Source organism: Struthio camelus, chromosome 5 (genome assembly GCF_040807025.1).
Source record: "Struthio camelus isolate bStrCam1 chromosome 5, bStrCam1.hap1, whole genome shotgun sequence".
Classification (NCBI taxonomy): domain Eukaryota; kingdom Metazoa; phylum Chordata; class Aves; order Struthioniformes; family Struthionidae; genus Struthio; species Struthio camelus.
This window is the reverse complement of record NC_090946.1, coordinates 65,661,978-65,733,013: the sequence shown is the minus strand read 5'-3', so window position 1 is coordinate 65,733,013 and position 71,036 is coordinate 65,661,978. Positions and strand designations below refer to the sequence as shown.

The 71,036-nt window shown below is 37.1% G+C and overlaps 2 protein-coding genes and 1 non-coding gene across 12 annotated transcripts in view; all 3 read left to right on the top strand.

The window, feature by feature from the left end:
- Positions 1–2,316, top strand: part of LOC104153775 (uncharacterized) — a 3,400-nt gene extending 1,084 nt beyond the window's left edge. The window contains exon 3 of the transcript XR_011141619.1: positions 2,259–2,316. This is a non-coding gene — a transcript (uncharacterized protein). The remainder of the gene's footprint in view (positions 1–2,258) is intronic.
- Positions 2,317–3,005: 689 nt separating this feature from the next.
- ATXN3 (ataxin 3) lies at positions 3,006–20,485 on the top strand. 8 transcript variants are annotated; one of them, XM_068946855.1, is made up of 13 exons: positions 3,131–3,161; positions 3,552–3,651; positions 6,119–6,254; positions 6,794–6,958; positions 7,506–7,550; positions 9,045–9,130; positions 9,546–9,612; positions 12,160–12,247; positions 12,501–12,633; positions 13,707–13,882; positions 14,314–14,437; positions 15,754–15,842; positions 16,565–18,451. In XM_068946855.1, the coding sequence occupies exons 4-13, from the start codon at positions 6,905–6,907 to the stop codon at positions 16,657–16,659; spliced, it is 957 nt and encodes a 318-aa protein (XP_068802956.1). In that variant the 5' UTR covers positions 3,131–3,161; positions 3,552–3,651; positions 6,119–6,254; positions 6,794–6,904; the 3' UTR covers positions 16,660–18,451. The 8 variants fall into 8 exon arrangements, with proteins under 8 accessions (XP_068802954.1, XP_068802960.1, XP_068802959.1 ...); XM_068946854.1 differs by lacking the exon at positions 6,119–6,254 and having other exon boundaries at positions 3,111–3,161; XM_068946856.1 differs by lacking the exon at positions 3,552–3,651 and having other exon boundaries at positions 3,126–3,161.
- A 2,672-nt stretch (positions 20,486–23,157) lies between these two features.
- On the top strand, positions 23,158–59,259 carry TRIP11 (thyroid hormone receptor interactor 11). 3 transcript variants are annotated; one of them, XM_068946849.1, is made up of 21 exons: positions 23,158–23,688; positions 27,126–27,202; positions 28,353–28,463; positions 29,635–29,910; positions 30,820–30,888; positions 31,578–31,743; positions 33,499–33,867; positions 34,517–34,557; positions 35,059–35,154; positions 36,385–36,591; positions 37,636–40,665; positions 43,338–43,478; positions 43,700–43,893; positions 45,321–45,484; positions 45,826–45,929; positions 46,315–46,414; positions 51,870–51,951; positions 52,740–52,854; positions 53,428–53,550; positions 54,782–54,929; positions 56,995–59,259. In XM_068946849.1, the coding sequence occupies exons 1-21, from the start codon at positions 23,670–23,672 to the stop codon at positions 57,201–57,203; spliced, it is 5,841 nt and encodes a 1,946-aa protein (XP_068802950.1). In that variant the 5' UTR covers positions 23,158–23,669; the 3' UTR covers positions 57,204–59,259. The 3 variants fall into 3 exon arrangements, with proteins under 3 accessions (XP_068802950.1, XP_068802949.1, XP_068802951.1); XM_068946848.1 differs by lacking the exon at positions 23,158–23,688 and adding an exon at positions 24,270–24,650; XM_068946850.1 differs by lacking the exon at positions 23,158–23,688 and having other exon boundaries at positions 29,635–29,691; positions 29,771–29,910.
- Positions 59,260–71,036: the final 11,777 nt, after the last annotated feature.

Below are 71,036 nucleotides of genomic sequence, written 5' to 3'. Positions count from 1 at the left end.
TGTTATTTTGCAAAGTAGATGTGCTTCTCTGTTCTTTTTGAGAGTCTCAAGTACAAAAAAAAGTCAGTAATGCTGTCAAAATATTAAGAGGAAGAAAGCCCTAAAAATTTCAGTCAACTTTCATTAAGAGTTTTGAGTGACTAATGCCTACTGAAAATCTGTGCTTTAGGGCCCATCTTAGTGCTATAAGTCATGAAAGAAAGTGTGCGCGATTCTGTCCATTTGACCTATTAGTTGAGATAATTGACTTAAAATTTTTTTAAATAAATGTTATTCTTGGAAGCAAGATAAACAAATGCAAGAATTAGTAAACGTTAAGACACTTTCATTTATGTCTAAGTAGACTTATGAAAAGGATGACTAGAAAAATAAATAGAAACCTAAATATGTGCATAAATAAGAAACTCATGTTGCTAGGAAAAAAATCTTCAAATAAAATTTAATCATTTACTTAACCACTATACTTCACCATTTACAGTGTAATTAACATGGCATATTAACACAGTCTTTGCTGCATAGAAATTGTTACTGTTCCTTTTTAAATAAAAGTAACATTGTCTGAAATACTACTAATAAAAAAGAATCTCAAAGGGTTGAAGTAAAAACACCACTTGAAACATTCTGTAAACTGTACTTCTGAAGAGACTGTTTAAGATGGATTTTTCTGTATACTGGGCCCGGAGAAAGTGTATGAAAAGGGGAGGACCTCCAAACCACTCTTCTCCTCCCCCCCTCTTCCCTTAAGTCCTTCTGGAAATGTTTTTGAGTCCTCCTATTTAGCTGCATTTGGATACCGTACCAAGTTCACTTAAATGCACAATACTAGAGCTCTGACAAACTTTACCTAACAAAATAATGTTAAATGTGATAATTGCAGGGGGAGGGAGGGGACAAATTTATAAAACATATTTTAATGTAAAGTAACTTATTAAGCTAGGGAAGTAGTCTGTAGGTATGAATTTCCGTATTCTCCGTGTCCTTGATTTTTCTACAGGTGGGAAAATGCAGCCTCTTGCATTTTTTTGTGTATTGAAAATGGAAAGTGATCTTTTTCAGCTTCCAATTAGTTTTCCATTTTAAGTAACTAAATATTGATTTGATATCAAATAATTTGGAAAAAGAAGGTATTTTTGCATTGGTATAAAAGGCTTTAGCTTTCCAAAGCTTGTTAATCATACTAACTGCTGCCAAGTGCTTAGCCATGAAACTGTGCAAACCTTATCTTGGCTCTGTCTAAAACTTCAGCAGAAGCAAATAGTACTTGGGTTTTCCTTTAATTTTAACCTTTTCAGTGGATTATAGTAAAATTATATCTTAAGTTTAAAAGTATGACATCATATATATACATAGCATGTATACATATATAGCATGTAAATACTTGTATAAATTTGCATCATTTACATAATTATCGTCTTTTTTTAAATTAACCCAGCTTCTGTATTTTGAATGTTTAACGTTTAATGTTAGCAACTGCTGTGTCTTTACTGAGGATATGACTATATACCCATGGTATGGGCTTGCTGGCTTACTGCTCGGGGAGAATTGAGATAACTAAATGTGCTACCTCATCTAGATCAGTTCTCTTAAATCTGTATAAGACTGCAGGGTTAACCAAACAGCAGAAAAAGAATCATGCTGCATAATTACTAATTCTAGTCTATCACAGACTGGAAGAAAAGTAGAAATGTTGGTATATATGGTTTGCAAGTGACTTTTTTTTACTCTGGTGTCCCATGGGCTAATAATTCTGAGTGAGAAAGTAAAGTAACACGCCCACTGCTCACGCCACTGTTATTAGCACTTTTCTCACTGCAGTTAGTGGTTAAATTGCACTGGCCTTTCAGTATGTTGCAAAAGCTTCCTCTGGTTTTGTTTGTTTGTTTGTTTTTCCCCAGTAAAGTAATGATGTTTTTCTATTCAAAAGAAATAAGGCCCTGTTATGCAAAAAGTTTGTTATGTTATTAGAGGTTAGGTGTTCGGTGCCCACGTTTGAACTAATTGAAGCGGACTCAAGCAGCTTTGGAAAGAAAAAGAGAACATTTACCCATATTGAAAGATTCTAAACTGACAACACAACACTTTGAAAGAAAGTCAGATTTATTCATTATAATTAATATATATTTCAGTCAAGGTTTCTATAATAATGAAAGCTTACATCAAGGTTTTCTATAATAATTAAAACTTACATTTTTTAGTAATTATCCTACAGAAATGATCCTAATGTTATTCCCCTGCCTTTCTTTTTCCTTTCCACACAGAGAATTGAAACCTGGTGAAGAAACTACATGGAAATAGAAGCTGCTGATGAAATGGGAAATATTTTCACTTGTTCAATCAACATATATAGCAAGTTAAAAGAACAGGATTACAGTTTTTATTCTTGAGTGAACGTATAAGGCTGCAGAAAGGAACACCTACGATTCATCTCTGCTAGTTTATAATTTTCAGTCCTCCTTTTTGAAAGATAATTACATGACTAGTACAAGTCCTGTTCAGAAACATTTATCCCCGGAAGTCATACTCTGAAAGAGGGAGGAAGACTTATGTAATAAAGAAAAACTATGCAAAAAGCATGTATGTCGTTATTAATTTGTATGGTGTAAAATTCATGTAGTTCATAGAGAGACAATGTTTAAAGGAATATTTAATATAGATCCAAAATGTGGTAGAGAACGTATTTATATATTTTTAATTGAAATCTGAACCGTTTTCTCTTTAGATTTCCTCTTTAGACATGTTTCTTTGGAATGTCAGCAGTGGCAATACTGTAGCTTTGTGATAGTGCAAGAGAACAGGAGAATGAAAAGGATTGACAGGCGGTAAGAGACAGCAGTGAAGCCGACTTCTCTGTGTGATTTCTAAATTTCTAAACCAAGCGAAATACGGGAAAAGCTTTCGAGGGCGCAGGGAGGTCGGGGGGCGGATCCCGGCTTCGTGCCGCCGAGGGCGCAGCAGGGCCTCCCGACCGGCAGGGGGCGCCCTCGTGCAGGCAGCGCTCGCACCGCCCCGCTGCCGGCGGCTACCGTGGGGGTGGGGGCTCCGCGCGGCCGGGCTGCGGCGGGTTGCCCGGTAAAGCGAGGTTTGATTGGCTGGGGCGGGTCACGTGAGGCGGAGGGTGCTGGCCGTTGACAGTAAACATGGAGTCTATCTTCCACGAACGGGTGAGTGAGGGGCTGTGGGAGGGGAGGGTTCCGCTCCGCGCGGAGCTTTACCCACCCGGGGCCGGGGTGGGGGGCAGTCGCGGTGTCGCCGGGCCCGGGGGGTGCTCCCTCCGCGGAACTGTACGGGGTGGCGGGCGGGTCTCCGCTCCCGGCCCCGGCTCCGGGGCGGCCCTCGGGGCGCGCTGCGGCCGGGCCCCCTCTGGCGGCAGGGCTGAGGCGGCGGCTCCACTCCCTCTGCCTCGGCGGAGAGCTGGGCCCCCTCGCACCGCGCTGCCGGACCCTGCGGCCCGGCTTGGCTCTGCGAAGTCTTCCGGCTCGGTGGGAAAAGGAAACGTTATACTGGAGATCAAAGAAAGCCAGGGCCGAGCCTCGACGTTTCCTCTCACCCAGTGACTTCCCTTCTCGGGCCTTTGAAAGTAGACCTCCGCTACGGGGAAGTGCAGGCTAATGCTGTTCCTGTTTCTTGAGAGAGAGCTTCTGCGGCTGAGAAGTGAGTGTGAGGGTGTGTAGCCTGGGCAGGCAGGACTGTTTCTGACTCTTCCTGTTATGTTCTCTTTCCTCTTCACTTAGCCTGCCTTGATTTGAGTTGTGTGAAGAGCAGGGAAAGAGAGTGCTGTTAAGGATTTCCTTAATCCATGCTAATGCACTGCTAATTCATGTGCAGTGCTTCTGTATGCTAAATAGTGTTTCCTGATTTGGAGGAGAAATGCTTCCATTAACTCTTGTGGTTTATCTAGGTTCCCAAATGCCAACTGTGTGTGCTACAATGCTGTTGGAGTACTATTGTCTTCCTCATATGCTTTGCCAATGTCATAACATCTTTATTGTGTTAAGATTAATGCTAGTTCTTATACACTGTTCTCAAACAAGCTAGCTGTATAACTGTATAAAGCAAACTTTAATGTTCTGGAATTTGTATAACCTGAGGAGTGTGTTTTCACTGGATTTGGATAGCAGAACTTTGCAAATGCTTGGGGTGTTAAACTGCTGCTGCTCAGGGGATAAGTATTGATTTCAGTCATTACAGCCTGTGTTACAGTGACCTTGAGTTCCAGTCCAGATTTGAAAATAATGAGTTCAAATCAAGTGTACCTTTCTCTTATGTAGCCTAGCCTGTCACCTGAGGAAATAGTAACATAAAGTGTTTTTGAGGAAATTGCTTTGTTGATTTTGAATAATAAAACTCTGGTAGAGTTAAAATGATAGAGCATAATACTGTCAGAGTTACAAGTTAATTGTCATTTGTAGTTGCTACAAGTTCTTATTGAGGAGTGGTTTTGTTTGTTTATCTTAATGTTCTTGGGACGTCTTGCTTGTGAATGGTATGCAACTATGCTTTAGCAAGTTAGTTATCCAGTTATTAATGTTCCTGGCTGTCTGTTTTAAAAATACTTGGCACTCAAATTCATCTTATTTTGTTATAATTACTATTCTAGGGAAAATTTGACTGAACTACTATGTCTTTTTTCTTTTTTTTTTTCTTAAGTGGTATTTTTTTTTCCTGAGTGCACTACAAAATATTGAGCGTTGAATGCCTGTGTGCATCACTTGTACACTTCAGAAGTTTTAATTAAAAAACTGAGGCATGAAAAAAATGACATTTTTAAAGGGATACCTTTAACAAAACAAAGACCTAAGCAATGTGACTTTTTTTTTTCCACGGGAGAATGGCAAATGCCCAAAGTAGGCCTCCTCCAGGCTTAAGGAGCCACTTTCTTAAAATTCGACCCCTTCTCTTACATGATACAAGTGGTTGAAAACACCAAAAGCAGGGCAACAGTTTTATATCGAGATAGATCTCAACAAGGAGATTTAAGATTATGGAAAAAGCATTGTGTTCTCCACACACAAAAAAACAAACTTAACTTTTCTTACAAACTGTAAGATCAGTTTTGTCTTCTGCATTTACCCTTAATACGTACAAATCATGCATATGAAAAATTAATGTATGTTGTCTTAAGATAAAACTTTTTCTGTACAAATATAGAAATGCCCTTTCAGTGAAACTGGATTTAAACACTGTCATACAACTTGTTTTCAAAGACTATAATCTCTCTTTGTTCCTAAATCGGTTTCAAGTAGTTTTGGTGGAGAAACTTGCAATTCTTAAGCAGGTTGCTCTGCTTTAGTTTTATCATATGACCAACAGCAGGGATGTGGTCTTGGAGGATGCGGTCTTTCTTGCAGTGGGAGAACACAAGCTGCGGGATGGTGGAGAAGGTTTCTGAATTCTGTTAGACCCCAGCTGTACACCCAGTCCAGCCTTAACTCATTGCTTAGTTGAGTGATAAAGCCCTGGGAAGATTTTGTAATCTGGGGTAAAGGAAATTTTTGAGATTCCTGCTTTAAGGGATGAACCATGGCAGATCTGTGCATATAGCTTGAATGAGGCTGTCATAGAAGTTTGAAGAATATTCCTACAAGGCATGCCCTTGGTACTTGGGATTTTGGGGGTTTTGTTTTGTTTTTTGTTTGGTTGCGGTTTCTGTTTTTATTCTTCAAAGTGCACGTACTTTAAGGTAAACAAAAATAGGAAGGATTAATTAAAATAGCAAAGATGAAACCTAGATTTCAAAACTGATGTGAATCTTATTTTGCACTTGCAGTTTAGTTATTTCTTTAAAAATAACGGTTATTGGCTACTAAAGTTTTCCTTTTTTAAGCAAGGTAGCATTTTTATCTGCACTAATTATGAGAATGAAAGAGCGTGACGTACATTCAGGTTTTTTTTTTACTTATCCTACAAAATAATAACTGTCACTTCTAATTTATTCATTTTTAATTTAGATTGATAGTCTAAAAGTGATATATTACATTTGTGTTATCTCCAGGGCGCTGGATACATAACAAAGTATGTAAAATGCCTTGTCTTTAAATAGTTTACCAACCAGAAATATTTTCATTGTTCAATGAGCTGAACTGATTTTTTTTTTTTCCTCCTCATCTTCCCCTTCAAGATTTTAGAACCATTAGCTTTTAGCTTCTTTTACATAGTTCCTATTCTTAAACTTGATGTGGAAAACAAGCTTTACTGCTCTTCCAGCCTCTAATCAATTTCTCGGCAGTAAATGAACTGGTTATAACCTGAACTGGGTGAGTAATCTGAAATAAAGAAATTTATAAGTGTATATCTACAGAATTCATAATCTTAATGGCTTGCTTCTCTTTAGCCACATATGGAGAGCAGATTGCTGATAGTTACACCTGGCACAGAAGAAAAGTTTAATGCAACAAGAGTATGTGTTGTCCAGTTTGCCACTGGGAATTACAGATCAAAAAATGTTTCATTTTCATGCTGCGGTGGTTTTGAAGAGGATGGAATCTGTTGTTCTGCTGGTCCTGAAGTTCTCATGTGATTTAGTCAAGCTGTAGGCAATTTTTACGTCGCTTTCTAAAACAGAGTTTTTACTTGGAATTTATTTCCCTTGGGGAAATATAGTAGTATGTGGGAGGGGGAGAATTTATGAAGTTGCTGGCTTTTTTGTGTGTATTCTAAAGCTTTCAGGGTAATACATCTGAAGAAAATATTGTATTGGGGGGAAGAGGGGCGTTTGCCATAATGATTTAAACATTTTACAGAGCAAAACATTAAAATGGAATTTGTGTACTTTTGTTTTGTTTTCCAATGTTAGCAAGAAGGCTCATTGTGTGCTCAGCACTGTCTGAATAATTTGCTGCAAGGGGAGTATTTTAGTCCTGTTGAGTTATCCTCTATTGCACAGCAGCTGGATGAGGAAGAAAGAATGAGAATGGCAGAGGGAGGAGTGTCTAGTGAAGAATACAGAACATTTTTACAGGTAAAATTTTTTAAATTTCAGGTTGCTTGATATTTGTTTCCCTGGAACATAGTACTGTATAGCACATACCTGCTATTTTTGCACAGTTACAGAGGGCTTATTTCCCAGGACTAACAGTTCTTAAATTTATAGCCTTTTTTTGTTCAGTCATCTCAGATTTGGCATTTTCAAAGTTTGCTACTAAAGCTTTACAGTAATTCTATAAAAGACATATTATCTCCATCTTACAGGTAGGGAGGTCAGGCATGGCGAGAAGGATGAGAGATTTGCCTCTTGTCACAGAGTAAGCCAGTGGCAGAGATGGGAACAGAAGTTCTGATGCCTGTCTCTCCTCTAAGCACTGAGCATTTCTAATTTAAAGGTTTGAGTTTTTTATTAATAAGCATATTTGGGCATTGTAATCAGCCTTACAGAATAGGATTTAGTTGTTGCTTTAAGTGTGTGCAATTTTCTTGATTCTTAAAAGGTCAGCAAAAATCAACTTTATGCTTACATCTTTGTTCCCCCCCCCGTCCCCTTTTCTCTTTCCTAATCTCACGTTGAGCAGCAGCCTTCTGTAAATATGGATGACAGTGGATTCTTCTCAATTCAAGTAAGCATGGCTATATACTGTGACAATTTTCTTTATATTGGTATATGTTCTCTTTAATGTAATTTAAATGCCACGGTCCCTTTCTGCTGGTTTCTAGTTTATAGGATTAATGGTGGGGAAGTGATGGTTTTTAAAATTTTCAGAGTGCTTACCAATAAGAGCAGTGACTTGCAATTCTTTGTTTTATGGGCCCTTAAAGACTTGGAAAGAAATATGGGCCCCTGAATTAGGGCTGGCAATAAACTTGCTTTCTTGGTTGCTTCTTTTAATTGTTTCAGAGGTAGACCTTGGCTCCCATAAACTGCAGGTGAGAAAACACCACTGAGATTTGCTCAGATTTCCCTCCCTCCCTTTCTCTCTCTCTCTCTCTCTCTCTCACATAATGAAAGCATGATAATAAAAATACCTACACCAGAAACGTATTGAATGTCAAGTTGCAGCTTGTATCTAAACTTTGTGTCCAGACTGGCTATCTCTTGTTTTCAGGGGTGGTCGTTAATGTTCTAAAACCCCACAAGGACCTCTCTTTCATCTTGTCTGTGATAGGACAGAGTTCTTCTCTGCCCCCCATTTTCTCTCAGTGAAAAAACATTACCAGTTTTTGGCGTTTCTGGTATTCTCAATTGTGCTGCTTCAATACTGAAGCTAAAAAAAAATCACTTCCTATCATTCTACTTTTTTGCCCCGTCTTTGCTTTGCTCACTTGCTGTGCAGCTAGCTGGCTGAAAGGAAGATGCATTGTTGATTTAAAATTTCTTACAATATTACAGATAATTTTAAAGAGTTATTGTCAAAGAGTTTTAGTTACCATTTTATCTTTGAATTTACTGATTACTTTTTAAAATGAGATTGAAATTTCCTAAAATGGTAGGAAAATCTCTATTTTAAGAGAGTCAGATTTGGGCAAAGCATATAAACTGTAATAATGTCCAGGATTTTGTTATGCTGCAGTTTGCAGCATAACAGAAACCAAGTTCAACTTCAGTTTGATCAGAAAGCCTTGATGGACATCTTTTTAAAGTGGACTACAATATTCAATCTAAAACACATTAGCAGTAAACCAGTATTAATGAACCTGACTCTGACAATGTGCCATCCCAGTGATGCAAGATTTCTAATAGGTGCACTGGGAAGGGATGACACTGTTTTGAGGAGGTGAATGGGAGAGCGTGACGGTACACTGAGGGCAAAGAGATGAAGATGTATGAAGTGTCTGTGAGAGATGAAATTATAATTTCATCTGGGAGGCTGAGGTTTTTTAATGCCTCTCAGTTAAATACTTTTGTAACTTCCCCTCAGAAGTGATACGCATGTTACGTTGAATGTAGATTCATGGCAGTTGAATAATGTTTCAAGTAATGTGATTCTGAGGTTTCCTTTTTCACAGTGGTGCTTTGAAATCACTGTTTTATGAAAACAATATTTTTTTTATAGTGGCAAAAATGATTGCGTTTAAACTGGTTTGACTCACAAAAAGTGCTATTTTTTTGACAGGTTATAAGCAATGCCTTGAAAGTTTGGGGTTTAGAACTAGTCCTCTTCAACAGCCCAGAGTATCAGAGCCTTGGGATCGACCCTATGTAAGACTTTTTTAGCGCTCTGCTTTCATTTTACAGAAAAATAATGCTAAAAAAGTATTCTGTTTCTTTAAAATGGCTATTTCAAGCCCTGCTACACTGTGATGTTTCGTTTTTATCCCCTCTGCCTTTAATTTTTTTTATCTTTTGGGGGTGTACACAAGCATCTGTCCTCTGTGCCTTCATGACATCTCAGTATCTGTGGCATCACAGGCATACTGAGATTTCAGTAATGTCAACATTACAAAAAAAGACTACTTCCTAAGTTATAGAAGCAGTAAGAATACTCTGTACCATCAACAGTTGTCTTAATTTTAGTATTTATGTTTAAATTAGTGGTAGCAAAGAATTTAAACTTTATGCACACCAATATTAGAGTATTTAATTTTATCTATACCTTTTGTTTTTCTTTTTACAGAAATGAAAAATCATTTATTTGTAATTATAAGGAACACTGGTTTACAGTTCGAAAGTTAGGAAAACAGGTGACATTGTCTTTTTTTATTTAAAAATTGACTTCAGAGTGGGGGTGGAAAAAATGGTTGCAGTGAGACCACGTGTTGGCCTTTTGCAGGCTTTTGCTGAAATTTGCTTTATTAGTATCCCATTAAAAAACAAAAAAAAAAACCTTTCGTTATCACAAAGATACCAGGCAGACTTTCATGAGTGTTAGCCTGGGGAAAGATCTTATGATCAACTCACCAGTGAACTGGTGTCATATAGGAAACTGCAGCTTAGGCAGAGTCTGTGTCACATCTAAGTTTTCTTTTCCACGTGAAACACAGTGGAAAAATTATACATGTGAGAGGAAGAAAACCTTAGACGTGGCTTGGGATCCCAGTGGAATGCAAGTTTATTTTAATGCACTGAATTACTGACCCTGTAAAAAATAAGTTGCCAATAGTGTTTTGCTCTTTCAAGTGGCCAGTAGGTACAAGGAAAAGTTCCTTAATACATTAGAACTTTTAATATGTGCAATTGCCAATGTTTAAGAATATTCATAGGGATAAGGTTGGGGGGAAAGTAGAAGCACAGCTTTCCACTACTTTAGAAAACTTTCTGAGGTAGTTGCACTACAAATAGGAAATAGAGTTATTAAAGGTAAGGGGTGGCCGTACAGATGTATGGTGCGAGTATCATTACTCAGCAGTCGCACCCATGTGTCTTTTAACACCCAATGCCATGGTTTTTTTGGTGGCCAATTGTTGTTCTGGATGAGTTTTCGTACAACATAAGTGAGGTTTTTCTTTATTAAGTTATAGAATTTAAAAGTTGATTAATATTTTCTATAACAGTGGACAGGAGTTGGTGTGGCTATTCAGTCCACTTTACAAGTGGTCACCTATGTTGTCATCCAGATTAAAAAATACAATTGTGAATAAACAAACTATGTCTTCTCAATGCTAATAGGGCACTGCAGTATTCTCATGTTTTTGTTTTTAAAAGCTGGATGGAACACTAAAGTCTTCTAGGAAACCTTCTTAGAAAATTAAAATTGAAGCAGAAACTGCTTTGGCAGGTTTGGAGAATTCGTGCTTGAAACAATTATTCAGGCTAACAAAAGGGTAAAAAATATGGTATGCTGCAGTTAGCTTTAATTGGAACTGATAGCTGGGAAGGTTATTGAAACTAAACCGGAAGAGCCAGTAGTATTCTACGTGTGGCTGTTATTATTTTTACAAGCAAAACAGCTTAAAAGTATGGGGAGCATTCCTTACATGTACAACCATGTAGACTGGGACTTTGTGAGGTGTCATTCTAGGCTAAGACCTTAAATTGGAGTTGGAGTGTCTTTTTCTTGCAAAAATGGTTCATAGCCACAAAACAATATGAGGTATCTGTCATCTAGAGAGGAATGAGAAAAGATAGAGGCGAAAGAGATTGACTTAGTGATTTGACGCAATTCTCTTCTGTTACGATTAAAGCAAAATAAGTTTCCCAGATCTTCCTCCTCCTCATTCCCTTTTAAATGTTTACCTGTAATCTGTCCATCATACTTGCATACATAACCTTTTGTGTTCTTAACTTTTCCTAGTGATAAAGGGCTTTTATGAGTGAGAATATAAGTGAGTGAATGACAGAATGGTAGATAGTCACTTCACCTATATTCTAGGTAAATTACAGTATGGGCCTGACTGCAAGTGTATTTTGAATGCAACTGAATTCTCTTTCTACCATCTGAGATGGTACGTTCGGGTTAAAATTTAATAATTTTGAGTGGGTATAGTATATTTTAAAAGTTTCTCAAATTTAGTGAGATGTGTATGGAGTTTTAAAGGTAGAATTTTTTTTTTTTGTCCATATAGAATAAAATATTTTACTGTAGTAGAAGTATTATAAATAATTAATTACCTTGCTCAGGGGACTAGGAGTGATCATGTACGTTTACCTCAAGTCTCCCTTATTGTAATATTATGCTGTGTTACCAACAGATTAAATTTGAGTTCGATTTTCTTGGTTGGTTAATTTTTAAATTAAAAAAATGCTCTCAGAATTAAAACGATATTATTTTCAGCATCATCAGCTATTAAAGGCAGTGTGTTTAGAATGCCTTTAACAGAAAGTATTGAACTTTTCTTCACTTTCCTGTTTCTATTAATATAATAGGATATAGTGTGAACTTATGAAGGATTTTTCCTCCTGAATATCATTTCCTGAGCAAATTTAAAGCTAGGTTTAAGCAGTATTTTTAAATTATGACTGAAACTATTCTTTCACTATTATATTTAGTGGGGTTTTTTTTTCCTTTTTTTAACTGTCATTTGCCTGGTACGAGTGTTTAAGAACGGGGAAAAAGCATGCAGAAATTTTCTCACTTCACACCTCTTGTTAGCTAAAGAGTATTTGAAGGTTACCCTTCAAGCAGCATAGGTACCGTACTTCAAAAGACTTAATTTGATAATTCGTTCTATTAGATTGAGTCAGATATTCCATCTTAGAAAATGACCACATTGTACACAAATGGATTACCAGGTAATCTTCATACTAATTTGTTCTCTCAAACCTTTTTTTTTTTTTTTTCTTAATTACAGTGGTTTAACTTGAACTCTCTCTTGATGGGTCCAGAACTAATATCAGATACATATCTTGCACTTTTCTTGGCTCAATTACAACAGGAAGGTAATAGTAACTTGCAGATATTTAATATCATTAACAAAAAGTAGGTAATAATCATTATTTATTAGAACTTTTTGTATTCAGTTAATTACCCTTAGCTCTGTGACTGAAGTAGTGAAATAATCCAAGTCCTTATAATGAAAGGTAGAGCCTCATATTGTAATAAATTATGCATCATTGTTTTCCATATAGTATGCATCTTAGAATATTTATACATGCACCTTATGCTTGTAGACTTATGATTTATTCTTCTCAGGTTATTCCATATTTGTAGTAAAAGGTGACTTGCCAGACTGTGAGGCTGATCAGCTATTGCAGATGATTCGGGTACAGCAGATACAGCGACCAAAATTAATTGGAGAAGAGACAGCACAGTCAAGAGATCAGAGGTAAAGGAAATAGAGATTTCATTTTAATAATGTTCAACGTGATTAGTTTCCAAGACTAGTACCTACATGGAGACAAAACCTTTAAGAACCCTTGTGAAGTAGTTTTAAATGTCTTCAGTGCATTATGTTTACTACTATAGCACACAATAAAACCAAGTTAGAGTATAAAGGGTGTATTTTTAAGAGGACCAAAGTTGCTGTAATAAGAATTCAGTGTTTTCCTGTGCATATGTATTATTGTATAATGCAGCCTTTTTTTCCTTTTATAATAGAGTGCATCAATCTTACCAAACTATGGATAGTCTTAACTGATCTATGGTTACTATTGGCTTGTGCATTCCATTGTGATAATCCCAAAACTGAATTCCATGTCATACAAATCATATGTTACAGTGAAATTATGCCAAAAAGGAGTAAATGTTGTGGCCATGCTGTATTGCGATGCGTGCTACTAATAATGCATCCTTAGCAGCACAATGAACTATTGTTGCAATAATTTTATCACATTTTCATAGTGAATAAATTGCATACTGATTTAAAAAAAAGGCTTAGGCTTTTCATTTTTGGAGCCTTCATTACTATTCCTTCCACTTGGTAAATATAAAATGTAGTGTTGTAAATTGATGCTGCAAGAACAACAAGCTACTTGGTTGTAATATAAAAAGCATGCATAGTTAGTTTACAGAGTGAAGTCATCAAAGCTTCCTAAGGAAAAGACCATCTCTGCTGTTTTCTGCTGCCATAACTGAATAGCATATGTTCCAATAACAAAGTATCATTGCTTTTTATAGCAGTATTGCTCTTGTAGCATTTCCTATAGAATGGACTCTTGTAAACTTATATGCATTGGTTGCGGTTGCAGTATGTTTGTTTTTGCAACTGAAAGAGCTAAACTTGCAGTCTCTGTGCTTTTGTTCTTCAGGTAGAAGTGAAAAATACTTGATTACATGACAGAAATCATCATAATAGAAATGCTTTTTTCTGAAGTTTAAAAAAAAAATACTTCTGTTAAATCTCACAATAAAAGTTAATATTATCTCTGACTGAATGATTTAAATGTATTAACTTGACAGGCTGCCCAAAAGTAATGTGGACCAAGCAATAGAAGTTAACCATCCTTTTGATGGAACAGGCATGTTAGATGAAGATGAGGAGAATTTTCAAAGAGCCCTGGCCCTAAGTAGACAGGAAATTGATATGGAAGATGAAGAAGCTGATCTTCGTAGAGCCATTCAACTCAGTATGCAAGGTGCAGTGGTTATTTTAGTATCTCTTATAATATTCTTACCAATTATGCTATAGTGGCTACTGAAATCTGTTTCAGTCAGCCGCCTTCTCTGCATGCTTCAAGCTCCCTGAAAAGACTGGCTTTGAGGCATGGGATAATAATGCAATCTTTCCTGTAGCTGTCTCTTTCTGGCTCTTTGAAAAGTTGCTGCTTTTCATGCTAGCATTGTTCATTGAGAAGCAAAAATGAATTGTCAAATGGTGGCAGGAGGGAAGGGAAACAGTCCTAAGGTGAGGAGGAGAAGTAGCGGCAGTGAAGTTAGCATAGGTGCTTATTTTACCAAAAGTCTCTTTCCTCCTCTCAAGTTTGAAGAGATGGTTTTAAACTATACTTTGTTTCCAAACTTAATTTCACTGTAATTAGTGGAATAAAGTGGTGTGTTCTGCTTTTAGGAAGTCGTCGAAGTGAGTTCTTGGACTCAGTACCACAGAATTTTCCACAGTCACCTCATACCAGTCAGTCAGATTCCCTTTCATCAGAAGAACTGCGAAGGAGAAGACAAGCGTATTTTGAAAAGTAAAGTAGTTGATGGGAAACTAAAATTACATGTGGAAGTAAATGACTTATGATTATTTAGTGCTTTTGAGGAGGGGGCGGGTTTCTGCCTGAGGTCCAACTTAACCTTTATCTTTTAGCAAGATTTTTTTTTTTTTTAATAGTACCTGATTTTTCACTATTCCTAGATAGTTGCTATGAGGTAATGACTGGAAAGAAAATTGTAAATAAGAGGGGTCTTGTTAGTAATGCAACACTTGCCATCTTGTGAATGGGGGGGGGAAAAAGGCATGGTATAAAAGTATTTTTACGTGAAGTTTTGTAAATAATTTTGATAATTATTTTCCTGGAGGAAAATATTCTTACTGTAAGACCCTGCTTCTGGTAAAGAGGCATCTAATGTGCATCACATGGAAGATGTCTAGATGATATTTTATTTTTCTGTTCTGTAGTACATTCTTAATATATAATTGGTGTATAGTTGTAGCTTTTACTTATGTCCATCTCCTAGAGATGGAGCAAAGTAAGACTAGGGAGATATGATAGGGGTTGGAGGAATTAGACTTTCCATGAGAGGGTAAGAATGCTGAAACCTGAATTCTGGGGAAATAAGAAGGCAATTAGTAACGTAACGTTGGGAGAATAGATGCCTGGAGACTAGCAGGGGGAAACAACTGAAAGGATTTAGGTGCAGGGGTGTTACTGTACCAAACAATAGAGTATATTTCTCACTCTTGGCCTTCCTTACAATGAAATAGACTTGTAGTAAGGTGGAAATACTGTCAGAGCAGAATCTGAAAAGAGAGAATAAAGACATTATCAGTGTAAACCTGTGCCTAGGTTGCTCCTATAGGGTGCTGTTGATTCTAAAAACAGTAGAAGCATTCCTCATGTTCAAGTTCATTCTTCAAGTACCTTGGCATAATTGATGGGATTTTTTTATTTTTTTTTCCCAGAGATAAGAAACGGGTTAGGTCAAAACGGTACAAGCAGTGACAAGATTTTTGTAATTTTCAATTGTATTATAGAAAAAGGAATTTAGTCTATAATACAGCATATAAGTTTACAATATTACTGCAAAATGCCTGAACCTCAAAAAATTTTTTTTACAGTTTTAGAAGCCACCATTATAAAATTAGGTGATGGCTTCCTTATAAAATCAGAAGAATCTTACTTCCATGTCAGATTTGTATGGGTTTTTTAAGTTGTTTTTCATTGCTTTTTATGTTTGTTTTTTACAAAGTATAAAGGTATAACTGTACTTGATATTCCAAACATTAAAATTAACATCAATATGAGACTTATTTCATTCTTTTATAAACTTGTAACACTTTCAGGCAGCAGCAACCACTACGGCAACAAGATCAGACCCAAAACCTACATGATAAACCAACTAGAAGTTTGAGCACCCTGGAAGCTGACCCAGGTATTGTTTTTTGAATTTATTTCCACCCTGATACAGCTCTAGCATTTTTTTCCACTATTGTATTGTGTCCTACTCCCTAATTTTCCTTGTCTGCCTACTTCGTCCCTGCAACAGCCATTCAGGCTGTGCATCACAGCTGTTACCCTTTTGAGCAGTGAAGGAGAAGATCACTTTCTCAGAAAGCCTTTTCTGGTTTGAATGTAAATATCCCATTTCACAATGTACAGCACCACCACTAGTCTACTTGAGTTCTGGCTTTGCTTTTTGTTGTTTCATTTGCATTGAGCATAGTATAGCAAATTGTAATCTGTAATAGGATTTGTGCCAAACATTTGTTTTCTAAGTGACTTTTAAAATTTTATGAAAATTTTACAAAAATGTAATAAGCTTGGAGCAATATCTGACAAAATCATTAAAACCATTTTTCAATAGAAAACAAGTATGTAAGCCTTATTAACTACCGGTGATCCAAAATTAATGTCTGTTACTTATTGTAGACTGACCATTGTGCATGGAAAGCTAAGTGCAAAATGTTTAATGATAGAAAACAATTTGGGGGAATGAGGGTAGAACTTGGGGTGTAGATAAAAGGAACAAAGAAGGCATTTAACTGTGAGGGTAGAACTTGGGGTGTAGATAAAAGGAACAAAGAAGTCATTTAGCTACAGTTGAGCACTATCTCTGTGTATTTATCATGTGTTGTATGCATTTATTTTCTTTAGGAGGTGATATGAGTGAAGAAGACATGCTTCAAGCAGCCATGAATATGTCTCTGGAAACTGTTAGAAACCACTTGAATACAGAAGAGAAGAAATGACATCACAACTTTTTTCCTCTGTTGTCAAAACACTAAATCTCCATTATAATTTTACTGTGTGGATGTTGCACAAGCAGGGTTCATTTCAGAGCTGTGGAAGCAGGAATGGAAGGGGGGCAGGAAGTCAGAGGTTTAGAGGGAATTTGCAAATACCAAAAAGATCTCGCTGTTCTATAAAATTATAGCACTCATTCAGAACATCTGTTCACAAAAGTAGTTGTGTTAAAATCATTCAAACTATTCACATGAACAAAGTTAGATGTATAAAAAGTTAGAGTTGTAACTTGCATTTAAAAAGCAAGTTTAAATAGTTTTGAAGAATTCTACACAAAATATGTAAATGGGGGAACTGCATCAACTGATTTTCTTCACTTATGCAAAAATACATACCAATAGTATATATATTGTGCTTAATTGCTCCTTTAAAAAAAAAAAAAAACTTGGGAAAAAGAATTCTGTTTATCTTAGGTAACTTTATTTTGTGATTTATTTTATTATTTTTGATCCTGCTATCCAGTTGTGAAACCTATTCTGCAGGAGAAACCTGAATTTAGTGCTTGGTAATTCAGAGAAAACCTCCAGGGTGTTAATTATAATGTTACTCCTAAATCTTGTAATGATTTCTGACTTCCTAACGCTTTTTATTTTTACTTTCAGTTCCAGCTATAAAGCCTTTTTAGATCCATCTTTTAAAGTAGAATTCTTGCTTTCCCGTTTTGTCTTTGGGCAAGTAATTTTTGTTTTTTTAAATGTCCTATTTAGCTATGCCATTGTCTCTACTAGCGTAGTATGTAATCAGATGGGTTAACAGTTTTGTTTTTGTTTTTCTTTCTTCCCCCTACCTCCTCTGGAGTCTTCTCCCCACCCCCCTTTTTAATCTCAGCCCTTCATTCTGGCCTCTCAGTATGATAAAGCTGTAACTGAGTCTAGGAGAAAAGTGGAAGATGTAGGCGCCATAAAATCAGTGCCCCACACCTAAGGTGCATTCCTGCAGTCTGAAATGATCCCTGTGCAATAGCTCTTTTGAGACTGAATATTTATGTCTGTGTGGATGTTCCTTCTGAAATGCTTTTTATGAGTGTCTGTCAGAATGTTGCAGCTTTTTCAGGAATGGCATCTATTCATGCACCTTACAGTTTTTTTATCATGCTATTTCTGATCCTGAAGAAAATCAGGGAGTGAAGTATGGGAGCTAGCTTATTCCATTGGTTGTGAGACATTTATTTTAATATCCAGGGTGAATGTGTAAGAGGTTGACCAAACTTTACTTTCAGTTTTAGTGCAGCAGTTCAGATGCGTTTCATTTTCCTAAGTGGTGCTTGAAATAAAATTCTGTTTACATGTAAGTTATATGGGAATATGTTGTAGATCCAGTGTGCAAGCTGTACTGCACTTAATGCATTAACAGTTAGCACAGACATTCTAAGAATAGTCTTTTGAAAATAAACCTGAATTTCTTTACCAAAATATCCTAAAATTATTCATTGCACAGTAGTAACATTTAATTAAAATTAGTTTGAGCTGAACAGTAGTTAGATGGAAACATACATTCAGCATCGAGTTGTACTGTACATGAAAGGGCTTTTACCTCTCATAAAGATTTGTTTACAGCAATGATTTCTTGATAACTTAGAATATTATTTTAATAAACGGGCTAAATTCTGTTTTCCTTACCAGTGTGCTGCATTTCCACTGCTGTCAGCAGAACCACATGTATACGTAAGGCAATACAGATTTTTGCCATGGGACAGCACTACTTTTTAAAAATTGATTTTAAATTCTGTTGCTCATTTTTTTTAATGATCTGTTATGCACATAATTAACCTCCTGTAACATATCGTCTCAAAATAATGTATCAAAATAATAAAGCTGAACCACGGCTTAAAAAAAAAAATTAGGTGTATGCATATGCCATTTTGAAATGCTCCCTTTCTCAGGATGTAGATTTCTGCTTTCAGTTTGAAACTTACATGAAACTGAAAATGGAGGAAGAACCTGTAAAGCACTGAATTATCTCTTTGCTTGTCTGGAAGTTATTCACAGCTTTAATTTCCCTTCCTTTGTTGTGCCATAAACTGTTTTTTGTGGGTTTTTTTTTAGTTTTTTAATAAGATTCTCCTTTCTATAAAATAGCTATAGGCTGGCAAAGCTTTTTAAAACTTATTTGATATCAGTACTTGGAACTCGGTACCTTATCCTCTGTTACAAGACTATCATCAAAATTTATTATTTCTATAGCTATGATAGTGTAGCATTCCTGTATTTAAAAAAAGAAAAAAAGAAAAAACCTAAGCCCATTGAACTGCATTAAGTATAACCCAGTGACAATTACATGTTCTTATAATCACTAAAGCATGGAAGCTTGCATTTGAATTGTCATGTCATTTTTCAAATTACTTCATCACCAAGTGTTTTAATGTGTAAGGAATATAAAATAACAGAGTGCCTGAATCACAACCATGTGAATCAATTACAGGGCTAACCGTATTTCTTTCTGTGCAGAAACTGTCATTCTGCAAATATCAATTTGACATTCGGAGGAATGTCAAGTTCACTCAAGTAGGTGTAACTGCTTAGTCAGTCAGTTCAGAGGTAATGTTTTAAGCTATGTATGTTAATTGCACCAAAGGAAAAGACTAATATCTGTTGATAGTACACATTTTATAACCCAGATCTAAATCTTAAGATGTGTGGACCTGCCAAGAAGCTGTCAATAAAAAGCTGATCTCATTTTCTTGGTGTACGTTCTTTTAGTGATAAGCCCTTTTCAATGTGGCTGAACTACAAAACATGAGGCATCTACTAATTTAGAGCCTACTCCTAGTGTTAACCATTCAGTGAAGCTGAAGGTTTTTCTCCCTTGTTGTAGCTTTAGGCCAAAGTCTATTTTAAATGAGCATATAAATTGCTTTTTTTTTTTTTTTTTTTAAATTGTAGCATGATATCTGAAGGAAATTCAGGCCTTATTCATCCAACAAATTTTACTTTTTTTGCTCACAGCGAATGGTCCGTGTGGCATCCCTTATGGTTTTTCTGCCTACAGAAATCGAAGCAGTAGGGGTAATGAGTGACAACCATGTCAGGTATCTTACAAAATTAAAGTTCTGTAAGTATAACTCTGTAAACTGCTTTTGTAATGAGGGCAGGAGGAGAAAAAAGCGTTAACAGTACAGACAGGCTGCAGTCATGGTTGAATGCAATTACTGTTAGGTGCTGCTGATACTTGTATGAATTATTTAAATGATTTTCAAACCCAGAAAAAATGTTCTTTATGATACTGACTTGCTCTCCTACACTTGAGCTCCTTCTGCCATCCAAACATCTTTAACAAAACAGAAGCGGGGGTTGCATACATATTTTGGTTAAAATGTACTTTTCCATACTATTGCTATTTTGCAGACTTCACGCTGCAAGGAGTGTATAAACATCTGTGATAACGCCACTTAGTACAAAGCAGATGTGCTTTAGTACTGAACTGATGCATCTGTTACCTATAAAATGGTAGGCACTGGAGATACGAGCCATGTTTACAGTGTCTTCTGCATGTTTAGTAAACAGAATTCTATATCAGACACTGTCATTTTCCAGCTGCTCTGTTTTATTACAAAACTGGCAATTATGTTTTTAAAATTGAACAAGAAAGGGTTACAGTCATTCCAGAAGGTCTGAGATTTTCTGGAATTTAGTTATTGTTTCAAACCCCATGGTGAAAACATGTAAATGGTGGTGTATTATTGTACAATTCATGTTACTAGCATGTACTTTAAGGTGTATTTTAGAGCACTTAACCCCCCCCCCCCAAAAAAAAAAAAAAGGAGAAGAAAAACTGAAATGAAGACTTTTTTTTAAGTGTTCAAATGTAAAATTAGCTATCATTCATTCAATAAACCACCACTATCTTTTGGTGTCCACACTATTTTTTGGTGTCAAGGAAAGCAAATAGTCCTTACTGCACTTAGATTTCCTCCCAGCGCAGCCACTGTGTAAATTCAGGAGAGGAAACTTATAAAAGGGTTTGAAAGAAAGTAGTATAATATTTGAATGCTACGGTGCAAGAAAGGAGGAAACCCTTGAAAATGTCTTTAAAGCATACAAGCTTTGATGAAACTTTACCTTTTGCTATGTGAAACTCCATGTGTACAAAGCAATATGGATTTAGGATTTCCTAATGGAAATTTTTTTTCCCTCTTTTACCTAATATTGTGTTTTAGAGATCATTTTTGATTACAGATAGATTACATATATGTATTAGATATCTAATTTTTTTCCTATCTTGAAATGCTACTTTAAGTATCATGTTGTTGGCACTAAATTCTGGTAAAATTTTTGTTTTGTGTGCTTTAAAGCATATAACACTGAAAAGATGCATACAATAAGGAAAGTTGCAAAGCTTTTCCATTGTTTTGAATGGATGGCAGCAGTGCTGTTTGATATTTTGAAAAGGCTGTCCAAATAGGCATGAATGAACAATATATATGATTATATTTGATACACTTTTTTAAAAAATAAATATGATTGTAGCTTGTAATGTTTTTCCCTTAACCTGAATATTTGCATATGGGCTTTCCCTTATATGTGGGTCAAGCACAGAGCCATCAATCATTAAAATCTCATCCTTGACATCCGTGGGCTTCGGATAGATGCTGTGTATATGCATTAACAGCAGGCCAATATTCTGTTGTTAATAATTGACATTTCATCATCACTGATACTTTTTCATCTCATGACGTTTCAAGATACATGTGAAAACATTCCTGTTAGAAAGTTGGTGGTGACTGTATTTACACTACATCTTTAAAAATTATTTGCATTATAGTTTTAAAATAGTCTAATATGTTTGTTCTTTTACTACAAGAAAATGCATTTTTTCATAGCATAATGTACTGTATCTGTAACTTAATTAACCCACAAAGCATACTGGATGATTTCTGTGTATACTGTTATCAATAGCAGTGAAGTCAGTCAGCTAAAAAGTTGCAATGTTAAACAATCAGTTTCTAGTTTTTCAAGAACAATAATTAAAAAAGAAAAAAAAACTGTGCTACTTTCTTGGCTTATTGTTTTACTTCGGCATTATAACATGAACCAAAGTAGGAGATATTTTTATCATCTTTAAACATTTTGAAAAGCCTGGAGGACATCCCTAATTTTATTGTAGAAAGAGTTCCCCATAAAAATAAGTTAACCAAACAGTATTGGAAAAGATGATACGTCTTTCATCTCATATGCACACTTAACTTTATATAAAAATGAATCTTGGTACATGGTGTTTTGAACATCTTACACTGCAGGAAGTATTTGATAGCATGCCTGGGTCCTTCCTCATCATTTGCCATTGTTGTTAATAAGGGGAAATTAATTCTATGTTAATGTTTTAAATTAAAATTAATAAAACCAATTAAGATATGTATTTACATTTTCACACTATATCACTATATGTTTCCACAACTCTGGTGCTTTTTATACTGGTTGGAGAGAGAAATGGGTTTGAAGTAGTGGATGAGCACTAGTTTTTTTTTTTTATTATGGCTAATTATAAGGGTGGTAAATATAATAATGAGTTTAAAATTTTGTAATGCCTAAACCTGATGGAAAAATTGTTCATTGGGGAAGAGAGAAAGCAACCTTTATTCGAGTACTGTTAAAACTGACAGCTATTTCTGTTACTTCAAAACTTCTGGACCATGTGCTCCTGCCAACCTCAAAGTCGCCTGTGAGTGACTGTGGACAGTAACACTAGAAAGGCAATACAGTTTTGCAGGCCAGCCATGAACCATTTACCAAGGCTCAGCAAGACACAGTTTGGGAAGCAACAAGCAACTTCTTCCTTCTAGTAAGGTGCCCCAGGTAATATCTAACTCTGGAGCATGTTTTGTACCTGTTACATTCTCAGCTCCTCTGTAAAAACGTTACGATTTCAGCTGTGACGTGTTCATTCTTCTCAGTTCTGTATTATCAATCACATGGTCTTCTAATGATTAATCATTTTCTGAAGTTATTAATTTTAAACTAGTGATGAATTTACTGCCCTGTATTTTATTTCCAATATCAGCAGATTCGTATATCAGTATCATTCTTACTGTTTTAATACTGCATTGTCTGTAACGATGCAGCACGCCCTGTGCTCCCTATATGTTTTAAATACCTCGTTTGATCAGAGAGAGCTAGAACTTGAGTCAGACCAGTGTCAGGGGATCGGTTAGAAATCAAATCAAGTGTCCGTCTAGTCAAGGGACGTCCACATCCAAAGCAGAAGAGGCTTAGATTTTAGGAACGTACGTATTTTGTAAAAATACATGTTAGAATACAAAATGTCTCCGTTCTCGTAGCACTGGGCGTTGGATCCTGTGTTTTATTAACGGCACACTACCCGAGTATGCGTGGGTATTAAGGCTCAGGTTAATCACAGGGCTTTGTCGACCCGAACGTACGCTTGGGGTGACGCGTCTGTGGCGTAACCGCCTGGTTTGTCCGCATGCCTGTCACGCAGCGTCACGCGCTGAGGTCAGGGCTGGCGTCTCGCTGCCCGGCTGTCACCGGCACGGCTCCACCGCGGCACCGGCCAAGCTCCTCCGGCCTCGTTTTCACACAAAGAGCTGGTTTAAGACGCGGTAAGACACGCAGGTTGTGTGCAGTCTGCTGATAAGGCAGGCGGAGCAGGAGAGGCTCCAAGTTGAAAGAAAAAAGTACCCCATTCTCAGTTTTGCTTCGGTTTGGAAGAAAGTCCTTTGCAAAAGCTTACGTGTTCTGCGAAACGAACCTCGTTTTCTGGCCTGCCCTAGAGGCGGTGGGCGCTGCAGGAGCTGTGGACTGCAGGCAGTGCCGGGCTGATGGTTTCTGGGGCAGAATAAGCCATTTACAGCCGGAGCTGCAGCAGCACTACCAGTGGTGACCCCTTAACAAAATGCACTGCGTGCACGCACCAAGTCTATGGGACGGCAGAGGTGTCCCAAACGTGGCTTTTTACGGGCAGACAGCAGCAGGAAGCGGCATCAAAGTGGGGTTTGTGGATGAACAGCACCTTTCCAGGTAATTAAAGCAAAAAAAAAAAATAAAAAAAAATAGTTTTTGTGTTGTTTCACAAGGGAAACCCCTGTTGTTATCCGCGACACCCTATTTCACTCCCCTGGTCTTTAAGTACTTTATTAGCAGCTTGCAGGTGCGTGGCACAAAGCCCTGGGCAGAGGAACAATAAGGCTGAGACGTTCCTGGCGCTGACTGACTGAAATAACTTCTATTTAAGAGCTCAGATTTAAAATTACCGATCGTTGCTTTGATAGCTAAATGGGGGCAGGGCAGGTCGCCTGCGGTGGGCTGTGGGGCCGGCAGCTGCGACCGACGGCCCCCGCTCCCCTTCCGGCGGGCGCTGTCCCCCCCCCTCGGTCCTCACGACCCCCCCCCCCCACCGCGCAGCCGCCGCCGCCGCCGCCGTTAACGGCCCCGCCCCGGGACGCGCTCGCGAGGGGGGGGGGGGGAGTGCGCGCGCGCGCATCGCGCCGCCCCCGCGCCTGGCCTCGCTGCTCCACCACTATCCCGGCATCCTCTGCTGCCTGGTACACGTCTCAGCCGTCGCGCGGGCGCTCTAGGCGGCTGCGGGCACTGTCGATGGTGATCGGCGGAGGCCGTGAGGGGGTGTCATGGCTGCCGTCGAGGTGGCAGTGCCCGGAGCCGCCGGGAGGAGCCGCTGAGTGGGGTCGTGTGCCGGGGGGATGCGCGCTGTGCTGGCGCAGGGGGCGCCAGGACCGGTCTGCTAAGCCCCTAGCAGGCGTCGCGACCTCCCTGGCGAGGGGAGGGAGGAGGCGGCCGCCCCTTGGCCCGCGGCGGCCGGAGAGCCGGCTGAGCGGCGGCGGCGATGGCGTCGTGGCTGGGCGGCCTGGGCTCGGGGCTGGGCCAGTCCCTGGGGCAGGTGGGGGGCAGCCTGTCCTCGCTCACTGGCCAGATCTCCAGCTTCACCAAGGACATCCTGCTGGAGGGCGCCGAGGAAGTGGGCGGTAAGAGGGGCTGGGGGAGCGGGGCGGGGGCTGCCGGCAGCGGAGGGGGGGCCTTTGCCGGGGCTATCTGCGGCCAGCGGGCGGCGGCTGCGCGGGCCCCCCGGAATAGGCCTGGTTTGGCGAGGAAGTCGCTTCTGCGGCCGGCCGCCTCTTCGGGGGCCGGCGGCGGTGGCCGTACTGGCTGCACCTGCCGGCTGGCGGCCTGCGTGAAGGAGGGAGCTGAACGCTCCTGGTAACCATCGGCGTGGTGCCTTTCGAGGGAGCTGCTGCCTTCCCTCGTTCTAGTTTTGTTTTTATTCTGTCCCTGTGACCTCAGCACCTGGGGAATAAACAAACGTATTTATAGGCTGTAGCGCAAGAGGTAAATCTGTTCCGGATTTTTTATTCTCGAGTTTCAGAATTGCATGAATTGTTTTGTTAACGGTAACAAAAACCGTTTAGCTTATCTAAAACTGTATTCGATTAACTGCTTTTAGAGTAATAGTGGTTTTATAAAACCACAGAGCAGTAGTACAGCATTTTTTGCCTCTATTTCGGATTTGAAGTCTGACGTGTCACACAGACAAAGGTCCAGTATAATCGATGTTTTTGTTATTTACATTTCAGTAGAGCCCAGAGAACTTAACGGAGTCCTGCCATGCTCCTACAGCCAAGTAGGAGATCATGGTCCTTGTCCCCTAAAGGTTAGGGGCAAAAACGGTTTAAAAAAACGAAAGAAAAAAACCCCGAGGCATCAGAGTAAGATGCTCCATAAAGTAAGAGCAAACTTATTCTAAAATATAGTATTTTCTTATTTTTTCATTAGTATCTTTTTTCTTTAAGAGTTTTCGAATAAAACTTCAGGTTTTTCTTGAAAAGCAATTGTATAACATGGTAATACATACCCATAGGTTAATTTTACTAATATTATTTACCATCCTGAAAATATAACATGGAAAAATAAGTATTCTAAAGTATTAACAATAGCAACTACAATGAACAGCTGCAACTATTAAATGCTCATCTTGGAATGCCAAGTTAAACAATTTTATCTAGTTCACAGCTTCACAGTTAAAGACATTGTCTTGTGCTCAGGCTGAGACTACCAGGCTAATTTTTTTCCTTTTATATGGTTAAAATGTTCTGAAGAGAGAAATTTAATCAGATGACTGAGGAAAAAGTTATCCTTTTCATTCAGTTCTGAAACATTTGCTTAGAATTGTCTTAAATTCCAAAACCCATATTAGTTTAGTTTAACAACTTACTTTATTTTACGCCGCTAAACTGATGCGTTTCTTTTACCCTTAACAAAGATAAATTGAGATTCCAATTCACAGATTTGTACTTCAGCTTATATGAGAGATGACTAATGTTCAGCAGTTATTTCCAAATGTGCTTGACTGATAGATGTTGCTGTGAACAGCTTTGTTGTATTTAAAAGTCTCAGTGGTAGTACCTTTTACAGGATATTTGCCTTACTCTCCTGAAGGTGTAACAATGCGATGGCATCTAAATGCTCTTCTGCTCCAGTGAAGATCTTCATGTACCATATGGCCTAAAGAACACTTTTCAAGCAGTTCCTTCCCTTTTTACCCTGATTTTTAAGTCTAATTTCCAGCCAAAATAATGATAGCGTTCGTGGATTATAGACTTTAACGTCTTCAATTTAACAGGTTTTGTAGGAAGACTGTTGCCTCTGCAGCGCTTGAGCGCCACCTTTAACAGCATATGGGAAATTAAAAAACAATCGTTACTTGGATGTTCATGTTTATTTCAAGTTTTCAAGAACTGTTAATGTTACTGTCTAGCGAACTATATATTTTTCTTCATCTATAAAAGGAAATGTGTTATTTCCTTCCGTTAAAAAGTGAGACCCAGCAGAAATGAACATATTCTGTTTGAGGAACATTGATCACTGAGGTATCCAGGGATAGAATAATGTGTTTTTTGTATTAAAGAAATTGGTATGGTCAAGTTATGCCTATGTCTTGTGGTGTTTTCATGCCCCTGTGCCGGGTTGGTCTTTTGTTGCATTTTTTTTTTTTCTTAGTGATTTATTTTTTTTCTGAGATTTTGGTCAGTCTCACCGTTGTGTGTATTTTATGCAACTGATTCTTGCTGTGAACCCTCACGTGAACTTACTGAGAAATACAACTTGTCATGTTAAGGGCAAAGTCCTAAATGAAGAGCTGATTCAGAGAGACAAAGCAGTCAAGTAAATACTCTTCTTTTCCTTTGTTTTAAAGCTTAAATTCGCCCTTTTCCATTAGTTTTGTGATCTGACTCAAAGCCTAGATAAATGAAAACTATTTTAGGTTCAAAAGACTCGGTGATCTGAACAGTTTTAAGTGTTCTCAAGTGACTTATAACATTTCCATAGGACTAAACATTAAAAGCGTTCTAGAGTAAAAATATATATTAATAACTTTGTTCTTAATGTCTGTGTAACAGGTAAAAGTAGTTCAACAAAACTGAAAATTTTCATTGTTCTTTCAGATGCAGCAACGGAACTCCATGTATCCAATTCTAGACTCAGAGAAATAGAAAGTATTAATGCAGCACAAAAGTCAGAAGTAAGAAATTTTAGAACACGTTTACTGTAATTAAAAACAATAAATACAAGTTATTAAGTGTTGCTGATTAAGATGAAATATTGCACTGAAGAGGCTTATCCTTGGGAAATTCTGGAAATGAGGATGAGTGGTAGCAGAATCTTGCTCTTTTCTTTGGTGACTCACTGTCATCACTGTTAGGGGGGCAAATTTATGCACTAGAACATGCATGCAGTTCAAGTTTTCATCTTGTGCTGACTGCTCTATCCTGCGACTGTTTCTACTAGTCACTGTGGTTTGGACCTTAGCAGTAAACTTTTGGCTCTTAGAAGCTCTCAAATGCAGAGTTCTTGTAAGTTTTGATAAGTTTTAACCGTTAGAGAGTTAAGTGGTTTATTGTGTTTCATATATGACCACAAATCAAAGCAAACTTAGAATGCTTCCTTTTGTGCTTGAAATTCTATCTTTTGAGGCAGGCTTCGAAGTCTAGAGGGTGTCCTCCCTGATACGGCGCTGCGTCCGTATTGCCTGCTGTATGATCCTTTTGACATAGCTACAGATGCTCATGCCCTCCTATGACTGCTTACAAATCCTTTGTACCCATGTGGCAATTACCTGTGTCCTTTTAGAAGGATCTGTTGGTCTTGGGACTTTATGGCTGTAAACCAGCCAGCTTCATGTGCTTTGTCTGCCCTTAAGAGCAGCGTGAAGGTAGGAGAGTATATTGGGGAGGTTACAGTTTTTGCTTGTCCTGTTTCTAGGCTCTTAGCATCTGTTATGGGCCACTCTCAGAGACGGGATAGTTGCCTGTATGGATATTAGCTCCAATTTATGTTCTGTGGCTGTTCTGAAATTCCACCTGACAGTGCTGTCCATCATATGAAGAGTAATTCAGCTCTGAAATTTTTCTTTTTGATGTTTACCTCCCGTAACACAAACCTTTGAGCGGTTACTAGAGTCTGTGCTATATAAAACTGGACAGCTTGGACAAGATGATGATTCTGGGCCCACATTTGGAGTTACTTTTACCATGCATTTTGAGTGAAATAAAATGAAACATCTATTATTTAATTACTTCAATTTTTTTATTGTTCAGCAACTTTATGCTTTTCTAGTTCTGTAAGAACTAGATATTCAGAACTTGTTAACATCCATTTCTCATTTCTGCTAGAATGAGAGACTGAAAAAAATTTGTAGTGATTTAGAAGAAAAGCATGAATCGGCAGAGCTTCAAATAAAACAGTTGTCTGTAGAGTACCGAAATCAGCTACAACAAAAAGAGGTATGATACAGACTAAAATATCTGAGTATGTCCCATAAATTTATGTATTATGTTGATTAGTATTTTTGTTTAGTTTTAGTATCTGTGCCTTTTCAGTAGAAGTATCAGTCACAGTTGAAAATGTACGGATGTTTTCTTCATTTATTAGTGTAGAGACTAAGACATACATTTCATTGACTCATGTAATATAACCACGGCTGCCAGAAGATAGATGAGAAGAGAGAAAACATGAGAAGAGAGAAAACTCTTCAAAAATATCAGGTTTATAACGTGAATTCCTGTCCTTTTTATTATCACCATGAGAAAGGCTGCTTTAACTGCTTTGTATTTCTAATTCAGTAATCTTTGTTAAGGAAGGTAACAGAAGAACAAATTCTCATTTGAAGCAGTTAGTTTTCCCTGTGGTTATCATTTATTTATCATAAAGTGTACATTTAAAGGAAACAGAGCTAGCTTTCATGACTTGAGAAGGTGTACCTTTGTGATGTAAACAGATCAATTCTATGAACTACTGTATAATGTGAGTTTTCATAGCCTTTTAAATTAAGAAAGTTGGCAGTATGCCAAGAATATTACGCAAAAGGAGTTTTACTTCTGCTTTATTTGTAAACGTGTGTGGGAACTAGAGGAAGCAGAATTTTGAGATGTATAATATTCTGCTCATTAAATATAATAATACAGGTGTTAAAGGAAAATTGCATGCAGCTAATTTCAGTATGACGCGAATAAGTATATTTGCAATACTTTGAAATGTTGAATATAATATAAATAATTTGAGAAACATCATATTTTGCTTAATTTTCGTATCTTAAAGCCCTCATTGAAAACTTTAACTTATTGCACAGCTTGTTAGCCTGAATCTTGCCGTAGGACTTAGGTGCCTTGGCTGCTGAAAAATCACCAAAATTTTTTGCTGATACAGGTGTAGAAATACTTAACTAAAAAGTATGAAAACTTCTAATATGTGTCTTAGTGTGAGATATTTTGTAACAAGTCAGCCAAGACTGCTTTTCTCCATTTTCTGCTTTTTTCCTATTTTCTTCAGTAAAAAACTTCTGTAACTTATGGCGAGGGGGTGTGGGGTACATTGATTGGCTTACCTGTAAAAGGAATAATGTGGAATATGTTTTGATATTCTTGCTGAAACAATGACTATATTCTGTATATTCAGGTGGAAATCAGCCATCTAAAAGCTAGACAGAATGCACTACAGGAGCAATTGCAGAAGGTACAGACAGCTGCTCAGTCAGCACAGTTAGGAGCTGGTGTTTTGCCACCAGCCACTACATCAGCTTCCTTTGTTCCAGTGGTTAGACATTCCGCAGGTTTTCAAGAAGATGATATGGATTTTGGAGATATAATCTGGTCACAACAAGAAATAAACAGATTATCCAATGAAGTTTCTAGGCTTGAATCTGAGGTCGACCACTGGAAGCAGATTGCACAGGTGAGTGGTTCACCTCCCTCCCCCACCCCCACACCTCTGTGTGCCTCTGGATTAGTGCTTTCAGTGCATTTGGCATTCCTGGAATGTTTTTTTCATTTTATGCTTTCAAATTTATTGTCAACATGATTTGATGGAAGAGGTGAAACCTACTCTTTTAGTCTTTGTTACACGTGTGATTGGTGGCACACTGAGTGGCTGTTTTCCAAACGCTTTTTCAAAATGCTTTTAAGCATGATTTGTCGAGTTAGGAAAAGCATTCCATAAACGTTTATCCAGAATATTAGTACTATTTCAGAGTTTAATTTTTATGCAGTTTTTTAAAAATACTCTTCTTCTTCCTGGCTATGCTATTGATTGTTTATTAACAGCACAGCAGTGTTCAAAGTGATAGTTACATGCTTGCATATTATTTTTCGTTACTCTTTTCTCACTGCTTGATATGTCAGTTACAACTTGTGGTCTGGTGAGACAAGAAAGAATATAATCATACAAGCTGTTGTTGGCGTGAGCCATCATTTCTCAAGCTATTGTCTGATTTCACAGACGTTAGTACTTGGCTCATGTGGAAATACCAAAGTAAAATGAAGCAACCTTGTTGTCTTATTAGGTGCAATAGTACCCCTCCCTCCAAATTTTTACACATATGCAGGTTATGGGGGGGAAAAACGATGGAAAACTAAAATGTTACCACTAAAGTTACCTTTTTTTCCTGAGCAAAGTTACTATAGGTTTGAACTTTGCTTCATGTTAGAAGTCCTTCCTGGTAATCTTAAAATGATATCGTGGTAGACACTGCAGCTTCTTTGTTTTCTGCCTTTGATTATCCTATAGATGAGGTGCTTACATGAAAAACGTTATGTATTTATCACAATTTCCACATGAAGATGATATTTTTATTTTCTTACCTAGCTTTCCAAAGTGCAAGGGGCAAATGATGCAGAACAAAGTGAAGTCTGCAAGCTGCAAAGTATCATTAAGGTAAGATGACAACTTTGACAAGCCAGTCCTCTCTTATTCTTTATCCTTGAAGGTCTGGGTACGGCAAGATTTTCGTAAGTAAAGTTAAACATATTTACAGCACTGGTACTTATGTTTCCTTTATCTAATAATGTGGGGGGACACTCGTACTGCTGGCTGAAGTGTTGCCGTGCTCTCAAAATGATTGAATTTGTTTTGAAATCTAGGGGAGAAGGTATTTATATAACTTGCTGAATATCGTACCTAAACTTAAAAGGATGACGTTAGCATCTCTAGGAGCAGTTGACATTCAGAAGCAGCTGATGACTTGCGATAATGAGTTTTAGATGCTCAAAATAATTTTTTGGTCTGCATTCTCAGAAATACCTTGGCCCTTTTTTAACTGGAAAAACAAATGCAGAGTCACATGTCATACTTGAAAGTTACTCAAAATATGTCCTGTTATTTCCACTTCCTAAGTTGTAATCTCTATAGACTTTTTTGAGTATTTGCTATTGCACTCAACACACTGTATAAATATCTTTTTTAACAGAATACTTTCTTAACTGTTAGAAAAAGAACAAAACAAGAAACAACCTCTTCTAGGAGAGAGTTTACTGTGAAAAGTTTTTTTTGTTTCATTTGTATTGTTTCTTGCTTAAGATTATCTAGTATATTTTAACATTCTGTTTATCTAACAATGTTTTTAGGAACTCAAACAGAATTTAAGTCAAGAAATAGATGAGCATCAGCATGAACTTTCAGTATTGCAGGATGCACACAGACAAAAGCTAGTAGAGATAAGTCGTCGACATCGAGAAGAGCTGAGTGAATATGAGGAGCGAATTGAAGAACTTGAGAGTCAGCTACAGCAAGGTGTTTATTATGACGTGCACTTTTTTGGATTTTATTTTCTGATTTAATGTGCAATGAATTCTGGTTAAACCGTAAAATAGGTATATAATGAACAGTGTAATACATGTCAAATACATGTTATTTAGAAGTCTGAGTTTAGACTTTAGTTTAGCTTTATGCTTAAGACACACGTCCTGATATCTTATACAGACTATGCTTGGATCATTTTCTTTATATCAAATGTTACACTCTGAAGTCTACGCTTCCTGTTTTTTAACTGAATATAGGTGTGGAAGAGGCATGCAATGCTGAAGATGAGAACATTTCGGCACAAAAATAGTTTTGAAGAGAAGTAGTATGTACCAGTTGGATTACTTGATAGAAGCTCATAGGTTGCAGTCAGGACCATGCATGTACCTGTGGCATGGCCAGATTGTAGGAGAAGCGCAGTCATTATCATAAGAGGCTCTCCGTTGTGTCAGGCAAATCCTTCATATTACCTAAAAGTACAGAGTTGTGTCAATTAGGTCTCCTTTAGGTATTTCTTTGCACAAATACATACCTGGAAAAAAAAAAACGCTAAATACCTGTAAGCCTGCCTTTTATGGTGTATTAAAACTCTTTTTTCTAAATAGCGTATGTTCCTCTTTTGGAAAGAGAGACCGGCAAAGACTAGAATTTCTTCTTGGAGAGAAAGGAAATATTTTTGCAGTCTCTTAAGTCCTAAGGTAGTACTGACAAGGAACTTATTCTTGAAATCAGATACCTGATTAGACGTAACCTGACTTTTAGGTATGCTGTACGTCTATCAGTAGGGCTCATTTAATAAAACAAAGATAAGAATCCCATATCTTTTGCTTAACAGGTCATCTGCAAAATCAATGTTGTTCACAGCTTTTGAAGTATTAGAGTATCTTATCATATTTTTATTTGGGTGGCTCTTGTATTTGAGAGCATCAAACATACAGGTTGTAGAAATTCCTGTTTGAACTTGTACTTGAATTCACAAGCAGCATTGTTTTCATTGAACTTTTTTTCTTGTACGTTTTTGACTCTGCTTTTTTTTACTCTGAAAATTGCGTTATAAGCATTGTACAAAGCAAGCTATGAATGTTGTTATAGTAGGGTGCATCTGTAAAACTATAATTTCTGCAGAAAGAGATTGTTAGGTGAAAAAAATTATGCCTCATTTAACAGAAGAGACTGTCAAGTAATTTTTAGTCCTTGCAGCCACCTGAAACTGATAGGAGATGCAATCCTGAGTTTTTAAGGTCTACTAGCAAAAATGCGTTGTATATGCAAACTCTGACAGCTGTTCGGCAACCCTTTAAAATCAAATAAAATATATATAATAGTGATTTTTGCATCAAGGTGGATTAGCTGGTTTTTGGTAAATTAATCTTAGGAGACTGAGGGATTTCTCATCCTGATAAATCAACTTCTGTCACCTTCCCCACACTTCCTGGTGAAGTACATTTTAATTCAAACTTGAACAGCCTGTGTCTTGCAACTCCTACCTTTCAAAACTATTTTTAGCCAGAGATGTGCAAGTATTTGAAGAGCTGTTTGTCAAATCACTTACATGTATGGCACTACTTCAATTGTTAGTAAGTTTTTTTTTTTTTTTTTTTTTTTTTTTGTCCGTGATGATCATATCTCTGCTTTAGAGTGTTTCCCTCTGTCAGGAGAAGGTTAGGAGGAGAAAACTTTAGAAGTAAAAGATCTACAGAGCTGGTTTTGGTTAGTATAGCAAACTTAATCTTTTTTGCTTTTTAGGTGGTGTAAGCACTGATGCCACAGATGATTCTAAAATTAGTGAACAGAAAAAGAATATTCAGACTCTAGATGCTGGAAAAGCAGAGGACCTGCAGATTATAAAGGACCTAGAGGATGAAATACAAAAACTAAATCACAAGCTGTCTTCTGCCAAAGAAAAAGAAAAAATTCTGCTACAAGAGCAAGAATTGATTAAGATAGAAAAAATCCAAATAACACAAGAATATGAAAGTTTAAAATCTGATTTTAGTAAGCTTCAAAGTTCTGTTGCAGAACAAGATGGTCTCTTGAAAGAAAAAGAGAAGAAGTTCCGATCAGAGACATCACTACTTCCAGAAGATGTCATCAGACTACAGCAAGCACTGTTAGGTGTGAAGGACAGTGTGTGTCTGTGTGTGTGTTAATCATACCTTCACAGGTTTCCACTCTTAATGTTCAGAATTTGTTTTTAAAAGTTGTAACTGAAAACTGCTGTTTTAGCAAAGGGTTAACTACTGAGGTGGAGGCAGCAGAAAAGAAAACGTAATTAGGACTAGCGTGATGATTGTAGGGTCTGATTAGCTAAGTAAATGTGTCTGCCAGCTGTTAGATAGGATTTTTCTTTCTTTAAAAGTAAATACATGGGAATATAAGTTGTTTATTTAAACTCTAAAAGTACATTTTTTGTGTCTAAACGCAGTCTGCTAGTATCCTCTCCTGAAGAGAGAGTGAAATAGATCTGTTTTGCAAGTACATCTATATGTAGAACGTCTTTTAATGTTGCGTAACTAACACACTATAGTACCGAAGTCCTCCTAATGTGGATTCAGTTGTAAAAATAGTGTTGTACTTTGTGCTGGTTATTGATGGTACATTTGAATCTTCTACAGCGTTGACGCTTTAAAAAAATATAAATCATCACAAAACTTTGTGAAACTGTTCTCTCCTCTGGGCAATGGAGATATGCTGGGGAAAGGGTGGGAGAATTGTTTATTATTGTTTTGGAAGTAGCACATTAATATTTTGTTTGTCCTTATAGAAGCAGAAGAAGAAATAGCAAGGCTTTCAAGTTTAAATCAGGTAAAACAATTTGAAAATTATGTCAACAAAAAACTCATAACAATAACTGATGGGAAAACGCACATCCTTGGCACTGTAAATTTTTCTGAAGCTTTCATGCTTCTGTGTAAGCAAGCTTGTAATCAAGGAAATAATTTTAGATTAACTTTATAGTTACGTATGTAATGTGATGGAAATAATATATTTTGATTTGTGAAACCCCGCAGCCTACTGTGTTAAATTGATCTAGTGGTGTTCCTCATACCACATTATGTAGGCTACTGTAACGTATAGTTCTACAGTATTAATTGAACATGGACTTGAATTACTGGACAGGTAATACTTTAGATACTAAAGCTATGTTCATTTCACGTATGTGTTTATTCTTCCATGTTCCTCTGCAGGTAAATATTTACTAACACAGCCTGATTACAAGTAGTGCTATTTAAATAGTTTGAATCCTGAACTGAAGCATTTCACTGTTTAAATACTGACTGTATGTTTTTTTTTTTTTTTTAATAGGCCAACAGTTTCATTGGTATGGGGAAGGATATTCAGACATTTATGCTCGATCTACAGGTTCTTAAAGAAGAAAATTTAAAGCTGAGAAAAGAAAGGGTATGTAGGTTAGTTTTTTTTGGGGCTGTATTTATATATTTCTTACAGTATAGAAAAAGCATTAAAATATTCTGAAACCTATACTAAAAATAATACTTTGTCTTATTTTTATTCTGAGCGTAATTGATATTAACTGATTATTGCAGTTGAGTGAACACATCAGTCAAGTATAACGTCTCAGCATAAGACTGTTTTAAGGTCCTTATGACTTTTATTATTACATGCCTTTCAGTTAAGGATTTCATTCTTATGTTTTATTTGCTTGAAAGTATATTCACTTGAGCAGCTGAAAGGGAAAGCAACGTTTTCTAATATGATGCAACACTGTGGAATATTGTTTATTTGATGAAATACTGTATTTCAGAAGCTGTGTTTTACGTACGGTAAATTTCATTTACCATTTTCTAAATTGATCATTATTCTTCTAAATATTCTGAATTAGTTCATTACATTATAATCAAAGACTTCAGAACCACTAGTATTGAATGGTATTCAGTAAAACCTGTCATTATTTTTCACCTCTTCTCTCAATCTAGATAGCCATGTTTCAGTGTAGACACTGTCATCACTTCTGCAATTTTTTTTCTTTCTTTCAATGCTGTAATAATATTACATTCCATCTTGCTGATTAAATTAAGCAATGGAACATACAGTCTGTGTGGAACATAGGCTTAGTTTTTGGCAGGGTTGCCTCAGTCCCTTAAATCTGTCAACCCAGAGTTTATGACTTAGTTTATTTTGTGTCCAGGAATATTTTTGAACTGAGGTCTTTTGTGGTTTGCATGAATTCAAGTATTCCCATGGCATTTTTCATAAGAATGTTCTTCAGTTGTTCTTGGTTAAAACTTCCCCTCCCACCATGCAGCATAGTGTGTGTTTAGGGTATCCCTAAGAGATGTGACAGTTTATCCCAGCTGGGGATCTGCACCTGAGAGGTGGATGTAACTTCACTCATCAGGCCATGGCTTTCTTTGTGCAGAGGCTTGTAGATTGCACTGCTAGCCTTCGTGATGAGAAAATTATTGTGTACGTATAGAATGTTAGAGGCAAATACTTCACAATGAAGAATGTGTAAGTGGGATGATATTCATGTAGGCTTAAGGGTTCTGATATGAAAAATGACCGCTTTGCGTTTATTGCTTAGGAAGAAATAAGCCATCTGAAGTCCAAACATTTTAGAAATTTGAGCAAGCCAAAGTCTAATATTTAGAATTTTCTGTTTAACTTAAGGAGGAACTTCAGAAGGAACTGACAAATGCACAACATAAAAATGAGAGTGTTCTTTCTATATATACCGAGGATCAGAATTCAGAATTAAGTCAATTAAAGCAAGATTTGGAAAGAAAAGAGCATGAATTAAATGAAAGTATTGCTGAAAGAGAAACCTTAATAGCAGAGTTGGAAGAGCTGGACAAGCAGAATCAAGAAGCTACTCAGGTAATGAACATTGCCATTAATTATTGAATTGGTAAAATAGATGTTTAGGGTTTTTGGGTGTCTTTTCAGTTAAGCTTTGCATGTATGTATCAGTGATATATAAGTTGTCCTGAGCGGCAGTAAAATAATCATAGGGCCAGTGGTTCACTTTACTCTCTGTCCTGCCAAAAGAGGGTCTGATGCAAAATTTTGAAGTGCAACAAAACCATTTGTTATGACAAATAAATAATATATCAGATGCCCATAATGGGTGTTACTTTCCTGTGTCCTGTCAAATAGAAATTACTTTTTTTTTTGCAAGACTTCTAGCTGTTTTTATCTTGCTAACATTGTGACTTCTGTCTTGTGACAGTATGCATGACACATCCTCTTCACCTTTTGTCAAGTTTAGTTTTGTTGAGTAGTTTAGCTACTTTATTACAAGTTCTTCATACTGTCAACATTTGTGGAGCAGAGAGGTCACCAATTACATGTAATCAAAATGGAATGTTGGTCATTTGTCACTGCCCTAGTACAATTGGTCGTCAAATATATAATTGCAAGCCATGTTTTTCCAACATTGCTTACTTTGTGGAATTAAACATTTAAATACTTTCCTATCAAGTGAATCCCCGCAAGGGTATTTAAAAAAAAAAATGAACTGATGCAAGAAATTTAAAATAGAATATGCAGATAGACGTTCAGTTGAGTCACTTGTTGTTTGGATTTGGTGCCCGACTGTTTTTAAGTAATGGATATTTACTGCATAATAGCTTTAACTGCCCTGACAAACACTGACACAACTTTTTTCTGCGTTTCTTGGTTTGGGTGGGTGTGTTTTGGGTGATGGAGGTGGTGGTGTTTTTTAAGGAAATACAGTTTATTCATGTTTGATGTTTGTTTTTAATTCATTTGGCAATGATTACTTGCCAACTTATTTTTTTAAGTAAGGAACTTCCTGTTTGAACTCAAATTTTCGGTTGTCCAAGGACAAAAATGAATGAAGTCCATTGTTTTGCTGGTTCTTCTTCTCTCCTCATGAATTCTTGTTTGTGTTCATTGCAGCATATGATTACACTGAAAGAACAGCTGTCAAAACAACATGCAGATGCTGATAGTGCCATGAAACAGCTGAAATGTGACATAGACTTTGAAAGAAAGAAGGTATCAAAACTAGAAGTTGAGAAGATGGAAACCATTAAGGAGTTAAATAGTCATAAAGAAAAACTAAGCCAATGTTCATATGCTCTTAATGATTTGCATGTAAGTAAGCAGCAGCTTCAAGATAATATTAAAGATCTGCAGGAACAATTAAGGAAAGCCCAGGACTGTAACTTGTATGATAAAAAAGAAATTACAGACTTGCAGCAGAGACTAAAAGAAAGGGAGGAGGAACTTTCTGTATCCTTGAGCAAGTTAACAGAAAAAAAGAATCAGGAATCTAACTACAGTTGTCAAGATCTGATTCTTAAAGAGAGAGAAGTAGAAATTGCAAAGCTGCAAAACAACATTTCAGAATATAAACAACTAAATGAGAACTTGGCGAAATCTATGTCTGATCTCAAAACAGAAAATGGAAAGTTGGTATCGGCTTGTGAAGACCTAAAACAGCAGCTAAGCGACGCTGTTTCTGAGAAGAAAAAAGTTTCATTAGAAAAAGACGCTATCATGGAGGCTTTGAAAATGGAAAAAAAACAACTGGAAGTGGAATTAAACCAGACTGAAAAGCAGCTGTTGGAACAAGCACACAAGTACGAGCAAACTATTGAGGAATTATCAAATGCACGTAGTATGGATACCACTGCATTGCAGCTTGAGCATGAGCGCCTAGTTAAACTCAATCAAGAGAAAGACTTTAAGATTGCAGAACTCAAAAGAAACATGGAGCAGATGGACGCTGACCATCAAGAAACGAAAGAGATGTTGACTACCAGTTTAGGAGGACAGAAGCAGTTGACAGAACTTATAAAAGAAAAAGAGGTATTTATTGAAAAATTTAAAAATCGAAGCTTACAGGTGCAACAGGAACTTGAGGAATATATTAAGGATTCCAAAAAGCAAGATGTCTTAAAGCAAAGCTTAGAGGAAAAAGACAAAAGTCTTGCAGTTATGAAGGAAGAAAATAATCATTTGAAAGAAGAAATTGAACGTCTTAAGGATCAGCAAAGTAGGTCTCTACCTGTGGTCGAGCCTAAAACTCTAGATATTATTATTGAACTTGAAAGTGAGGTAACACAGTTAAAAGTGATAAAGAATAATCTTGAAGAGGAAATAGAAGTTCTCAAGAAAACAATAGAAGATCAGAATCAAAAAACAGTGCAACTTCAGCAGTCTTTGCAGGAGCAAAAAAAGGAAATCGATGAATCTAAATTTCAGCGTGAGCAAATGAATGTCACACATGAAAGACTTTCCTTGGAGAAAGATGAGGAAATAAAAAATTTACAGAAAACAATTGAACAAATTAAAACTCAGTTGCACAAAGAGAGACAGGTTATTCAGACTGATTCCTCTGATCTCTTTCAGGAAACTAAAGTTCAGACACTTAATGGAGAAAATGGAAATGAAAAACATGACTTGTCTAAAGCTGAAATTGAAAGACTAGTGAAAGGTATCAAAGAAAGGGAGATGGAGATTAAGCTTTTAAATGAAAAGAATGTTTCTCTAAGTCAACAAATTGATCAGTTGTCCAAAGATGAAGTTGGCAAACTCACTCAAATCATTCAAGAGAAAGACTTAGAAATACAAGCCCTCAATGCTAGAGTTTCATCAGCTTCCTATAGGCAGGATGTTCTTTGTCTTCAGCAGCAGCTGCAAGCTTATGTCATGGAAAGAGAGCAAGTTCTAGCAGTTCTGAGTGAAAAGACAAGAGAGAACAGTCAATTAAAAACAGAGTACCATAAGATTATGGATATGGTAGCTGCTAAAGAAGCAGCTTTGGTAAGGTTGCAAGAGGAGAATCAAAAGTTATCCACTAGATTTGAAAATAGCAGTCAAGATATGTTTAGGGAAACTATTCAGAATTTATCCCGTATTATTCGAGAAAAAGATATTGAAATAGATGCCCTAAGTCAAAAATGCCAAACCTTACTGACTGTCTTGCAGACGTCCAGTACAGGTACTGAAAGCGGGTCAGGAGGTGTTAACAGTAACCAGTTTGAGGAACTTTTACAGGAACGTGATAAACTAAAGCAACAAGTAAAAAAGATGGAAGAGTGGAAGCAACAGGTAATGACCACAGTTCAGAACATGCAGCATGAGTCAGCTCACCTCCAAGAAGAGCTACACAAGCTTCAAGCACAAATTTCAGTCGAAAGCGATAGTAATTCGAAGTTGCAGGTAGATTATAATGGCTTGATTCAGAGTTATGAACAGAATGAGAAAAAGCTGAGAAGTTTTAGTCAGGAGTTGGCGCAAGTTCAACACAGCATAGGACAGCTACATAACACCAAGGATCTCCTCCTGGGAAAACTTGATTTGGTAACACCCTCTGTCGCAACAGTTTCTGTTGTTTCACAGCCTTCAGGCATTCAGCATGGTGCTCCTGAAGTACTCAGTGATGAATCCAAACTTCTTCAGAAAGAACTGGAACAACTGAAAAAAAAGTTGCAAGAAAAAGATGCAACTATTAGGACTCTTCAGGAAAACAATCAACGATTATGTGATTCTGTGGCTACAGCATCAGAGTTTGAAAGAAAGGGTCAAGAAGAGACTGATTCAGAGAGGAGACAGATCAAAGAAAAACACGATATCTTACAGAAGTCACTTAGGGAAAAAGACATATTGATTAAATCTAAAAGTGATCAGTTACTTTCTGTGAGTGAAAATCTTAGTAACAAGGAGAATGAAAATGAGCTTTTAAAACAAGCTGTGACCAATCTTAAAGAAAGAAATCTAATTTTAGAAATGGACATTCGAAAACTGAAAGAAGAAAATGAAAAAGTAGTTGCAAGGTGTAGGGAAAAAGAAACAGAATTCCGAGCACTTCAGGAGACTAATATGCAGTTTTCAATGATGCTGAAAGAGAAAGAATTTGAATCGCACTCAATGAAAGAAAAAGCTCTTGCTTTTGAAAAGCTGTTGAAAGAAAAAGAACAGGTATGTATGTTCTTATTTATGAATATCTTTTAAAATTAGTCACATGGTAATCCATTTTCATGTGTATATATAGGTACCGAGTATTTGCCAGAAATCAGTTTCTCATTCTTCGTTGTGTCACACTAAAACAAAAATCCTCCTGCTGCAAAGTTAAGAAATGAAAAATCAGCAGGTGTATGACTTATGAATTTGCCTGTTTTTTTTGCGTCCCTAAACTACGTTTTTCACTCATTTGGAGAATGCTTATTTACTGCTGCTTAATATTTTGCTTTGACCCTGCTCACTAAGTACCCCACGTTATTTTTACTGTATGTTGCTCAAACTTTGCAGGGGCCGGCAGAACTAATTCCCTCATATGCTTTCCTCTAGTACCTGTCGTTTCCATGTGACTGCTTCACAACATCCCTGTGAGGGATGTTGCTTCACAACATTTGTCCCAGTGAGATGAATGGGTTTATGTACCTTCATTTTATGACTGGAGAAACTCCACTGCAAAAACTATGGGACAGACTAACTTAACGGATTCTTCCTAGAATTTGACATTTGGAAGACGTGGGTTTTGGAGTTTTTTGTTTATTTGTTTTTTTTCAAAGCATATGTTCAGAGAAAAGTTGTGATTTATTAATTACTGTGTGTATAGTTTGATTAAGATACATTTTAGAAGAGCAAAGAATTGCGTGGCATCATGATACTCGCATAGGTGAGCAGCAGATTGTATGAACTGCAGCCAGCTACTTGAGTTAATGAAGTGATGTGTGAATCACCATTCTCTATGAGAATCAGAAGTTAAGTACAAGTGCAGAAGTCTTTCTGTAGATTTGGCAAATACTTGATGGCAGAACTGCAGAGTGTAGCTATTTTGGTTTGCCTTGTAGGCTCTGAAGGTGAATGTGGACTCTGTGTTATGGACGCAGTGTTTTCTGGTCGTAACTTCCAAACGAGTTTTTTCTCTTTCTTTTCTCAGTACTCTGCTCTTTCTGTCCAGATCCCTGTTCTCTTCATTTTGCTGATTCTGTTTTACATTCATCAGCCTTCTCTTGCGGTTGTCCCCTTCCACGCATACTCTTTGTTTTCCCTGTTGCTCTCTCACCCCTCTTCATTTTCCAATGTTACTAATATTGATTCTGATCAGAGAGTAGTATTTATGTAAACCATTATAAAGTAACCTGGCATTCACTTTTTTCCTCCTCACTGTAACTATAATATAAAATTTGTCATCTATTTGGAGCATTTTCAAACTACTTTACCGAATAAACCTGCAATGTAACGTAACTGGAAAAGGAAAAAATCATTATTTTTAAGAGTGTATGTCCTGTTTAATAAGCAAATTGGAAGTCTCATATTGACTGTTGGTGGTACTCTTGGTGGAAAACTTAGGATTTTTTTTGTGCATGTTTTACTTAAAGTTTAAGACAGGTGGTTAACTCTGCTCACAGTTACTTTTCTCCTGTCCTGTTCTAAATGAATAGTAGAGAGTTATGGTGAGGAGAGCTTTCTTGTCTTAAAAAGATAGGAGTTTGTGTTCTTCAGTCATGCCCATATAAAATGTACTCATAATTTACAAATCCATGCTGGATTTCCAAACTGTGTTGCATGTCTTTGGCCTGCAGAGCTTTCTGCTGGCAGCTTAGGCTTTCAGTTTCACAAGTGTGGAACGTGTGGCTGGACATTCTTCTTGCACGAATCGGAGAACTTCCCGTTACACATACTGTGTTGGTCATGGAGAACTATGAAAAATAGTTTTCAAATACAGTTTTCAATTTTGTGTGTGTCAGTGTCAGAGGATGTATCACATAGGCAAAGCAGATCTGCATCAAAGGAAGCTATTATTTTATTGCAAGTCTACTGCAAAAAGAATTTTACTGTATTCAATTTGATTAGTAAAAAAAGAAAAAATGGAGGCTTTGAGTATTAATGGTGGGGAAAAAAAAAGATTGGTTTACTTCTTTCCTACATTTTCAGTAAAAGTAACTGCTTTCAAAACAGCCTATGAAACATGATAAAAAGCAAGCTGAAGAGTTTCAAATAACAAAATGCATCAATTTTTTTGGGAGGTGTACACATGAATTTTAGTTAACTGACATACTCAGGCTTCTCCTTTATATGTTAATGTAAAGTTGTAGCAAATTGCATATAAATGGTAAATTTTTCATAGAAATTTGACATTTGAACAGGTGGTGGACATTGCCCTAATTCATTGGTTCATTAAAGGTTAATCTTTTGGGGACGAGGTGATCTTTTTATTCTTGGGATTTCTTTGTGTATTTAGTCCTCTTAAGCTGGGCCAAGCTGGCTTGCCTAGGCTGCTGCTTCACATATGCATGGCCAAAAAAAGAGAGATCACAAAGAACAGATTTCAAACATTAAAGAAGAATTGAAATGTTGAAGTATACAAGCGCCTGAAATGTAAAAAGTTGATAGGTTATCCATATGTTCACTGCAATCAATCAGGACAGTGTATTTGTATAGTGGCTGTAGGAATAACTTTTTGTTTGCCTATTAACGTGTGAGTGAAATAACTTCAAAGCATTATTTTTTGTACTATAGGGCTATGGGTCCTGCCCTTAGTACATCAGTATCATCTTTAGACTAAGTTCTTTTGGGCAGAGACTGCCTTTCCTTTGGGTGAAACTATTTGTCACGTTTGAAATACTTGTTTGCTTCTTCAACAGGGCAAGACAGGGGAGCTGAATCAACTGCTAAATGAAGTTAAATCAATGCAGGAAAAAGCTGTTACTTTTCAGCAAGAGAGAGACCAGGTAATGGTGGCACTCAAACAGAAGCAAATGGAGAACACTGCCCTGCAGAGTGAGGTACAGCACCAAATAACTTGCAAAAAATAAAAGAAAGATCAATAAGAAAATGCGTGTTTAATATTCGGTTAGATGAGTGATTTTTTGGTAGCACTAACTTATAAAAAGCCTTTATAATTGATATTTGCAATTTACTTCGAAGGAACTATTTTATTTTTGCTTACACTACTACGTTTTATGAGAGGTGTTACTACAAGCAGCTTAAGATACGTTCTACACAGATGCAGCATCTGCGTGAGAAAGAGCAGCGCCTGAATCAGGAACTGGAGAGGCTGCGTAATCACCTTTTAGAAATGGAGGACTCCTACACACGTGAAGCTTTAGCGGCAGAAGACAGAGAGGCCAAGCTAAGAAAGAAAGTTTTGATTTTGGAAGAAAAACTGGTGTCCTCGTCTACTGCAGTGGAGAATGCCAGGTATTCTTTTCGTCTATCCAGCAGTGGCATCATCTGTAAATGTTAGTTAGCTAGTGGTACTGATGGCTTTATTTTATTGAATTAGCGTTCTAGAACTTGCTGAGCACTTGAGAAAAAGGTGTGAACTGTTGTTACTCTAAATCAGGAAGATGTGTGCTATATTCGGCTAAAAGGGTATTTGTCCTTTTTGAAGCAGCTGTAGAAATCTGAGATATTTGACAGTGCTTAAAACGGGAAATAACAAAAATCCCACAGCCTATCAATTCAGTTGTCTGTCAGATGCATTAGCCTAGAAGACAGACTTAATTGACTTTGCAGTCAAGGCTTCATTCACCGTAAAAGAATCTTATACGCTTGGATGTGCCTGTGATGCTTTATTTACTGCTTTTGAGACAATTGCACATCCTTATATTATACCTAATAGCACAGACTGCACGATGCTGTAAATTTTTTTTTTTAAACAAAGCAAGATACATTGAGGTTCTGATGGGCAGCAGAACCTGGGAGGCTAAAGCCAATTTTCTTCTACCTATCTGCCATGAACATGTTTTTTCAGCTAGAATAGTGAAATCCAGAGAATTAAAATTACTCAATACCGATCTTGACTTTCCTTTAAAGCAACTAAAACAATGCTGGTTGCTTTGAGCATAAGAATTCTCTTTCTGTTTTACTTCAGTTGTCCAAATGAACAAGTGTTTTAATCGCGAGGGGGGGGGGAATAAAAAAAAGTGTAGGTGCGATTTTTCTTACTACTATAAGTGCTGAGGATGCGTTTTGCTCATAACGGGCTCAACAAATTGATTTGAAATGAGCAGAAATTGTTGTAGAAAATTGTGGGAAAAAATAGAAGAGTTGCAGAAGATTATGTAAAAATATTCATTAGAATGTTTCTAAATTCTTCATCAAAAACATTTGTCAAATATCTTTCAAGAAATGCAGCCTATTTCCCCTCTGGTATGTACTGTTGAAACAAACTCCTTAAAATAAAAGACTGACACAGGAATAAATCAGATTAATAATCTCTTTGTGTAATGGAAAGATAAATGGGGTATCCATTAGTATGGAGCAAGAGGCACTGAATTCTTGTAGGCTGGCTTAAAAAGTAAAAATTGATAGAAATTAGCAGGACGTGGGTTCTATTTTTGTGAAAATATCTTTACAGTAGTGAGCAACCCAAACACGAATTAGTTTTTCCTTTTGTAATGCACTTCAAGCAAAAGTGGTTCTTATTTTCTGATTGCTGAAATTGCCAAATTTATTTAAAATGTGTTGACTTTTTTATACGAAGAATCAGAAAGAATATTTGCCTTCATTTTTATAATTTGAGCTGAAAATTAAAGGTAGGTTAATCTTTACTGCAGAATTTAAGTTTCTATGGGATGATTTCTGTCAACTTCATAAAAAAAATGCATTTTATTTTTATGAAGTCATCAAGCTAGTCTGCAGGTTGAGTCTTTGCAAGAACAATTAAACCTGGCTTCCAAGCAGAGAGATGAAACTATGCTGCAGCTGACCATCTCACAGGACCAAGTGAAACAGTATGCATTGTCACTGGCCAACCTGCAGATGGTACTAGAGCAATTCCAACAGGGTAAGTTTTGTCATGAAATACTGAAATTGAAGATTGCGATAAGTGTTTTTCAGATGGGATAGTTACGGTATTTTGGTGCTTTTCAAATGTTAGTTACTTGATTTTCTTTTAGATAGCTTGAATTTCAGAATCTTTCATCTTTAAACCAAACTTTGGTAAAATTCTGATTCCATGAAAACTGATGGTCAGTATCCCTTTTATGAGACTAGAATTTCACCTCTACCTCATGAAGTCTGCATGTGATAACTCTGAGGTTTTACAACTGTATATCCCTAAACACAAACAATTAGATATTATGAACTAGGAACGTTGTTAATTTTGTATTTTTTCTAATCATTTAGAAGAAAAAGCCATGTATTCAGCAGAGCTAGAAAAACACCAAAAACAGGCTTCAGAATGGAAGAAAAAAGCTGAGAAGTTAGAAGAAAAAGTTGTATCACTGCAGGTGGGCTGAGTAATATTCTCTGAAATTGAAGGCTAATTCTTGATTGAATGAATATATATATATATATATATATATATATATATATATATATATATATAAAATTTTTTTTTTTTAATACTGTGTTGAATGTTGTTATCCTAAGAATATGTGAAGTTATAGCATTGCTCACTTTTCTCTAGAAGGGAGAGGACTAAAAGACAGCCAGGAAGAGGAGCATTCCACCTCTGAACATCCATTTTCTGAGGATGTTTACAGTCCATTTATCTTAAAAGTATAAGTTATTAAAGTCTTTGCATCTATGATGTTTGATCTATGTCGCATTGACATAATTGTGATAGTGATCTCCCTTAATTCTTATTTTGTCCATTTTATGCCCTCTTTTCAGGAAAGTTTAGGAGAGGCAAATGCTGCACTGGATGCAGCATCAAGGCTTACTGAGCAACTTGACTTCAAAGAGGAGCAGATTGAGGAGCTTAAGAAAGAAGGTAACTGCTTTTTTTCATTTCTCCTTAGAAAATTCCAAGCAACTGAGGGGACAATGTAATATTCCTAGAAACTTACTAGAAACTTTCTTTTATGAGAAAATAATAATTGTAGTTTAACTACCATTTCTTTAATAACAGCTCAGCCCTGGCCTGTAGTTTTGCCTGCAGTTTCCTTGAACCAAAAGTGAAAGTTACTTCTCTGTGTCTAGTGGCATGACGCTTGTGTGATATAAATGGATGTCACCAACAGTACTGAGTGCTGAGGGAATGTTAGGCTGCTTTCCCCTCCCTAACCACATGGTGTCTTCTCCCATTTTTCCCAACCTGTCTGACTGACTTTTCCTCTTTATTTCTGTGGGTCACCATATTTTGTTAATACTGCAGCATCCTCTGTTATGCTTTCACTGAGCACATGGGGTAAATCTAAAGCTGGACAAAAACTTGTGACTTGTCCCTGAAGTTTGAGAGGAGGCTCTCTAAAGGAGGTTCGAAGAGCAGAGGTTTGCTCTTTCTCTGCAGTTAGGCAACAGCTGTTACTTTCTGTTCTTTGTCCCATGTCTGTGGGACACTTTTGAGGGAGCACCTTTTATTAGGGCTTGCAGTGGGGAGGTGCCTAGAACATCATCTCTGCTGGATGCAATGGTAACTCTTTTTGCTGTGAACATATTCAACTAGTTATTGCTATTCATTTTTAAAATACAATTATTCTTCCTCTTAACATACATATATATTTATGTATGTGTATATGTATATATATGCGCACACATACAAAGCAAAATTTTTAAGCAGAGTTGCTTGTGACTGGATAATCAGTGTGAAAAGGCATTTGAAAACCCTCAGCTAGTTCAGCAGGAACTCTACAAAATTGTAATGTTGTGACTTTTACTACATAATTGAATGAGTGTTTATTTAAAAGTGCAGTTTGGCGTCCTATGAACATCATAGGCGTGTTTCCTGAATTCGCAGTTTGAAATTTAGATTGTAAAATTCAATCTGCTATGTGAATGTGCGACTAGTTGCTGTTTTTGTTTGTTAGTTTTAATTGAGTGATCTATAAATCTCTGTCTCACTGCAGACATTCACAGCAAAAGTTTTAGAACACCTTGAATCAAAATTAACCTTTGCATAGGCAAAAATGACACTGTCGGCAATGGGGAGCTCTGCAGTTAGGCAATGTTCTGCAATCAAGTTAACCGTATCAAAGTGGGGGGCGGGAATGTGTTAGTAAGTCTGAACATTGAGAGAAAACTAGATCTCAGTATTGTATCAAACTATGTTGTATTGGCAAGCAATTTCGTTTTTGAAAAAAATTTAAAAGATTTTTGCATAAAGAAAACAGCACTTTAATGTTGTTGTAGAATAAATCATAATTTTTATTGAAAAAAGAGATGACTGCTTTCTCTATTTACACAAGAAAACATATAATGTCGTATTGAAAATCAGCCAAATACATTCCCAGACACAGTTTTGCTGGCCAAATCTTTTGAAGGATTTCTTTACAGATTTTTTTGGCAAGCAGAGGGATTTTAATGGAAAAGTATAAGATGTACCAGATGCACTTTTCTGGATTGCCATAAATGGTTAACAGATTATTGGAGAGCGTTGTAAATGTTTGGTTTACAGCAGTCCATGCTGAATTTTGGCTTGGGGCTTTCTGTTACTCGGTCTTTTTAGAAATACACAAAGTAAACATTTAAGTCCTTTTCAACTGTAAAAGTCTATTGTAGAAGGAAATATTCCATTTTAAAAAATATAAGCTGTGCAGTCACTGTGTGGATGAATGTAACTATGTAGTTGTCCTTAAAAGTTGATCCTTCTGATCTAAAATAGTCTGTCAGAAATAACAGAAAATACTTAGCAGTAGCATTTTACTTTAAAATTATCAGTAGTTTTATTTTAAAATTCAGCTGGTGAATAAAGATTGAAAGGGAAACTTGCTGTTGTCTTGCTGTGTAGAGTATATAATAGCAACCATATGAGATTTACTTAAAGCTTATTTTCAGATGCTGTTCATCTTTTTGTGGTATTAGGAGTTTAACTTTTTTCTTCCTTTTTGCGCTGCGGAAGACCCAAATAATAAATCAGCTTGCTTGTCTGCTCCTGCAGCTGTTATCATTCCATAAATATATTACAGTTATTTTCTTTCAAGCATCAGGGGTCCTATTTAACCACTCCTAAAAAATAGACTAGTTTTAAATAACTTTAAGCCTTAAAAACATGAATTAATTCTCTAGTACCTCACTCTGGCATTTTGAGAGCAAGGAGTACTAAAGAGCAGTCACATTATGGAAATGGGTTTCAGTGCGTATGGATGTAGTCGTTGCATACTATATACCGCAGTATATCTTGTGTAATTTTGTTTGTGTTTTAACTTCCTTTGAATAAGGAGCTTAATCCTTATGTTCCTTGAATAAGAATTTTCCCAGCATGGACGTAACTTTTTCTGCTCTGTGCTCTCCAAAATTCATGTTTATAACGTAAAATGTTTATAAAGATGCGGAGTCTTTGAACAGGACGCATTAGGTTGCATCCATTCCACAGCTTAGTTCTTTGATGTATACCAAAACACTGAGGAGGTTGTCATGGAGTTATTAGTGTTAATTGAGAGCCGTGCTGCGTCAACATAGCTGTGGCCCGCGCGTTTGCTAAAGACAAAGTAGTTGTGCGGAAGCTAGAGCGTTTTCCATATATCCCAGATGATTTGAAAGGTATGAAAATTTGTAAAAGTCACTTTTCTTCCCTTGTCTCATCTTCTCTGAAGTAAAATAAAATTTTTTAAAAGAATTCTAAAGTATCTCATAATTCCTGCAAAAAGTTGAGGCTTTTATTGTATTTGTCTTATAGATCATTTCTAAAAAGTGTACCTTTGGCTTTTGTTTTTACTTTTTTAATGAAGCAAAAATATGCTCCCAAGAGATATTAAATTGGTAGGAAATTTAAGCTGATCGGCGCTTTAAGATAGGAAGACAACCATTCAACCTGATGGAGAGAGGGGAGGAAAACTTAGCATCTCTGCTAGTGTAACTTCAGGATATAACTGATCCTCACATAGAGGGACCACGTTCTGTTGCATTTCTGAAGTCTTAATTACATACAAAAACTTACTTGTGCTTTTATTAGGGAAAAAGTAACCTGAAAGATTGCATCTTGCAGGATCCCAGTTTGGTGGAAACTTTCATCGTAGCTGTTGTGAGATGAAATCACTTGTTTAGCTTCTAAAAATTCTGTGTACCCTGTAAATGTTTCTTGTCTTGTCCGAGAACATTTTACTGGCAATGTTATTAAATCCTGTATTTGGGGATTTAAGTGAGATGGGTTTTTCTAGCATTTTTTTACTCTATACTTTTTGCAGTCTTGTGTAGATCTAAATTTCAGATACTTTTATCCTGTTTCTAACATAGCTGAACCTTATGAAGAGAAAAGTTTGGATCTTATTTCCTTACAACAGAAATGTTGTAAAATATTTTTGGCCAGTAAAACCTTTGGGAGATGTTTTTTTTCCCCTTTATTATGTGCTTTATTTTAAAAGGCTATTTTTAGGAGTTTGGTAGGAGGTCAGAGGAAGCCGAAGTTGCTAACACAGAATGATTGGGCTAATTGGCATATTCTGTATGTGAGCAAGTAATTTGTGTTAGTGAAATTTTAGAATGGAAGAGAAATTGGTGCTGTGAAATTACTGGACAAGAACGATGAACATAACATCAGGCCATGGCTACCTCTTTTAATGAAATGGGCCTGCTACATTTGTATCTTCCTCCTTAAATATTCTTGTGTCATGAAGCTAAAATGTGTACGTAATAGACAAACCATTGATTAAGGTCAGGAATTTCAGAAAGCGGCACGGTTACACCATTAGTGAATCTAGGATCTGAACTCCTCTCTTACCCTTCTAATAGTGGCTGTTCCAGGTTTCTGGTGAGAAAAATAGTGATTTGTGTAATGCTATCATTGTTGCGGTATCCTAGATGAAGTGATTTCATGACAGCCCCTACAGAACAACTTCAAAGCTTGGAGTCAGTGTGCAAAAGAGTCAGAAGATCTGTGTAGCAACTCCTGTTACGCTTATGAAACCCCCCAGTTGTTTCACCTGTGATACTGGCCCATTCACTTAATAGGCAGGCTGTGACACCTGACTGAAAGTGTTTGCCGTTATTTTCCTCTAAATTTTCTCTGGTAATTGTCATTTCATGTCTACCGTTTTAAACTGAGTTTTTGTACTTCATAAAGCCAGAGGAGTCTTGCATGAATCCCTGCTGAGCATTTCTTACCAGCAGAAAGAGTTTGGAAGCGCGGCAGTGGTTCTGGGGCGCGTGAGAGTGCGTTCCAGCATTGTTTCGAGAGCGAGGAGCAGGCTTGTGGCAGTTAACAGCAGCAGGAAAGGTGCTCAATGGAGGAGACCCACAGCGAGTGACTGATGTTGCTGGGCTAGCCTGCAGTTCTCCTGGGACCCTGGAGAACTCCCAAGTACTTAGAGGCTTTGGGAACCTGACAGCAGACTTTGCAAAATAGCAGAGCTTAGGAAAGTTTGAGGTTAATCAATATTAAAATGTAGTGTTATTTTAAACCCTTCATCAGACCTGAAAATGGCATGCTAATATCTTAAAAGAATCAGTGGGCATTGGGAAGGTGAGACGGAAATGAGGAAGCATACCTGCAAGACTCTCTTTTCAGATCAGAATATGCTATGACAGCTGCTTCAGTCTGTTAAAAAAGTGGTCTGCTGTAACTGATCTGATTGTGTAGGCAATACCCAGAAAAAGGGATAAAGCCGAGTTATAGAAATTCTTCCATTTCCCAATATTTTGCAGAGCTCTGAAAATAACAATAAGCTCTGGAGTCTGGAAGGACAGTATCTCTGTTTCAGGGCAGAGATGTCCTTTCTGTAATGGCCCCTCTTGCACTATTTCAGTCGAGAGGTAAAATTGCACTTGGGATCTCTTGAGACAACTCTGTACATCTTTAGTTAATGTATTTTTAGATAAAATTCAGACTGGTATTTAGAAGATGGTTACTAACCATCCAGTTGTAACTTTCTGGAACAGCCTAAAAGGAGGAGTGCTGAGATCAAAAGACCCGACAACATGGAGTTCGGTCAGATTACAGAAAGGATTGCCACCGCTGGACTATAGACCCTGATCAGTAGCTCCTTTCCAGTTCTTTATCATCTAGGTGAAGCTAAGCAGCTCATCAGTTCTTCAGATGATTTATAGTCTGTATGTTTCTGTTCTTGAGCGTTGAATAGAAATTTCAACTTAAAATAAGTTGAATGAAAATAATGTTCACTTACTAAGTTACCATCTTTTATAAAATCATGCTGATTTTATAAAAAGTGAACCATAACAATATTTTTAAAAATTTAATATTAAGTATTTTTATTTTGGAATATATTTATTAATAATGTTTTGAAACAAAGTCATCCATTTTGGTTTATTTGCTTTGAAATCACGTTTTACAGGTGAGATCAGAAGAGAAATGCTAGAAGATGTACAAAATAAACTAATGAATCTTATCAACAGCACAGAAGGAAAAGTGGACAAGTAAGTCTTTTGTTATGTTGGTGTACATTTGTGTTCCTTTTTCCTCATCATGTGCAGACATGAGGTTATTACAGTCATAAGAGTAGTGTGGAGCTGGGCTTCTATACTTTGATTACTTTGACATTTTTAAATTCTTTAGTGGTTGTAAATATTAACACCTATGTGTATATAAATTTCAACTACCAATATGTGAACTTCAGTAGAACTACATTTCAATAGCATGGCCTCTGCAGATGGAGGGAAAAGGTATTAGTGTACATCTGTTGTAATGAGTCTAAGGTATAAACATAATCCCTTTCACACAGCAAGCATCACCTGGACATTGCGCAAATTTGATCTCTGCTGCTTGATCTTTCTCCTCTCTCTCCCTGTCAGAATTGAAAGTAGAACAGGCAAATGAGTTCCCTGCCCCCTTCCTTAAGCCTTTATTTGGGCCTATGCATAAGTACATGTTTAAATGCTCTCCTGAGTCAGGATACTAGAATAAACATTTTCCTAGTTTGTAGCACTTGCAGCAAAACTTGCTCATGTACAGTTCAAGTTTTGCTTTACTGCAGTATGTCCAAAACTGTCCACATTGTCCCTTGCTGTGTAAGAAATGTTTTAACTTGGAGGGAAAAACATTGGTGAGGTTCCCTTGTTAGTACCTTGTATTGGGTTGTTCACTTTAATTATCATGAATTAGGAAAAAGTGTATGGAATAAATGCATCGGGATTCAGGCATCAATAATTCTGTATCAACTGTTACGTAATAGCACACAGTATAACAAGTTTCCTTCGTCCTATAGGCTCCTGATGAGAAATCTCTTTGTTGGACATTTTCATACTCCGAAAAATAAACGTCCTGAAGTATTAAGGTTAATGGGAAGTATCTTGGGAATAAAGAAGGAAGAACTCGATCAGGTAATACTTTACTGAAAACTAGGTTTCCTTTTTCATTTGCAATATGCTTAAAAGAAAATGAAATCACTTACTGCTAAATTAAAGGTGACAGTCCCTGCACTTTTTGGGTGGAAAGTATTTTTTTTGTTGTTGTTGTTCTCTCATCTGAATTTTTTCATGTGGAACATGTTGATCTAAATGGAATCTTACAGTAACTGTATTTTAATAGAATAGATGATGATTTCATTTTGCTGAGGAACGTTAATGCACAGAAAGGAAAGGATTTAACTTTGTGCTGTTGTGTGTAATAGCTGTAATATAGCAGTTACAGAAAAGTAAGTCAGTTTTACATGTGACACTAGCTATTGTGAGGAATCCGTTTTACATTTTTAAATGAAGAGTTGGGATTTGAAACTCCTAGTTTTTCAGAGAGGCAGAGATTAAAAGTTTTGCCAAAAATTAAGGTGGTTTATTTATCCATAGGATTCTGTGGTATTCCCCAGTTATTGTGAATAAAAAAGGCAGCATCATGCTCATTATATTTTAACTGCTGTTTTATTTTTGTTTGTTTTGTTTTTTATTTTAACTTTCTAGTTATTATCTGAAGACCAAAGAGGAGTTACCAGATGGGTGACTAGCTGGCTTGGTGGAGGAGCTGGGTCAAAGAGCGTCCCTAGTACGCCTTTGAGACCTACTCATCAGTCCGTTTTTAATAGCGTAAGGATTAATCATGAATTCTCTATGTTTGAGTGGAAGAACTGGGGAAGCTGCATATGAATGCTGGATGTTTGGTTCATCAGTATATTGAACTTTTAATTAACTGGTGCTACCACATTTTGTGTTATTTGTTTTTTTTGTGCAACTAGGTTGGCCTGGGTTTTTCTGCACTAAATGAATATGTAGACGTTGATGAAAATTCTGCAGTCCTAAATGTTAGACTAAAATCAAAACCTGATTACTGTTCCGCTGGCTGCAGCGATCACTGACTTCATTGAGTAGGGATTTTAGGACTCTGGAAGTCTTCAGTAGTCAACAGTACAGAAGACCATAACATTGTATTTTGTTGACCGTGTTCCCATTTGTCTTTTAAATTTCACTTGAAAAGCTTTCTCAGCTGCTGCAGCTAGTGCCTCTTACATAAAGCACGTAAAGCTGATATTGTAAGCTTCCTGAAGCAGCAGTTTTGATCATGTGTTCGATCGAAGCAGTTGATCTGTAGAACCTTCCGTTTTGTACACCACTGAATAGTGTACTCGGGCACTGAGGAATTGGGTAGTTTGGATTAACTTTGATTTTTTTGCTCATTGAGCTACAAAATGGTTTTGGAGAACTGACTCCTGTAAATCATCTTGAACTGTAAGGATATGGGTTCATTTTTTTGCTCACTAAAATAATGCAAGCATTTAGGCCACAAGAGGATTGTGATCTTATTAACTGCAGATGTAAAAGAAGAAAAGTAATGCTTTTGTATGTATAGCATCAGCTCTTCTAAGCAAAATGTTGTGTTCTACTGCTGACACCTTAAGCAGTCCATGTTTCCTTTATACAGGATGCTTTTGTCAAATACAAGAAAGAGTTTTAGAAGAAATCGATATTTTAATTAAATGTTTTGATGGAGATGATGTTTGCTTGAGCGTGGGCACAGGGAGTTCAATGTCCATTGCAGCATGGGATTCTTGAAACAATTATTTTGAAAATGATTTGAAACTGATCTGGAAACAATCAGTAATGAAACTGTGGTGGAAGTATATGTGTTATCTCTAAAGTTTATCAGTTACACATAGATGCCATTCACTGAGAAACAAAAACTTCACGTTTTGAAAACGTTTCATTGTTGCCACGCTAAGGACTACTTCAAGTACTAGTACAAAACACTTTGGAGCTTTTTTAACTTACTGATGCTCTGTTGAAAAGCACATAAAATATATTAATTGGTAATCTCTTGTAGTCTTTTTCAGAATTGTTTGTGAAATTCCTTGAAACAGAGTCTTGCCCAACTCTTCCTCCACCAAAGCTCTCTGTTCACGATATGAAACCTTTAGGAACAGCTGGAACTGGTAAAACTAGCAGTACTCCATCCAGCAGTCAAATACCAGGTAACGTTTGAAGGAGGATTTGAAACTTTACGTGGAACATAAATAACTTAAGGTGGAATTTTGAAAGGGATTTAAATGATTTTGTGCTTCCTCACCTGAGAACTATGAATTTGATTCTTCACTACCAGCGCGCTCTCTCTGCTCTCTCTCCACCCCCAAAACAGAAGTTTGGAATGAGCATACTCCCTCAATATGGAAAGGCTTTAACAGTGTCTGTTAGATTCAAACAGATGCTGTGCAGACTTCTCCATATGGTGTACCAGTGCACCCAGTCCTGATTCCAGCATTGCTGTTTATCAGCCTGGGTCTCATTAAGTGAGGAATACAAGTAATGACAGCATTGTAGTGCCTCTCTGATATGTAGAACCTGCTCACTTGGAGAGGACTGAAATGAGATAAGTTTGAAATCTATTTCTGAGCTGTGTTAGTCTTTAACTTTTTTTTTTTTTTTTGAGGCAAAGAGCAGTTACGCTTAAATTACTTATGCTGAAATTAATGATTTTTGACTGTATTTCTTATTCTATAAAGAGCTGTATACTTGTTTTTGAGAAATGTAAGATCCAAATTTCAGTTTATTTAATAGTTTGTACTTTAATTTTATGTGCCTTTAAAAGTTCACCTTAATACAGTCCTGTTGATTTGCAGAAGCCTATTTCAACTGAATCTTTAAACACCTGTAAGCTGAGATATAGATATATATTTATAGATAGCTAGATATCTGTATCATATATATATTTATATATAAACAGAAAATACTCATTTGGCTTAAAGTAGTTGGATGGTATAAAGCAAAAACGTCTCATGTGAAATACCAGCCTACCTCTGAAAGCAGTTTTTTTTTTTTTAATAAACATAAATTGAGTTTGAAGTTTCTTTTCACTTTTGTTCCTTATAGTGTGATGGTAATATAATAGGTAGAGTACCTGTTTTACTTGGCAAAAGCCCAGTTTCCTTGTCTGGAAAATAAGTTATTGGATCCTTCCATCCATTCAGGAGCTAGATAGCCAGCTGTTAAAACTAGCACCCACTATATATATCCCTTTAACTGTTTGGGTGTTTTAAGTTTTTACTTACTGTAAATAAACCATAAGGTAGCATTTTTTTAAGTGTTGGATGCAGATGTCTTCTTGTGTGGATATGATACTGACATCTATGAGAATTACTATGTTTACCTGATGGAAGACCTTTTTTAAAATAAAAAACCTGAACAAAATCACTGATCCAGCCAATGAATATGACATGGGAATGTCCGTTTAATTTCTACTATATGTCTAGTATATGGACCTTGGCCTTGAAAACAGGTTAAATCTGCAGCTGAAAGAGGGTTTGATGGAGGAGAGGTGAGTTGATTATATTTAAAAAAAAAAAAAAAGTTTAGGAACAAATTTGTTCATCAAAAGAGAAATTTAGTAAGAATTTGCCACGTGATTTAATACTAGGATTTATCTCGAGACTAAATTGTGGCTCCCTGTCCGCATTGTTTATTTGTAGGGGATTTTGGGGGCTGGCCCTGGGGTGGCTGAGCCCAGTACATCATGGGATGGGAAGCCTACCTGTGTGCTGCATTGTAGCACATGCGAAGGGGCCCATGTGTCTCACACACACAGTGCTGGAGTCTACATGACAGATAATTCATGCCTGATGGGTGAGCAGAGCGAACCTGTGCAGAGGGAGTTGATGTTGCCTGTTGCAGGGATGCAAAAAATTTATGGGTAGCCTGAACTTTACTGAATTTTGGCTGCCAACAAGCCCAGTATGGATGCCAGGTCTCTGGGAGCACCAAGTCAGTTTTGTAACTGCTCGCCTGCAGTGAATACGCAGGTTTTGTTCAGCAAAGGAGGCAGTGGCAGATGAGATCCAAGATGAGAAAAGACAGAGAGAACGAAAGTCTGAGTGCCTGCAGTCCAAGGCAAGAAGACTGAATTTTCATGTTGCAAAACTGAAATACAATTGTAGAATTTGTTTCATCACAAATACTCTGAAATTGGGTAGACTTGTCAGTATTTTCTAACAAAGTATTAGTGTGTGTGTGTGTGTGTATATATATTTTTTTTTAATGTTTCAGATTCTGCAGTCTCAGGAACCAGCAGAAGACCAGATACAAATCCATTTTTAGCGCCTCGATCTGCAGCAGTGCCTCTCATAACACCTGCTAGTAGTTCTGGACATCTTCTTATGAAACCTATTTCTGACGCTTTACCTACTTTTACACCACTGCCAGTGTCCCCTGATGCCAGTGCTGGTGCTGTACTAAAAGACCTCCTGAAACAATAGATGATCTTGAAGCCAATATGATGACAGTAGCACTTTAAGAAAAACAAGAACACTATGTTGTATATAATATACACAAAGAGGCCTTTTTGTAAAAAGTTGTGTACTTGTTTGCATTTGTACTTTGTTTTTCTTCTGATTATGCACTAACCAGTGCTTTGGAAATTCTAATGATCACATGAATAACTGCCTCCTTTATAGCAGGTATTCATTGTGGTTGTGAGTTATTTTTGCCCCTCTCTCTCCCCCCTGCCCCCAATTTAAAATCTATCTTGTTGATGGAGCTGCAAGACAAATTGAAGGATTTATAAACCTTAATCTTACTCTGAGTTGTTTCAATTATGCATGGACAACATTAACTCTTTGATGGTGAGATCTGTTTCTCCATTAAAGTGATTAGCTATTAACAGCAGGCCTTCAAGAACCATAATTTCAAAAAAAAATTATTTCCAGCCAAAATTTCTAATTTGAGATGTTGAATTAATGGCACACATGCCAAAGAATTAGGCATTGGAATGAGCATATGGAAGTGTGACTATTGAGTAACTGCAGTTTTCCAACACAGAATTTGTTACAGCTGCTTATACTAAGACATGTCTCTTATTTACAGGTTTGATCACATTCTGGAGCAGCTGGAAGCATGTTAATCTCTTTTCACAAAGATGTGAATTTTTTTCCCCAGCCTAATAGCTGCTTTCAGCAATCAAACCCATCAGCACCAAAGAGTTAACTGTCGGAATGTGTGTTTCATTTTCTGCAAGCGTCCATGTGGTACATAGTCAGCAGTGGAGAATTTAGCAAAAGATAGATTCACCTAAATACAGATAGTATACAGTAATGGGTCTAAGATGTATATTTAAGAGACTTTTTATCTTTGAGGATTTTGTAGATTCAAATACAGGCTTAAAGCTTAAACATATGTATAGAACTTAAAAGTAAGAAAAATTGTTACTTATCCCGAATGTGTAAATAGGTCTTTGTAAGACCAAGGCCGAAGTCGATTATTCTGTACATTTTGCTGTGATAACTTGTACACTTTGTGTGGCAGATAAAGGATTAAGTTGCATACTAAGGGATAAAATTCATCTTACAAAAATAGTGAATCTGGGATAAAATGTCTTCGTTTGAAAATGTGTCTAAACCTTTTTGTAGGCCATTCCTTGTTTAGTCAGTGTTAAAAGGTAACTGTTGTGCAAGTTCTATATTAGAACTGTCAACCTTTACTTTTCGTTTTCATTAAGGTCCTAGAGTATATTGTTGTAAGAGTTATATTTAAATAAAATTAATCACTGAAATTTGACAGAATCTATCAAAATAATACAACAAATCTTTGCATTTATTTACGTAGAGATTGAATAGTGAAATTCTTTTGTTGCCTTGAAATCTAACAGAGTTTGGTTTAATTGCTCTATTTACCTTGAGTCCATTCTCTCCAATATGTTAATATTTCATGGAAGCTTTGTCCAATCAACATCCAAATTTGCGTATACTGAATTTTGATTTTTGATTTTTTTAAACTGCATTATAGATGAGGTAATTTGGCCTTTTGATTTCTGAGAGGATAGCAGGCACATGTGGTATACCAAAGCAAATGCTACACTAATAAATGTAATGAGAACTTAAAATTACCTCTGCTGAGACTATTTTCGATTAGGTACTGAGTACTGATACACAACTTAATTTAAACTACTGAACTGGAATGGTACCCATTTGTCTATAACAAATATAAAAAATCTGAAATCAGATGGCGTTTGTGCAATCTTTCCTGTTCTTGAAGTCATATCTATCTTAGGATATGCAGCTGCTTCAAAATAAAATTGCCGTTTGTTGAGCTGAAGCACAAAGAAGTGTTTAGCTTTCTAAAGCTTTGCGGCTTGCCTATTATAAATTACAGATGGGTTCATGCTGATCACCATCCCCTGAATATACTAACTAACTGGATTTTGGTAATTCCTTTGTGCATCTTTTTTTTTACTTTAATTATATATAACTTAATATGTACATGTTTCTTTTCCAGGAAGCTTATAAATGCCAATAAATAAAACATGGTGGGATGATTTGTTTCAGCATTCTGTAAATCAGCTCTATTATACAGTAAGTTACGAGAGTTAGACTGCATTCGTGTGTGTGTATTTGAGTGTTTGAGGGGGAAATCTGAAGAGCAAACAAAAGTATTGAAGAACTTCAGAGTTCCTAGTTGAGCTGCTTCTGAAAGAAGGGAAAAATCCTCTATAGAAGCAATGTCAGAGGCTTCAGTCCTTAAGTCCTAGGAAGTATTTTGAACTACAGAGAAAATTTCCATGGCTCAGAGGTTCCTGTTCTGGGTCTTATTCCCCAGCTGCACTGGTGGGTGTTGTTCCTTTGTTAGGAGTCGAATGTGTTCTATGTTCCAGCCGGTGCTTTTCCACTGAAAAACGTAGAACTTTATTGTCTTGATTCTCTCCTTTTTCAGACTGTTTCACAGAGCATTAAAAGTTACCTTCAAGATTGTTTTTATTGAAAGATAGTGGAAATATTTTTTTGCCCCTCCCTTTCTTTTTCTGTATTTACTTTGTACTGGACAACTGTTCTGTAAATACTAATTCTACCAGTTTCCCACATGTAGGTATGTGTGTCATTTAGGTTACCCTGTTAATTGTGGGGGTCTTTCACACAGCATTGGTGGGGGGAGGGGGGAATATCTGTGGAGGTTATGAGAAGGCAGAGTACTTGAAAGTCCTCCATTACCATTTAATGCAATTGTTCTCTTCTGCCTTACTTTTGCAAGGAAGAAGAGCGCATGGTCCTCCTAGCTTTGGTCTAATAGGCTTTTTCTTGTGGTAATGTAACAGGATTCTAGTAAGGAATGGATTTGCAAACTTAGGATAAAGGAAAAAGGAGCGTTAGGATGTTCTGTTCTTCTTGGACTCTCTTACGTTCTATTCTTTGCTCATCCTCCATTCTGTGCAAATAGAAGGAAGTAACTGGTTGCTCTTTAACTGTTACTGTAGAAGAACGTAAAATTTGTTTAAATTAAAATCTCTTACATTAAGCCAGTTACAGCTGTATGGACTTATAATTTGTCACATGGTAAACAAGTTGTTCCTATGCTGGTCATTACCAAGCCAAGTGGCAACTTCCAATTTGCATTTCGTTATTCCTTCTTATTTATGTTCTTGGCGCGTGTTTTGCGTTAATAATGTTACTAAGGCAGGCCACCTGGAAAATAGACTGAGTGATAAAGGTGAAGAGACAGAATGGAAGATTCCTGCCTTGTAAGTATTTCACATTATTGCATACCTCCTGAGAGTTTTACGATTTTAAGTCTTGATATCTTGTTGCTCCCATTTTTCATGACTTTACTGCCACATTATGATCATATAAAAGTTCAAGAATAATTATCTTAATTTGTTTAATCAAACATACATACAAATTTATCCTTTTCTCCCAAACAGTTCCAATATGGGAGGAGATCTAACAAGAATAAAACTTACTCTTTTTTTGTCATCGACCTGAAGAAAAAATATTAACTTGTTTAATACAGAGGAACTTTAGTATAATAATGAAATAACAGTGGTAACAGCTTCATGCATTCTTTCAAGTAAGTCTTTGTTTTATCTTTACGTGCAAACCAGAGTAGTCTTTGTGCCAAACTTTTGGCAATGATTTAAAAAGAAATCCGTATATATGTGTGTATATGTATATATAATACAAGGGTGCTAGCAATAAGGCTTGAGAAATTAAGAACATCCTAGGTATGGTGGGGTTTTTTAATTTTTTTTTTTTCTTTCCAATAAGCTTTGGAGTTTGCCTTGAGTGGTTTACTCTCAGGTGGAAAATTCCAAACTTTCTTTCATAGTAATTCTTAAAGTGAGAGAAATTTTTGTTTTCTTATTTTGTGCTGTGTTGTGACATTACATACTGCTGAATTTATCTGGAGCCTTGCAAAGCTTAAATATGGAAATCAAAAATGATGCCTATAATTTGGCAATATGTAATAAAAATAAAGGAATAAATAACTACTGGCTTTTTATTTAAAGGGGAAAAAAAAGATTTACACAAGGCATGTTTACAGCAGCACTGAGTCTTGAACTATTGTGTGCATTTGCCACAAACTTACATAAGAGTATTTAAAAAAAAAAAAAAAGCATCTGAAAGCTTCAGATATCTAACTCTGAAATACATTTTGTAACAAGTAGTTGTTAATCCATGTTATCAGTTTAAGTGTGTAAGAAATAGGCCTTTTGTTTGCTGGTTGTGTTAGATGATCTTTTAAAAGGCCAATTTGAGCAAATTTATTCCATGTTGGGAGTTCAGCCAAGTTGCTTAAAACTGTCAGACGTTTTGCCAAGCAGAAGAAAATTGTTTCAAGTGATTAAAGAGTTGTTTTCCTTGTAGGAAATAGTTATTAGAAGATAACTGACAATTGTTTGATACATAAAAAGGGGCATTTATCATTCAGTAAGTGCCTACATTAAATAATTTGAGGTCATTCTTTGCTTTCTTACTGAGCTTGTGACATTGTTGGTTAAATCTGATTTTTCTAAGTGCTTACAGATGTGATACGTCATCCTTGAGCACTGATAGTGAATTAATCTTTTCTCCACCCCTGTGTTAAGGTTCCCATTAAACAGCTTCTCACAGATTAGATATTAAAATTAAAAGCATTTGTACACGTTTCTGGCAGTCTGTGCCAAACTGCCTATGAAAAAATTATTCTTTCTTGGTCCCTGGTGGTCAGCTAATAAATATTACTGTGAATATTCACAGTAACACCAACATTTGCAAAGCTGCCTAAGCAAGCAGATGGAAAACACCCTTTTTTTGCTATCTGTAGCCATTTTCATTTATGTTCTTCTACACTTTTTTTTTTCTTTTACTCTCCTGCTCATTCATTGAGAATCATATACAACTGTTTTCCCTTTGAGGAAACATGATGCAGCTTTATCACATTTATGTGGAATGTTACACCAAAAAGGAAATCTTCCTTTTTTTTTTTTTAATGTCTGCTTCTGCCAATTCTGCTTCCTCTTGCACAGCAATATTTTCTTCCCATGTGATTTTACAATGTTTAAAGTTCCTCCTATAGCTATAAATGCTTAGGAATGTCTTACTACCACCACTGGCATGACTGTAGCGGTTGCAGAAACTGAGCATGCTTTACAGAATGCTTTACAGAATGTAAAGCGATGCTTTACAGCAAACTAAACAGAGATGATATTTTTCAAATGTTTGCATGTAGTTGTGGAGTTTAGGGCTGTAAATGGAGTGACATCTGAAACTGCAGAAGCTAAAGAGGTGAAGACTAACCCCAAGTCAGAATTTCAAGGTAAAAAAAGAGCAAGGAGAGGGGATGCAACGGGACATCACAAATGCCTTTCTGCTGCCATAGTGCTGTTGTCACTTATGAGTGGGACTAGAAAAATATGGCCATACGAAAAATCATACGGGGATAGTAGCATGGTTCCAGAAGACTTGTTTCTGAGTACAGGGGAAATAAACTGATAAATTGAATACATTTACATGTGGTCAAATTTGGTATTTGTAACTCTGGCAAATTTAAAACTCTGTTCGTTATGGTAATAATAAGATATAAGAACAATTTGCATTGAAAATATACAATATCTATTGCTAAAAATTGGAGCTTTGCTACATTAAAAAAAGAAAAGCTCAGACCCAGCATCTTCTAAAGCTTTTAAGGACTTGGCTGAAGAGCTCCATGAGGAATCTTTATGGCTAAAGTTATGCCTTCAAAACTGTTCAGCCACAGGCCAACCAAGCTGAGCTCCAGAGGCTGACAGCAGCCTAGATAATGACGTTTGCAACAGATGCTTTGTAGTCACCAGTAGCTGCAGCTATAAGAAGTTCTGTAGTGATCTTCAGTTTTGCTTTAGTAGGCTGAATTTTGTCCTACGTGGATAAAGACAGGAAAACGTGGCTGTAACTTCCTAGTCAATGGTAGAAGCTATGTTTCTTTATCTGAGATCATAGAGAAAGGATCCAAGGGATAGCTGTGTTCTGATTTAAGATGGGAGAAACAACTTGACACTTTCTTAAGTGACCAGTAGACTCTGGATCATAACCCACATAGCTTTCCTTCCTCCAAACATCAATCTGCTGTGGAATATTAAGAGTGTAAAGGTTTTAGTTTGAATTACGTAGAACTGAGTCTCAGCATAAATATTTTGCTACAGTCCTAGACAATGTACAGTCTCAGATAATAGTTCTAATACACGGTGAAGCAGAAGACCCAAAAGAAAGCTTGTATGCACAGAAGAGTCCTCACGTTGCTATTTCCACTATAGTATCTTTTTAATAAAGTCTAGTTTTGCTTTGGGAAGACCTGGCCTGTGTTGGGACTTAGGCCCCTTGTTCTGAAGGAGGGTTTTGTGCTGACCTTCAGTATACTATATTCCCACATTTTTTTGGGGTATTTTATGGTACTGGCAGGAAAATGCATATGCATGGTCATTTACCGCAGAGGAGTTAACACATTTCATGAGGCTTTGAAAACAAGCCAAAATGACAAACTATAGGGACAACAAATTTGCTGATTGAAGATATATTAATGCACAATAGTGAAACCCAGCTATAATGTACGTACGGGGCATATGTTTGAATAGGTAAATCATGCATATCTCTTAGGACCTGTATGCTTCTTGTGTATAACCTGCACAGGATTAACCTAATCTGCTGGAAAAAGTAGATTTTATGTGCTGCTGCAAATGAAGGAGGAAAAAATACATTTGCTAACTTTCACATTCCTGTATTGAAGTGTAGCTAAAATGTGCATCTGACAAAAAATATTTGAAAGTGAATTGTTTCCAAAGAAAACGGTGGTGGTGTTTGCTGTTTATCAAGACTAGGAAGTATCTTTTGGGATATACCTAGCTGTTTGTAAATATTCTGAGGAAAAGCAAAAATAACTACTACCATCTAGTGTATATGAAGTAAGAGTTGTCTTCCTAGGAAGAAAAATTAATAGCCGAATAAAAGGATTTGTGGAGGTGTTCTTGCATCAAAACCTCAGTTTCATAGAGCTGCAAACTCTTTTGTATTGTGAAAGGGTTAAGTTGTGTGAGACAGATCTGTAAATGGTTCTAGAATATCGTACTTCTGAAGTGTTAAATGTGAAAATTTTTTCTAGATTGTCAGGAAAAAGTGGAGGAATTTTACTGTGTTTCCAGTCTGTTCCTAGTAAAAGCATGCCTGTGGTGGTTCTACTATTTTCTAAACCTACTGTAGCACCAAAGAAGAATTGGTATTTGCATGTATTTTGTCAGTACATTTATTACTGCTGAAACGTGTGAGATGGACTGTTGTCTTCTGCGCTTATCCCACAGAGAAATACACCTAAAGACTAAACACTTCCTTTTTAGCAGCCTTGTCAATACTCTCAGGCTTCGAGAAGATCGTTCTTGTTGCTAAGAAGGCAGTGTTGCAGTTTAGTCTCAATGATCAGTATTTAACATGGCTGCTAAAACTTGGCAGCAGCAGGGAGTTTTTGCATGTATATCAGAGGGGAATTGCAATGAAAGAAATTGTATGCTGTTCTATACCTACAGCAGTGTTTGACAGGGAGTGGACTAGAAATCAGTATTTCTTCAGAGCTCAGTCTAATTTGAAATACTTGGAATTGACTACTTGAATGAGAGAACCATTTAAAAAGCATTAGTATGATGAGTAGAAAAGATTATAATATTTCCGTTAAGGTCAACTATTATTAGAGGCTTTTGTCAACTCTTTTGTCAAGACGATTTTGTCAAGAACATAGTAACTTAGAAACCCTCTGCCGTGTATGATATTTCAACAATCAGGGTCAGACTATGGGTTACTGAACTGATTAGTAGTATCTGGGGAGACGGAACCAACTATGGCCCATTTTTTTTGTTTGTTAACAAAGTAAGTGAGTTGGAAAATTACTGCACGAACAACCTAAAACGTGATTGTTTTCGTAAAAGAAATGTAAACCTTCTGAGAGCTGCCTGGATGCAGTTTGAATATGATCCAATATCATTAAGGTAAGGGAATTCCTGGCAATTCTTCTGTGCAGTTAACCATAAGTTTTTCATTTGCAACATCAGATGCAGCCTGTGTTTCACACCATTGAATCACAAGACACTAGTATATGGCCAGATTTTGCACGCAACCCAAAAAGGTTTTATAGATTTGAGGCAGCTAGGCAATATTTCTTTTCATATTGTTGTGAAATGGTAGCTATTTATTATCCATCACTGTAGCACAGCCACTTCATACCTAGTGTTTGTTGGCAGACTATTTAATAGTCCCAGGAGCCAGAGAAAAGAACCACATAATGCAAAATGCTATGCATTTCATTGTTGGGCAGCTTTTTATGCAGGCTATTGTATCGCACAAGCAAAGTCAGGTGATTAAAGTAAAGGCAGTAAAGGCAGACCAGTGGTAGCTCATGACTTCCTAGAATGGGAAGTTCTGCTAAACATAACCCTCTGAGAACAGGAAGCCAAGACTTAATACTTCAAACTAAACTTTTTTAAGTTTAGGGAATATGGAGATAAGTACATGCTAAGGTTTTGAGAATTTGACCTTTGGGTACTGCCCAGAGAGACAGTCTAGGGGAGCAGTGCTGCAGAAGCCCATGTTAAGTTTGGCAGAGGCAACTGGTCTTACATCACTAAACATAAAGGACCTTCTAGCTACTCGGCATCCATGTGGTCCCTGAACACTAACTGTATATTATGAATAAAAGTGTACTTAGCTTAAGCAACTAAGTGGCAGCTGGATGTAAACAAAACAACAAGAGGTAGTAGGAGTTTTAAGCAGGTAAGCCTAGTTGGCTAAGAGTTCCTAAATAGGAACAATGCAGATGCATAGTTCCACCTATACAAAAGGTGTGAGCTGCAAACATTCTTTTTCAAGAGAATCCATAAGGACCATAAGAGTGATCCTGAATGCTTTTAGATGCAGGTGTCTGAGAAACTGCATACGGGAAGGGAAATGAAGGATCTGGCATTCAGCTGGTCGTGGAGGGGAGCCTACCATGTGAGAATGTTGGTTGTAGAACTGACTTTGGTGTAAAAACGTTTGCCTGCCTCTTGCAAGAGTTTTCTCTAATGTTATAAAGTATTAAGTGCTCTATCTTGAGTGAAGCTTTTGTTCATAATCAAAGGGTATTTTTCAGTTAAAAGCAATCACTGAATTGGTTTGGATTCATCGGTATATTTCAGTTTACGTGGAGTGCCATGGATCCAACACTAAGTTGTCTCAGGAGCAAAAAGATAGCAAAGGAAATAGCTTGAATGGAAGATTGGAGCACTGAAAAACATCCATCAAAACTGAAACTTTTTCTGGAAATACAGTTGGAAAATATTTAGACTGCACTTTGTATGCTCAAGTAGTGGATGCCAATAAAAATGAAGACAAACAGAAAATTGCTTTATTTTTGACAATAGGAGAAGCAGCAGATGTGTTCAAGAGTTTTCAGTTAAGTTAGAGGAGGCTTATTATGAAACTACAAAAATTTGAGGAGTACAGCACTCTAAATAAAAAGAATGAGTCATAACTAGACTTGCCAGATCTGTCTGGACCCAAACCCAGACTCTGAATAGCACACTGTCTGCAGAGTACTCTGGATCACGGACCTGTGGAGAGCCACCTGCAGGCAAAGGTCATGTAGGTGGTAGATCTCTACTTTATGGGGCTTCATAAAGTAGCCCCACCATAGACTGTGGTATGCTGCCCAGAACCTGTTTACTTGAAACTCAGGGAGCCTCCAGCACTCTGGCTAAAGTGTTCCTCCCCTGAATTCAACTAGTGGCTCCAACTTCCTTGTGCTGGTGCTTTTAATAATTCCTTGTGCTTTATAAGCATCCTCAAACCTGCAGTGCCCCAGCCAAATGTGGCTGGTGAATCTAGTTACAAGAGAGGAAAAGTATTCCATTAGAAACTAAAATGGGAAAGGGAAACATCAAGGTTTTGATCAGCTGCAGTATTTTCTGAAGGGCCCAGCCTTCCAGTTCTGTAGGCATAAACAAAGCCCTAATTTGAGACTAGACCGTGACTGAATCCAGCCTCTAACTCACAGGAAGAAGGGTACATCTGCTCTGTCACAGTTCTTGACTTTGTGCTTGACAATTAGTCCCTCGGTTGCCTCCAGTACCTGTGCATCCACGTTTGCCGCCAAAAATGCAGCGTAGAGGAGATGGGTTGATACTAACTGACAAACTGAGCCCCAGTGTCTGTTCCTTGGTTGCTTCTGGGGGCTGCAAAGGGTGGCTACATGGGCTATAGACGAAATCCTATTAAAAAAAAAAAAAAAAAAAACCAAGTTTTTCCTGGGAAAATTTCCTGTTCGCTGTTCACAGGTGCCAGTTAGGAGATGACTGGAGCCAGTTTCAGTTGCATGGGGAAAAAAAAGAGTAAATTTAAAAATAAGAAAACTGTACACCATGGATCACAGCTGGCTTTCTGGTTGATAAGGATAATCTCTAAGAAAATGTGTGCCTAAGAGATCAACCTTAAACCTCTTGTGCTGTGGACCCCCCAGGTCTGGAATGAAATCACCCACTGAAGCCCCAAAGCCAGTGCCTACAGCTGCATGGAAATCAAGGACAGTAAGGGGAAGCCCAGGCTTCATATGTGATAAAGCCCCCAGAATCCCTGGATGGACTGTCTGGGAACAAGTCAGAGCTCTGGTAAATGGCTCCATCAACACAGCAGCCTAGATATCAGGGCACATCCCGCTGGATTCTTTTTGCTGTAAGGGAACCAGAAGTACTAACAGTATCATGGCTGCTGACCACCATATATTAAGTCATCACATCAAGACATTTTCTAATTTCAGTTCTTTAACCATTTCCAAAATACTGTTTTGGTCGTTTCTGAGTACTGAGATTGTGTTTTTATAGAACTATTGTAACTCCAAAATCTCTCCTGTTACTTGCCTGTGTGAAGTGTTTCCCTCTTATTTCATGGCAGCTTGGTTTCTTTAGCAGCATTTGACGAGAAGTTTTTGAATGTCTTTTGGAAATCTTAGCAGATTATATTGTCTGGATCTCCCTTTCTGCATACTCCCCGACTCCTTCAGAAAGCTCCAGTGGATTTGTGAGATGGCTTCCTGTTATGATAGTCACAATAACTTTTCCTCAGCTTACAGAAGACTGGGGTTCACCAATTCAATTTTTAATTAAAAATTTCTACCAATTTGCCTCATATAGTGGATTTGCTGTTCTGAATTTTTTTTTTAAGTGCTACATGGAAACTTTTTAAAAACGGTATCTTATCGGGTGTTGTCTGTTCTTCTAATACTAAGGCAATTTTCTGAGAGGTTACCCTTATGGTAAATAATTCAACTATTCCATACCTTCACATTTAATTCAGTTACAATACTTAATTTCTAAATCTCAAACGAGTCCTGATGAGTTGTTACACTTCATCTTGTTGCTTTGTTCTACAACCTTTTCTGCTGGCACTTCCATTTTAAATAGATCGTCCCTTGTATCATCTTTTAAAAAAAACTTTTAAAAAATCCACTATGGAAATCTCCTGAAGTTTCTTTAGCAAATGTAGATGAAGAAGAATGGCTTAGTTTTCTGGTGTGATTTTATCTTTTCTAAGCACTATTTTTATACCTTGTTCGTCTGTTGGCTTTGCAGACTGTTTGGCAGTTTTCCTGCTCTTGATGTGTCTGCAAAAGAATTTATTATTAGCTTTTATGCCTCTTAAAATTTGTTTCTCAAACTCTTTCTTGGCCTGCTTCCTTGTGTTCTTACATTTAACCTGTCAGAGTTTGTGTTCTTTTCTATTTTCCTCATTTGGCACAACTTCAGCTTCTTGAATTTTGCTCTCTTTAACAGTGGACAAAATGGAAACTGATTGCTTTATCAGGCTCCAGCTATGGGAACTGCAGCAGTACAATGTGCCTTGTTTGGGAGAAGAATCCAGTTCCACCCATTTTTCTTATGGCCACTTGAAGTTCTGGTCGCCAACAGGACCAGAACGGACGTGGAGCCACTCTGAACAGCCAGGCTGCTTCGGCAGGAGCAACTCCAGGTACTTCTGAAAACCTTGTGCTGTGACAACCAGCACAAGTCAAAGCAAAGCCCACCAGAAAAAGAAAAGAAGCACAATCTGTGCAGTGAATTGCATCCTTTTGCAAGAGTTTGCAAACACTGCAGCGCACACACAGCGGCACTAAGCAAACAACAACAGCCTTCCTCAATAGAAAGCCTCACAGAATCGGCCGCTGCAGGATTCTGCATTGCTGCCTCTTTGGTTTCCTCAGTGCTGCGGAAGACAAGTGAATAGTAAGCCTGAAAAAAAATAGACAGCATTTATCATATTTATCACCCGGTTTCATAGCTGATTTATTTCCAAACAATATAATTAACTTGCAAAACCCTAGACGTAAACAGTTAAATTCTGAAATGATGTAATCTCTGGTGTGGGAATATGTGCATTAAATGTAGTAGTTAAAGAAAATAAAAAGACTGGAAAAGATACGATTTCTAATAATGGGGTGGAAAATTACTGTTTTAAAAACACCATTTTACTATACATATCACCTAGAAGACTGCTCACTGAAGAGCAAAAATTCAACACGGTTGAAGAGTTTAAAAGTGTCTTCTGGGGTTAGGAAGGCAGTCAAGAAAGTACAGAGTGTCTCAATAAGCCCTTTCCTCGCATGCAAATTTTTGATACTCTTATCATCTGAAAGAGTGTTGTATATGCATATAACCCTGGGAAGCATACAAGGAAAGGAACAAAAAATGTAGACAGCCTTGCTGATTGTTTTATGGGAAAAAGAAGCCAGGAGTCTTTACTATGTGTATACCTATAAGAATGAAACATATGTTTAAAAAGTGAATGTTTTCTACTGCTTGGAAGGAGAGAAGGCCTGGAAGGGAGAGGTAACGTCAAATATTTTTCTACTCTGGATTAATCAGCAGGGTTCTGGCAGGTGCCCTTACAAAAAAATAGTGCACATACTTGTGAACAGTCAAACATCCCCTTTAGGAGATGTTGTTTGCACAAACTTATTTGGGTCTGCTCAGAACCTGGAGTGTTTTAATGGAAACGCAGGATATGCTTGATGCTACAGAGGGTAATGTTTTGCTCTGGATAAAAATAAAGCAAATTGCCTAAGTGGACTGAAAGAAGCATTAAAAAAAGGACAAAGGGTGCTGAAAAAAAAATATCAAAATATAAATTGTGTGTGATGGACATGATGGAAATAACGTACCTTTGGAAAAGAGAGAGCACCGCAGATGCAGGTGGAGCACAGCAAGGCTGGTGCTTTACCAGCACACCTGCCCCAGCAGACAGGGAAGGCTACCAGGTTAATTTGGAAGGGTGAACTCCAGTCAGCTGCTCTAACACACACCTGGAAGCTGTTGTGAGCAGATGTGGCCAGGAAGGTTTTGGTATGTCTAACTGGTTTTAGCTGGAGACCAATGGCCTGTGTACCACAGGCACTTGCAAACTCTGATTGTCAGTTTGCTCAAATAGAGAAACAGAGTTTAGCCTTAGTCCAAGGGTATTAACAGTTGCATGTCCTTATTTATGGGAGGCCAATCTTTGCTGAAACTGATCATGAAGGATTTATAATTGTTTCTAAAGGGGCTGGTAAACATCTTGCCACAAAAATAAAAAGCTTTATTTTTAGCCACACTGTCTAGAGCATTTGACAAAAACGCAGGGGAGAAAAGACCTCAGCTGAGATTATGTACATGTAAATTTTTTAAAATAAACAAAAACAAATGAAAACTTCTGTTTTGTTTCAGACAAAACGTGACCTGTGGCTACCAGAGTTATGCTCAGGATGAAATTAAACTGAAAGAAAGTAAAAGTATTAAGAGAGTGGCTGGGGCATCACATTCA

What these genes read in the sequence shown, in the direction of transcription:
- ATXN3 (XM_068946853.1), top strand. Translation starts at nt 3,138, where the DNA reads ATGGAGTCTATCTTCCACGAACGG. An exon ending in AGTCTATCTTCCACGAACGG is followed by an intron (nt 3,162 to 6,793) that starts GTGAGTGAGGGG and finishes TTCCAATGTTAG; the next exon opens with CAAGAAGGCTCATTGTGTGC. An exon ending in GGCTCAATTACAACAGGAAG is followed by an intron (nt 12,248 to 12,500) that starts GTAATAGTAACT and finishes TATTCTTCTCAG; the next exon opens with GTTATTCCATATTTGTAGTA.
- TRIP11 (XM_068946848.1), top strand. Translation starts at nt 24,512, where the DNA reads ATGGCGTCGTGGCTGGGCGGCCTGGGCTCGGGGCTGGGCCAGTCCCTG. An exon ending in ATGCAGCACAAAAGTCAGAA is followed by an intron (nt 27,203 to 28,352) that starts GTAAGAAATTTT and finishes CATTTCTGCTAG; the next exon opens with AATGAGAGACTGAAAAAAAT. An exon ending in AGAATCAAGAAGCTACTCAG is followed by an intron (nt 36,592 to 37,635) that starts GTAATGAACATT and finishes TGTTCATTGCAG; the next exon opens with CATATGATTACACTGAAAGA.